Source organism: Manihot esculenta, chromosome 17, assembly GCF_001659605.2.
Source record: "Manihot esculenta cultivar AM560-2 chromosome 17, M.esculenta_v8, whole genome shotgun sequence".
Lineage (NCBI taxonomy): Eukaryota > Viridiplantae > Streptophyta > Magnoliopsida > Malpighiales > Euphorbiaceae > Manihot > Manihot esculenta.
Genome location: NC_035177.2, coordinates 19,598,301 through 19,670,389, shown reverse-complemented (window position 1 = coordinate 19,670,389; position 72,089 = coordinate 19,598,301). Strand labels below are relative to the sequence as shown.

Sequence of the window (72,089 nt, the reverse complement as noted above, 5' to 3'; positions counted from 1 at the left end):
CCTTAATGTGATTTGTTTGTGATGTGATGCATTCCATAAAAGCATGAATGTTAAATTTAATCTTTTACTATTCTGCTCACTAGGCTCTAGTAGCTCACCCCATTCCCTTAATCCCCTAGGTTTGCAGGTACGAGACAGTCCGGGAAGTCAGCTAGAGTAAGAAATTTTATGTATGTAATAGCTAGTAAGTGGACATGAGAAATAATATGATGTAATGAATAGTATTGAACAGTCATGTAATGTAATGATGTTTATTGAGGTTTAGAGTTGTGCTTGACCCTAGCATGTATGGTTAATCCCTTTGCGTATACATAATCTATGTAATGTGTTAATGATTTTTATGTAAACCAAGCTTAATGTATGATATGTTACCCCATTGGAGCATTTGATGAGGGCTCCAGTGTGGGGTTTAATGTTTATGATTATGAGTTGTGCATACACAAGTTAAGCTTGGTGAATGAAAGAAAGAAAGTTTAAAGTTTTTATGTAAATGTTGATCATGTATGGGATTAACAGGTATACAGGATGTATGTTAGGCTTGCTACGGGTCCCGGCAGCCTTAAGCCGATCTGGATTCTAGCGCCGGTAGCGGTCCGATTTTCGGGTCGTTACAGTAAATAAACCCTTAAATGACTTAGTTAATTCAGGTTTTCCCTCCCCTGCTACTTCTGTAACCCATTCGAATAATCAATAAAGTTTATATTTTCTTTGATTTACTCATGTCTGTTTTCTTTATCATTCTATATTTGAATTGCTTTGTATATATTGCTTGTGAATCTAGCTGGGCCAACTTCTAGTAAATCTTAACTTCAACATGTATTCTGCTCACCTACTTAAACAATTACGGGTTCTACTTATCTACTTAAACAATTTCGGGATGTTAGCTGGGCCAACTTCTCGTAAATCTTAACTTTAATATGTATTCTGCTCACCTACTTAAACAATTTCGGGTTCTGCTTATCTAACAATTCCAGGATGTGTAGTTCCTGCGTTTTTTTCGAGTCAGCGGCCTCTTCGATCTTGGTTTATTTATGTTTATGCCCCTTTGGGATTTAAGCAATCTTCATCCTACGAGCTCAGTCGAGCCTCTTAGCTTGTTTAATCCCATTTACTTAGGTTATTTCTGCACATACGACCAGCGAGTCTTGCCAATTCGTTGGCTTACTCGTTTTAACATACTTAGGATATCTTTATATATTTAGTTTGTGAACCTTATTTAGTTTGTGAGTCTTACTTAGGTTGTGGCTCACTTGCGCTATACTTAGTCTTTTTCGTATGCTTAGCCTGTGAGCTCGTTTGGACTGTGAGCTCAGTTATATTATATTTAGGCCGTTTTTCGCATGTTCAGCTTGTGAACTCGGTTACATTATATTTAGGCTATTTTTTGCGTGCTTAGCCTGTGAACTCATTCGGGCTGCGAGCTCGGTTGTATTATACTTAGGCTATTTTTCGTGTGTTTAGCCTGTGAGCTCAGTTATATTATAATTAGACTGTTTTATAATTATTTTTTGGTGACAATTATGATGTTCCTTTTTCTTCCATCTGTTGTATTATATACTAATTTCATATGAACGGCTATACTTAAAAGTCTACATATAAAAATAATAATTTAATTAATAATTTAGTATGAAATACAATTTATTTAATAAATAAAAAAATAAAATTATAATTATATTTTCTATAATATTATATTTTAAATTATCAAAGATGTAAGTGAAATTTTAACATAGAATTGTAATAATACACTCTTTGGATAAAAGTAAGATGAGTAAGCATTGTAATAATACACTCTTTGATAGAAGTAAGATAAGTAAGCTGATATTTCAAATTTTTTATGAATATGAAAATAACATGTATTAATTTCCATCATCTGGTATAAGTTTTTTCTTTATCAAAATAATCTTTAAACATTTTAACAATATTATTAAATATAACAGTTTCAATTTTATTTCACTATAAAAAAATTTATATGAATCATAATGTGAAAATTAAATATAAAATATTAAAAGAAATTATAATAAAATAATATTTACCTCAGTATTAGTCAATATTAATTTTCTTAACTGATCTTTTTCATTTTAAAAAGATTGAATAGATTCGACCCTAAAAATTAATAATTTGATACTCTATCTTTTTTATCCATTTACAAATTATCAATTAAAATTTATACTTCGTTTTTAAAAAGTTTAATAGATTCAATATTAAAAATTAATAATTCGATATTCTATTTTTTTTATCTATTTATAAATTATCAATTAAAATTTATATTTCTCCATTGTTCTATATTTTTTCTATTATTTTATTTTCTTACATCATACCATTATTACTTAAAATCTAAATTACTGAATAATTATATATAAAATTTAAAAAAATATTATACATCATATTGAAGTGGAAAGAACGATTACTCTGTATATATAAAATATCATATTTATTAAATGTTGATCAAATTGATGATGAGAATAAAGAATGAAGATTTTTAGAATGAATTAAAATAAAATATTAGAAATAGAAAATTTTTTTTATGTTTATTTTAAAAATAAATATTAAAAAAATTTACAAATAATTTTTTTAATATTTACTTTAAGTAATAAATATCTAAAACACTGTTCAACACTGTTTAGTAAATTGTCACCGTGTCTAGAAAATTTTCAATTGAATAGGAAATTTTTTAATATTTATTTTTTATTCTTTCTATATAAATAAATAAGATATTAAATAGATTTAATTTTTTTTTTATTTTTTTATATATTAAATTAAATTAAAGTGGTAAATAATATTAAAAAAAAAACAATATGGGAACTCCCATAATTCCCCTCCTCTTCTCATATTTATATATATTATATTATTAAATAAGACGGCTCTAATTTTAACTCTACTAAAAAGACATAAATTATGAGAAGAATATTAAAAAAATAATATATATTTTCAATATTAATTTTATTGACCGATTTCATCACTTTTAAAAGTTTCAATAGATTTAACTCTAAAAATTAATAATTTAATATTTCATTTTTTTACTATTTTATGTTTTTTCTAATGAGTATTATTATTCAAAATTAAGGAAATTGAGTAAAAAATATTATATATTATAAAGCGAAAATAATGAGTATCATAAGTTTATTCCCTGTATGTATAAAGTATCGTGAAGATAAAATGAATACCTTACAAATTAAATAAGAAATTGATTTGGTGCAATCTATGTGGCTGAAATTATTTTTATATAATCTATACAATTCGAAATTATTTTAATTTAATATCTGTAATCCTAACCCATTAATAGAAAAATCTATTTTTCATTTGATATTTATAGATTTTTATTCAATATCAGAAGGTAGATTTACTCGGTATCAAATTTAAAAGAAATTAGAATAAACATTAAAAATAAAAAAAATTTATATTTATTTTAAAAAATAAATATCAAAAAATTTACAAATAAAAATTTTTATTGATGTTTACTTTAGATAATAAATATTTTTTTATATGCAATAAATATCTAAAAAATTCACGTCGTGGTTCAACATTATTTAGAAAATTTTCACATGTTTTATAAAGTTTAAATTTACAAGAAAAATATTTTAAAAAATGTTCTATAATAATTATATATTATCTAATATTATTTGATGTGAATTAAAATAAAATTGAACATAAACAGGAAATTTATTAGCTAATTGATTAATCTTATTAACAAAAATAATGATTAATTTTATAAAATATTTTAACTAATAAATATTAATTTTATTAGTTAAAAAATTAACAATTATAAAAATAAATTGCGCTAATTAATTTTTTAGGTAAAATATTAATCTTCCTGTTTAGAATTATAATTAATCATAACTTGTATACGCTATTAATTTCCTGTTTTATTACAAATATATACCACAAACGAATCTTTATGATTTTAGAAAATTTTAAATCAATATCATGTTTAGAAATTTTTTTAATATTTAATTTTTATTCTTTTTATATTAATTAAATAATTAAATTTAATATTTATTTTTTATTTTTTATATTAAATTAAAAATTAAATAAAAATAATAAATAATATGAAAAAGAAAGAGTAAAATCGACAATCTTATTATTTCCCTCTCTTTTTTACTTGTATATATAATATTAATTTTAAGAGAGTTTTATTTTTAAGAAATTGAAATCATAATTTTATAAGGATTTTTTTTTATTTATTTTGTAAAATGTGTCAATGCAAATAAAAGGACAAAGTGATTTATAGTTAGTGGATCAAGAATAACTTTCAACTTTAATTATTAATTTATTATTATTATTATTAAATTTTAATTTATTTTAAAAAAATTATTAACGGTTAAATATTCACATAAAATAATCATAAGAGTTTAATAAATTTTCAGATAACTTATCGTAAGTGTAAAATAATAATAAAACAATTCATTTACTATATAAAATAGAAAAAAAAAAAAATCTTCTCGCTACTTAGACAAATTTATAAAAAATCCTCACTCACATATGCTTTTTGGTAGAAATCCATTGAAATAAATTAAAATTTAATTTATTAAGAATACTATAAAATTACATATTAAAAAAATATATTTTAACTTTATCTTTCATTATAAAAATTTTATACTGTGAAATAAGTTGTAATAACTATTGTTATTGAACTTTCCTTAATTTCATTAATTTATTTTTTTATTTTTTGAATATTTAAAAAATTGAAAAACTTATATTATTTTATTTTTTTAATCACATTAATATAAATTATTTTTTATATTATACTTGCTACCGATTCTCACATTTTATAATAGTTATCCATTTTTTTATATTTATATATTTAAGTAAGTAAGTTGCAAGTATTTTTTATAAAATTAATTAAATATTTTTTAATTAAAAATATATAAATAAATTCATAGAAAATATAATTTAATAATTAATCTATAATTATTATTTTTAATAAAATAATATATAATTGAAAATAATAAATATGTATTATTAATATTTTGTATTGTTATATATAAATTACAAAATAAAAATATATTTTGAATTTAATAGCATTTTTATCATTAAAATTTAAAAATTTAGAGATTAAGAGATCATAATAGCTAAAAAAGGAAAAAAGTTTCTTTATTATTATTTTAAGCCATGTAAAATAAATCACATATGCATCTCCCCGAAAACTTTACTCATATCTCACGTGAGTTGACTATTTTAATAAAATATTTAAATATTAATAATTTTTTAAAATAAATTGAAATTAATTAACTACCGTAAATAATGACTGAAATTTAGTAACTATGGATCAATGTGATTAATTTCAAGTTTTTGTAACTTTTAAAATACTTTTGTAAGTTTTACAGTAATTTCAACTTTTTGCGTGGTTAATTATACAGTATTTGCCTTCGTTTACCATCAATCCCTTTTCTCTTCTTTATTATTCTAATTTCTTGCAATGGGTAATTGATAGATTTCTTTATTATATCAAAGTGAATAGAAGCTAATGATCATTTCCCATTTATTCAAAGAAACTATTTTTTTTTCTGTGAATAAATGGGTATTATCTTGTCATGGTATATAGATTTGCCATGCGTTATCAATTTACATCAGGAAAATATTCACCTATCAGCTTTCTAGTGATTAAATATAAGCACTGTTTCAAATGATGTATATCAATGCAAGGTGATTCCTCTTTATTAATTAGCTTTTTTTTTCTTACGAAGAGATTGTTTCTGCAAGGATTTACCAGCTCTGATGCAAGTGGATCAGAAAGAAACTAGTATTGTTCCAAGGGATGATGTCCAAAATGGCGAATTTTTAGAGTCACAATCCATAATCTACTGCTCTAAGGTTTGAAATAACTTGGCACCTTCACTAATTTGTTGTTGTGTCTTTTAATGAAAAAGAAAAAGTACTTTGTCTTATGGTTATGGTTCTCAAGCTCATTATTTATGTATCGCCTTTTAACAGTAGTTGCTCTGCATTTTGGAAGAAAATAGATCCTTATAATTCACGCTGGCATTTTGTAACCTGCGCAGAAGCTTCAAGAGGATCTACACTTGTTGGGACTCAAAATCAAGCAGCATGAGGATAATGTGAAATTTCTGAAAAATGAGAAAAATAAATTAGAAGACTCCATTCTTGACTTGCAAGGTATACTTATTTTCTTATTCTTACTAAAATTTCAGAAGAATCAAAACTAATTAAAATTGTCGGGTACATACATGCCTTATGGACGAAGTTACATCCAAAGATATCATACAATTATCTTTCAAATTCAATCTAGCTTTGTTACAGTTGCTGATCGTCAAAACATCAATGATTTACTCTCCAGATACCATAGGACCTTCTTGATTGCTTCAGGCCCCATTTCCACAGTGTCTCAATGTTTTGGATTTATTTTATTTAGATAAATGAATATTATAGTTGGCCATTGATGTTTCTCCAATATAAGCACCAAATAATGTGGATAAAAGTAGTACCATTCCTGTTAAAAAAAATACAAATAAACAAACGAATTTAATCTCAACTATGTCAAGGTTTTTTTTGGGTGAAAAGTTGTATAGAATTCAGAACCCCTTTTTTTCTGTGAACTGTTTTTTTTTTTTTTTTTTTTCCTATATGGGCATGTTGCATTTCTTCCCCACATTTTCTCTACTAACCATTTTTCTCTCAGTTGTTCTTGGTAAGTATCATTATGCGACCCAGCCTAAAATTGAAAATGATCACCACTCCTCCAATCAGAGTGAGGAGGAAACCTTAGAACAGATTCTACGGCGTGAAAAATCTGCTGCAGGCATTCTGTGCCAGCTGAGATTGCGCCATGGCACTGATGCTTCTCATCTTTCTTTGACCAAGGATGTCCTTGGCGTAGTTGCTACACTTGGCAGGGTAGATGATGATAACCTTAGCAGGTCAGTTGGTATTTACATGTTACATGCTATCAATATCTCATAAATTGTTGATTTTGCTCTCCTTTAACCTCTTGTTGGATGTTGATTGGCTTTTTTTCCTGTGGAATAACCCATTCTATTGTGTTACTTAATGAAATAGAATAACTGAATTTGTTGTTGACAAGTATATTTTGCTTGATTTCTGAAAATAGGTGGTGGATTTAGGTTCTTTCAAATTGCAACAAGAGATATCAAACTAGTTTTAGGTTTACATGAATGCAATGAACTCCCTATTTTCTGTCCTGCTGATGTTTTATCTTAACTAAGGGGCAGTTCGATAATTTAATTGTTGTTTGTAATCCTGTATGCACCATTCTTGTTGTACTTTTTCTGATTTCTTTCTTGATTGCAGGCTTCTTTCAGAGTACTTGGGAGTAGAGACTATGCTGGCAATTGTCTGCAAGACTTATGAAGGTGTTAGAGCGCTTGAAACATATGAAGAAGAGGGCCACATAAATAATGGCTCTGGTCTTCATGGCCTTGGTGCTTCTATTGGGAGGGCTCTGGGTGGTCGATATCTTGTCATTTGTCTTGAAAATTTAAGGCGTGAATCTCTTGTGTTGTCTTTTTCAATCTAGAATTTAAGTTTGTAAAAATTCCAAAAGCCTTTTTTTTCCTCCTCTTGTAGACCTTTTTCCGGTGAATTTGTGGCTGATAATCCACAAAGGAGGCTTGATCTTCTAAAGCCAAAATTTCCCAATGGGGAGTGTCCACCGAGATTTGTTGGTTTTGCTGTAAATATGATCAATGTGGATTGTAGAAACTTATTTTATGTCACATCTAGTGGACATGGCCTCCCTGAGACTTTATTTTATAAGCTGTACTCTCGTCTGCAAGTTTACAAAAGTAGGGAAGACATGTTCCATGCCCTTCCTTGTATAAGTGATGGAGCCATTTCATTGGATGGAGGGATGATTAAGGTTACTGGTTTCTTTTCCCTGGGCAATCGGTAAGCAGTATTTAAGTCTATTTTTATTAAGTGTTTGTACTTTGTACATGAAATATGTCTTCGGCATTCATGTGAATCAAAAACCTTATGTAAGGATTTCTCTGAATCATAATAGATCGTAAGTTGTGTAATTGAGTTAATGCCATCTTACTAGTAGGCGATCCTGAAGTAATGTCTGGCCTCCAAATGAACACTCATGATTTTTCCATGCATCATCATGTATAACATATCTCATAATTCTTATATAGGTTTATGAATTATTAATTGAATTATAATCCTTTTTTCACATGGTACCTGGGATGATTGTCCATTGAGGTTTTAGAATTTTTAACTTTGTGTCACATCTTACAAGTGGGTAAAATGTTTTTCACTGGATTCTACCTTCAATTGTTCAATTTTTATTTCTTTTATGCATATTGTTTTTTTCATGGGGTTTATCTTTGTTCTGGAAATTGTTACTCTGTAGGAATGATATGGATGTAAGATTCCCCAAACCTTCTATGCCTTCAAATATACCTGACAACGTAAGTGAAACTGAGAAGCAGCTCACTGAGATGAAATGGAAAAAGGACAAAATGCTGGACGATATTAAGCCAGAACAAGCACTTTTGAATGCTGCAAAGTACAATTTTGAGAGGAAGAAGGAAGAGTTTGTTAAGTTTCTTGCTGAAAGCTCAGCATATGCAATGCAGGTAATGCCTTTAACGTATCTGAATCATCAATAATTGACATCTTACTCTGGAAATAACTTTCATCAAGTATAAAGCATACAATGAATAGAAATTGATAATACAATTTTATTGAAGTGGCATCGTTAGTACCGTGAAAATTCTCATATCTAAATCTATTTCCTTTTTCTTCCCTGTCCTTTTGGGAGTGACATTTGTTTTGTCTTTGTATGGAGAAAGTTATGTGCGATTTAGTGGAAACATCTTTAGTACGGTGAAAACATTTCCCTGTCCTTTGTATGAATTTAGTGACACAAGTTATGTGCGATTTATACATGTGTGCGTTAGTTGTGTGGTCTGACAAGGATAAAAAATAGTATTGTATGTCACCTCTAGACGTACTAAAATTTATCTATCAAAAAGTTAAAAATAAAAAAAGGCCTGATGGTCATTACACTCGAACGGTGAAATGAGAAGCAGCTCAAGGAGATAGATAAAATGGAGAAGAAAACTGAAGGATGGAGGATGTTAAGGGAGAACAAGCACTGCTGAATGCTTCAAAGTACAATTTTGCACACCTTTTAGTTTTGGGCCTTTTGACTAATTTTAGCAGAACTGGAAAATTGTTGTCAATTTTCCCCGATTGACCTAAATGGATTAAAATAATAATTTTTTTACTATTAGTTTAAGTTAGAAGTAGTTTTAGAGATTTTTCACTATAAAAAGTTACTTATCCTCTCCAAAATCTCGCATCCAAGCCTTCCTATCCCAGCTTACTTCTCCCGTAGACAAGTCTCATTATAAAAATCTACTCTACTCGTTTTCCTTAGTTGGTGGGCAGAATTGGTGCTTTAACCAGAAATTCCCCTCAATCCTTGCTGATCTCCATCTCTGCCATTTTCATCATCTCTTATTTTCCCTCAAGCTCCCTTACCATAGCTAACAACTCCAAATTTGTCAACATTATCACTGAAAATAGTGTAAACATTTGACAACAGAGAGATTGAGAACTCAGATCTTGCCTTCCCAATTGCTGCCATTTTGTGATGGCAGAGCACCATCCAATTGCAAGCTTTCTTAATTTATCTGCTCCTCTAGGAGAATATTGCCCAACTGCTGCTTGTCCTTTGATTTGCTTCTGCTGAATATTTCCTCTCACCATTTCACTATCAATAAGCCAAGAACCATTGTCCTTGGTCCACTCTAGCAGCACCTTCCCTCCTATGGTGTTGTGGGTTCGGTTTGGGACTGAGGGAAGGTGAATGGCTGGAGAGAAGTTATGAGGCGGGAATTGAGGAGAGAGAAAGAGATACAATAAAAATTTCTTAAAAATGATTTTAGTTTAATTATAGTTAATATTAGTCTTTATTTTCAACTTTGAGTACTGTGTTAAATTTGATAGCAAATTTTGTTATTCTTGGTAAATTAGCAAAAAATTAAAAGATTGTTTTAAAATTAAATAAGTACATAAATGTTTGGTTCATTGACCATTAGGGCACAAAAATGGTAATGAAGTTTGTGCAATAATATTTAGTAAATTTTCTACCATTTAGTGCTAAATCATTGGGTTAATTCTACCTTAAGTCGCACTGCACATGTGTAAATGAAAAATGTTGAAAATTTTGGGTTGATTTCTACCTGCTTTGACTAGTTGTGATTGTTTGGAACTATTCTTGTTCTAAACATTAGATTGCAATCTAATTCATTTTATTCATATAGTTGCATTTTCCAGAAGTTGTATATCATATGGTTCTCATTTATAGTTTTTGATATATAATGGCAGCATCAGATGCAAGCATGACATGACAGATTCAACCCCATTTTTTGTGAGGGTAGGAACTCAAATGACACTGGCAGTGTCAACTCATGTTGGAGTTTTCGCTCAACTGTTGCTATTTCTGGGTGTTGATGAACATTTTTGTCTGATATGAATTGATTCTGGAAATTCAGTGTCCTGAAACACAACTTTAGAAGCATTTCTTTGATGCTGACATGCTCGAGGAAGAGCTCTAGTACAAGCTTGTCCAACCAAGACAGGTTTTCTTTAAAGTTCATTTAGTATCAATTCTAGTCGCCTTTTTTCCTTGGTTTCCGTCTCTCGACTAGATTGTATATACATGTAAGAATCTAAAGCTGTTAATTTTGCAACATTTTTGCCGCAACAGTTTCATAATCAACAAGTATAGTTATAATCCTGAGTTTGCAGTTTGAATTTTAAATTTGGATGTTTGACTAGCCTAGTTTGTTGATTGGACATTGCATAATAAATTTGAAGAGTGGAAGTTGATAAGCTATCAACCACATGTGTGGCTGGTTCAATCTGATTTCAGGCGATGGCGATGGTGTGATCTTTTGTTGACGAGTTCATCTACAGGAACATGAACTTTGTTAACAAAGGCGTTAGACTTATTACTTGCGTAGTCATTGTTTTATGTTTGGGATGTTGCTCTCTTCTCATTAAAATCAACAAACTTTTAGATAAACAACGTGCAAGTTTATAGTTGTTTTGCACGTTTTTATAGTCATTTTATTACTTTTAAATATAATATGAAATTACATTATAAAAATAAATGCTTATATTTTTATTATAAAGGTTATAATATATATTTTATAATTTAATTTTATATTAAGATATTAAAATTATAATATAATTTACAGATAGCATTATAATTGATAAATTTTATTATATGTTATGATTAATTTTAAATTAAAAATTTTAAATAATAGTAATTTTATTTATTATTTTTAATTAATCAAAATAAAAATAATTTATAATAAATATAAATATGATTATTTTAGACAATTTTATTATGTTACTTCTCTTACTTTGATATATAATATGAATTATATATAAATTAAAAAATAATTAGAAAATAATAAAGATTCTCTTACAATGATATTTTATAGACTAGATTGACATTATAACTTAAAGCGTGTAAGAGTGAAAGAGCAAAAGAAGCATAAATCAATGAATTCCAAAATATGAAGCTATGTTATTTACGATGTAAACCATGTTCAGAAGACAAAGTAGCATATACATGAAAGGTTTTTCATGAAACTTTTTAACTTAGCAAACACTGGAATGACTAAGCTTGAAACTTCTAGAACCTATCAAAGAACTTGAATAGAACTTAAAAATCCAAAGCAAGCCAATGTTATTCATTTATAATGACATTGTAATACCCGGCTAGAGTCCGGCATCGAAATTCTTGTCGTCTGGTAGAATCTAGGATGTCGAAAGTCTCTAGAAAGGTAAGATTTATGTATTTTCTAAAGGAATGTAGTATGTTTTACTGTTTAAAACTAAAATGAAAAGAGTTTTTGCAAGAAAAGAACCAAGGCAGAAAAGCCAGGTTCGGCCGCCGAAGGTGACATTCGGCCGCCGAACATGCATGGCTTTCGGTTTCACGTGTGGCCGCCGAAGGTGGTCTGGCCAGCCGCCGAAGGTGGTCTGGCCAGTCACCTATAAAAGGCCCTCAGTCGGTTGAAAGGATAAGTATTGCCGTTTTCTTTCACTTTCTGAGGTGAGACCCTGTCCTTCTTAAGTTTTCTTCATGTTTTCATCAAATCATGCAAAGGTTTGATTGATTTTTATGGTCTTTTGAAGGTTTTGAGCTAAACACTTGAGATTTTGAAGTTTGGAGAGTTACTCCAAAACTCCACGTTAGGATCGTTCATCTTCTTGGATTCAAGAGGTAAGTGAAGATCCTGAACTTGTTTTTATGATTTCTGAAGGTTTTATGAGGTTTTGGGAGAAAGTTGCATGAATAGGGTAAAAAGAGAGTTTTTGATGATTTTGTGAGAAAAGCTTGTTTGTGTGTTATGCTTTGTTGTTTGTTGGGGTTTTTAGGTAGTTTTTGACCCCTGTGAGCATATACTTGGGTGTATGCATGTTGAGGTATTGAGGTGGTTAAGTTGGAGGAAGATTGGTGTAGTTTGTCGAAGAGGCAGAGCAAGTTTCTGCCTTGCTGATGAACTCAGGTTCGACCGCCGAAGGTACATTCGGCCGCCGAACCCATGAGGAGGTGGCTTCGGCTGCCCAAACTTGCCCCCGAGCATTTGGACTTTCGGCTCTGGAGGGGAGTTTCGACCGCCGAAGGTGCCGCCGAAGGTTAGAGACTTTCGTCTCTGGAGTGCCTTTCAGCCCCTGAAACTTGCCCCCGAAAGGGTCGACTGCCGAAAGTAGAGATTCGGCCGCCGAAGGTGCTTGAGTTTCGGCTCTGGAGAGGACTTTCGGCGGTCCAAACCTGCCGCCGAAAGTGTCCTGTCCAGCCCTCCTTTACATGCTTTGCATGGATGTTTGAGTGAGTGTAAGAGGATTCTTGGGGAGTTTAATAGAGTTGTTCATAAGCTAGTTTGGTCCCTCATTTGAGTCCATCTGTGTAGGCACAGACCAGAGGAACCAGAGAGAGCAGCAGTGACTACTGCTCCAGAGTTAACAGAGCCTGCAGAGTCAATCCAGATAGCCAGAGGTGAGTGGAACTAAACTTAATACTTGTTTTAATCGAGACATTGCATGCTTTTCGCATATTTCATGCACCATGATTATGCATTAGGTTGATTGCATTAGACTTCACAAAGATGTTGCATTGCATACTTATTTGTTGATGTGGGTGAATGCTGAATGATCCAATAGTTCCAGACAGGAAGTCCAGGACCCCATTCTACGGCCTGGCAGGTATAGGAAAGTCCAGGACCCCATTCTACGGCCTGGCAGGTATAGTAAAGACCAGGTGCCCAGTCTACGCCCTGGCAAATGGTAAGTACAGGTGTTATATACACGTATACGTATACAGTACAGGAAGACTAGGACCCCATTCTACGGCCTGGCACGGCACAGGTACTGGGACTATGTGGTGACAGGTGTACCCTTGATGTGGATTGTCTGTGATATGATGCATTCCATAAGATCATGTGTTAATGACTTGTTTTACTGTTCTACTCACTGGGCTATAGAGCTCATCCCACTCCCTTAACCCCAGACTTGCAGGTTCAGTGTACAGTGTACAGGGGAAGTCCAGCAGAGTACAGGAAGAGAGAAGAGTTTTGTAATAGCATAGAGTGGACATGTAATCTTAAAGAGCTGTAACAGTTGTGTATAAAGTTAGAATTGCGCTTGACTTAGTTATTGTTGTGTTGTAAATCTTTTGTATACATGGTCTGTTTATAGAACTGTTTTACAGAGTATGTGAAAAACCAGGCTTAACAGGTATGAATTAACCCATCTAGAGCAAGCTCTAGTCAGGGGTACAGAGTACAGAGATAGTGCATGCACAGGTTAAGTCTTGGTCCAGATAACAGTTTTATTTGCCCAAGAAATGTATGACCATGTATGAGATTTGACAGGTACTCAGAGAGTATAGCAGGCTTGCTACGGGTTCTGGCGGCCTTAAGCCGATCTGAATCCTAGCGCCGGTGATGGTCCATTTTGGGGTAGTTACAGATTGATATCAAAGCCCTAGGTTCACATGATCGGACCTATAGAGAGAGTGTCGGGCTCATAAAGGGTAGAGGAAGTCAAGCACAATAGGGAATCATGTCCACTAGGAAAGGATGTTGAGTCCTGTCTATTTGATGCTATGAAATGCCATGATATGCATGTGCATTATTGAGATATATGAGTTAAATATATGTTGATATGCTATGTGATGTGTGTTTTTCCAAAGTTAAAATGCGAGGAACTCGTCGATCAGCTCGATTGACTAGAGTCCCACCAGATAATGAGAGAACAACTGCTCGTCCTCCTGCATTGCCAAGGGCAAGGTCTCAGAGATCTAGCAGGGAAGGTACGTCAATAGACCCTAGAAGGTCTGTAGACGAGAGCAGAAGAGGTACAGTTAGAGGAGGAAGATCAGAGGAAGTCAGTGGACCCAAGTGTGACCCATCAGTGGCAGTGTCAGTCTGTCGTTTCAGTCCAATGTTCATAGAGGGTAGATGCCTTCCAACTGACCTTGTGGTTCTAGACTTGACAGATTTTGATGTCATTCTAGGGATGGATTAGTTATCTGCATATGGTGCGACCTTAGACTGTAGAGAGAAGGTAGTTAGTCTTAGAGACCAGGATGGGTCAGAGTGTGTCTTCAGAGGAGACAGGAGGGGTACACTCAGAGGTTTGATTTCAGCCCTTCAGGCTCGTCGTTTGCTTAGGAGGGGTTGTCAGGGGTTTCTAGCTCATGTGAAGGAGCTAGATAGTCAGGTTAGGGAACCAGCCGCAGTACCTGTCGTTCGAGAATTTCCAGATGTGTTCCCAGACGACTTACCAGGACTACCACCTGATAGGGAGATAGAGTTTGAAATAGAATTGCTGCCTGGCACTAGACCTATCTCTATTCCTCCCTACAGAATGGCACCAGCAGAGTTAAAGGAGTTGAAAGAACAGTTGCAGGATTTGGTAGATAAGGGTTTCATCCGCCCTAGTACCTCACCTTGGGGTGCTCCTGTGCTCTTTGTCAAAAAGAAGGATGGATCCCTCAGACTTTGTATCGACTACAGACAGTTGAACAAGGTCACTACCAAGAATATGTATCCATTACCTAGGATTGATGATCTCTTCGACCAGCTAGCTGGAGCAGGTTATTTTTCTAAAATAGATCTGAGATCCAGATATCATCAGGTGAGAGTTAGAGAGGCAGATGTGCCAAAGACAGCTTTCAGAACTAGATATGGGCATTATGAGTTCTTAATGATGCCGTTTGGGTTGACTAATGCCCCTGCAGCATTCATGGATCTCATGAACAGAGTGTTCAGCGAGTATCTAGATCACTTTGTTATTATTTTCATTGACGATATCTTAGTGTATTCCAGAGATGCAGAGGAGCATGCTCAGCATCTGAGGATAGTTCTGTAGACACTGAAAGAGTATGGTTTGTGTGCCAAGTTCTCTAAGTGTGAGTTTTGGTTGACGAGCATTTCCTTCTTGGGACACGTGGTATCAGCAGAAGGGATTGAGGTAGACCCCAAGAAGATAGAGGCTGTAGCTAACTGGCCCAGACCCACTACAGTGACTGAGATTAAAAGCTTTTTGGGACTGGCAGGTTACTACAGGAGGTTCGTTCAAGATTTCTCGAAGATAGCTGCTCCTATGACCAAACTGACTCAGAAGAACCAGAAGTTTGTCTGGTCAGACCAGTGTGAAGAGAGCTTTGAGGAGCTCAAGAGGAGATTGACATCAGCACCAGTGTTAGCTCTGCCTGTTAGTAATGAGGATTTCACAGTGTTCTGTGATGCATCTCGAGTGGGATTGGGCTGTGTTTTGATGCAGAGTGATAGGGTGATTGCTTATGCTTCTAGACAGTTGAAGAAGCACGAGTTGAATTACCCCACCCATGACCTAGAGATGGCAGCAGTTATCTTTGCACTCAAGATGTGGAGGCATTACCTCTACGGGGTTAAATGCGAGCTCTTCACTGATCACAAGAGTTTACTGTACATCTTGAGCCAGAGAGAGTTGAATTTGAGGCAGAGAAGATGGGTAGAATTACTCAGTGATTATGATTGTAAGATCCAGTATCATCCAGGTAAGGCGGATGTTGTGGCAGACGCCCTAAGCCAGAAGTCACTAGGCAGTTTATCCCATCTAGCAGCAGAGCGGAGACCAGTAGTGACGGAGCTTTATAAGCTCATTGAGGAAGGGTTACAGCTAGAGTTGTCTGATACGGGTGCATTGATAGCACAGATGAGAGTGACACCTGTGTTTCTGGAGCAGACAGCTCAGAAACAGCACGAGGACCCAGAGTTGATGAAAATTGCCAGGACTGTTCAGTCAGGCAACAGAGCAGAGTTCAGATTTGACAGCAAAGGGATCCTTCGCTATGGGAGTCGACTTTGTGTACCAGATAGTAGCAGTCTGAAGGCAGACATTATTTGAGAAGCTCATAATGCGAGGTATAGTGTTCACCCAGGAGCCACCAAGATGTATCAGGATCTGAAGAGGGTGTATTGGTGGCCAGCCATAAGAAAGAAGTGGCGCAGTTCGTGACAGCCTGTGAGGTGTGTCAGAGGGTGAAACTGGAACATCAGAAGCCGGCTGGAATGCTTAACCCACTGCCGATTCCAGAGTAGAAATGGAAGAACATAGCTATGGATTTTGTAGTGGGCTTACCAGCAGCGTCCAACAGGATAGATTCTATATGGGTGATTATGGACAGACTCACGAAATCTGCTCATTTCATTCCCGTTAGGAGTAACTATTCTGTGGATAAGTTGGCATAGGTATATTTGGATGAGATAGTGAGATTACATGGAATTCCAGTATCTATAGTCTCAGACAGAGGACCTCAGTTCATCTCTAGATTTTGGCGAAGTCTGCAGAGTGCGTTGGGCATGAGGTTGGATTTTAGCATTGCTTTCCATCCGTAGACTGATGGACAGTCAGAGAGGACCATCCAGACTATTGAGGATATGCTCAGAATGTGTGTGTTAGACTTTGGCGGTTCTAGGAGGCAGCATCTACCTCTGGTGGAGTTTGCCTACAATAACAGTCATCATGCTAGCATCGGGATGGCTCCTTATGCAGCGTTGTATGGGAGGAAGAACAGATCACCTGTTTGCTGGGAAGAGGTAGGAGAGAAAGCTCTTGCAGGGCCAGAGTTAGTAGAGATTACCAGTAGAACAGTGCCTATGATCAGAGAGAGGATCAGAACAGCTCAGAGTAGACAGAAAAGCTATGCGGATGTTCGCAGGAAACTGTTAGAGTTCCAGGAGGCTGATTGGGTATTGCTGAAAGTGTCTCCAATGAAAGGAGTGGTTCATTTTGGGAAGAAGGGTAAATTAGCTCCACGGTAAATTGGACCCTTTGAGATTTTGCAGAGGATCGGAAATGTGTCGTATAAGCTGGATTTACCTACTTCTATGGAGCGAATTCACCCGGTATTTCATGTTTCTATGCTACGGCAGTTTGTGTCAGATCCGAGTCAGGTTCTGAGTGAGCCTGATGTGGAGATTCTTAGAGATCTCACTTATATAGAGTTGCCAGTACGGATTCTGGACACACAGATCAGACAGCTAAGAACCAAGGAGATCCCGATGGTGAAGGTGCTATGGAACCACCATAATCTCGAGAAGTGTACTTGGGAGACGCGGAAGTCTATGCTCCAGTAGTATCCATATCTGTTTTGAGGTTCGTTTCCTCCTTTTTGTGTGTTTATTTGTTCATGAACTTTCGAGGACGAATGTTCTTAAGGGGGGGAGAATGTAATACCCGGCTAGAGTCCGGCATCGGAATTCCTGTCGTTCGGTGGAATCCAGGATGTCGAAAGTTTCTAGAAGGGTAAGATTTATGTATTTTCTAAAGGAATGTAGTATGTTTTACTATTTAAAGCTAAAATGAAAAGAGTTTTTGCAAGAAAAGAACCAAGGCAGAAAAGCCAGGTTCGGCCGCCGAAGGTGACATTCGGCCGCCGAACATGCATGGCTCTGCAAGAGCTTTCTCTCCTACCTCTTCCCAGCAAACAGGTGATCTGCACTTCCTCCCATACAACGCTTCATAAGGAGCCATCCCGATACTAGCATGATGACTGTTATTGTAGGCAAACTCCACCAAAGGTAGATGCTGCCTCCAAGAACTGCCAAAGTCTAACACACACATTCTGAGCATATCCTCAATAGTCTGGATGGTCCTCTCTGACTGTCCATCAGTCTGCGGATGGAAAGCAGTGCTAAAATCCAACCTCGTGCCCAACGCACTCTGCAGACTTCGCCAAAATCTAGAGGTGAACTGAGGTCCTCTGTCTGAGACTATAGATACTGGAATTCCATGTAATCTCACTATCTAATCAAAATATACATGTGCTAACTTATCCACAGAATAGTTACTCCTAACGGGAATGAAATGAGCAGATTTCGTGAGTTTGTCCACAATCACCCATATAGAATCTATCCTGTTGGACGCTGCTGGTAAGCCCACTACAAAATCCATAGCTATGTTCTCCCATTTCCACTCTGGAATCGGCAGTGGGTTAAGCATTCCAGCCGGCTTCTGATGTTCCAGTTTCACCATCTGACACACCTCACATGTAACGCCCCGGAAATCCGGACCGCTACCGGCGCTAGGATCCAGATCGGCTTAAGGCCGCCGGGACTCGTAGCAAGCCTAACATGTACCTGTAAACCTGTGTAATCCCATACATGATCAACATTATACATAAAGATTTAAAACTTTTCTTGCATACATACTATTATGCACCAACTCCACCTGAGCATGCTCTGAACATTTACATAAATAAAGTCCCTCTGTGGGATCTCAATAAGCCTCGAAGGGCTATACAACATATGGAGAGTTGGTTTACTTAAACATCATAACATAAAGATCATGTAAAGATACAAATGGGATTATCAACATACTATGGTCAAGCACAGCTCTATCCTCAATAACATTAATACATAAAAAGACTAATCAATTATACATCATTTTACAAATTCGTCATGTCCACAATCTATCTATTACAAACATGTGACTCTTCTCTTCATAATCTTCTCTATCTATCCCACATCACGGCAGAGAGGAGACCGGTGGTGAAGGAATTTTATAAGCTCATCAATGAGGGTTTACAGATGGAGTTGTCTGGTACGGGTGCTTTGATAGCCCAAATGAGAGTGACACCAGTGTTTCTGGAGCAGGTGGCTCAGAAACAGCACGAGGACCCAGAGTTAGTGAAGATTGCCAGGACTGTTCAGTCAGGCAAAGACAGTGAGTTCAGATTTGATAGTAAGGGGATCCTCCGCTATGGGAATAGACTATGTGTACCAGATGACATCGGGCTAAAAGGAGACATTATGAGAGAGGCTCATAATGCAAGATACAGTGTTCACCCTGGAGCCACCAAGATGTATCAAGATCTGAAAAGAGTGTATTGATGGCCAGCTATGAAGAGGGAAGTGGCACAGTTCGTGTCAGCCTGCGAAGTGTGTCAGAGGGTGAAGCTGGAACATCAGAAGCCGGCTGGAATGCTTAACCCACTGCCGATTCCAGAGTGGAAATGGGAGAATATCGCCATGGATTTTGTAGTGGGGTTACCGGCAACATCCAACAGATTAGACTCCATATGGGTGATTGTGGACAGACTCACTAAATCTGCTCACTTCATCCCTGTTAGGAGCAACTACTCTGTGGACCTTTTTATGTAACAGCCCGGACGTGATCCCCGGCACTGTTACCGTTCACACCCAGGGCTATCCCTCGCCTGGCCTCTTGCCACCTCGGGCTTTCCACTGGCGTATGAACAGCTCTTAACATCCCTTCACCCTCACGGGTTCCAGGCAGGATTTGTCCCCTTGGGTTCTCGTCAAACGCATCCTTCCCCAAGTGGATTTGGCCCAAATTTCCCTTGGGAAATTAGGTCGCCTCCCCCACTGCTCGAACCCTTGACCTCCCACTTTAAGGGAATAGTCTGGTGAGAGTGAGTACCAATTGTTCCATTGGAACAACTGGTACTCACTCTCACCAGACTATTCCCTTAAAGTGGGAGGTCAAGGGTTCGAGCAGTGGGGGAGGCGACCTAATTTCCCAAGGGAAATTTGGGCCAAATCCACTTGGGGAAGGATGCGTTTGACGAGAACCCAAGGGGACAAATCCTGCCTGGAACCCGTGAGGGTGAAGGGATGTTAAGAGCTGTTCATACGCCAGTGAAAAGCCCGAGGTGGCAAGAGGCCAGGCGAGGGATAGCCCTGGGTGTGAACGGTAACAGTGCCGGGGATCACGTCCGGGCTGTTACATCACAGGCTGTCACGAACTGCGCCACTTCTTTCTTCATGGCTGGCCACCAATACACCCTCTTCAGATCCTGATACATCTTGGTGGCTCCTGGGTGAACACTATACCTCGTATTATGAGCTTCTCTCGTAATGTCTACCTTCAAACTGCTACTATCTGGTACACAAAGTCGACTCCCATAGTGAAGGATCCCTTTGCTGTCAAATCTGAACTCTGCTATGTTGCCTGACTGAACAGTCCTGGCAATTTTCATCAACTCTGGGTCCTCGTGCTGTTTCTGAGCTATCTGCTTCAGAAACACAGGTGTCACTCTCATCTGTGCTATCAATGCTCCCGTATCAGACAACTCTAGCTGTAACCCTTCCTCAATGAGCTTATAAAGCTCCGTCACTACTGGTATCCGCTCTGTTGCTAGATGGGATAAACTGCCTAGTGACTTCTGGCTTAGGGCGTCTGCCACAACATTCGCCTTACCTGGATGATACTGGATCTTACAATCATAATCACTGAGCAATTCTACCCATCTTCTCTGCCTCAAATTCAGCTCTCTCTGGCTCAAGATGTACTGTAAACTCTTGTGATCAGTGAAGAGCTCGCATTTAACCCCGTAGAGGTAATGCCTCCACATCTTGAGTGCAAAGATAACTGCTGCCATCTCTAGGTCATGGGTGGGGTAATTCAACTCGTGCTTCTTCAACTGTCTAGAAGCATAAGCAATCACCCTATCACTCTGCATCAAAACACAGCCCAATCCCACTCGAGATGCATCACAGAACACTGTGAAATCCTCATTACTAACAGGCAGAGCTAACACTGGTGCTGATGTCAATCTCCTCTTGAGCTCCTCAAAGCTCTCTTCACACTGGTCTGAACCAGAGAAACTTCTGGTTCTTCTGAGTCAGTTTGGTCATAGGAGCAGCTATCTTCAAGAAATCTTGAACGAACCTCCTGTAGTAACCTGCCAATCCCAAAAAGTTTTTAATCTCAGTCACTGTAGTGGGTCTGGGCCAGTTAGCTACAGCCTCTATCTTCTTGGGGTCTACCTCAATCCCTTCTGCTGATACCACGTGTCCCAAAAAGGAAATGCTCCTCAACCAAAACTCACACTTACAGAACTTGGCATACAAACCATGCTCTCTCAGTGTCTGCAGAACTATCCTCAGATGCTGAGCATGCTCCTCTACATCTCTGGAATACACTAAGATATTGTCAATGAAAACAATAACAAAGTGATCCAGATACTCGCTGAACACTCTGTTCATGAGATCCATGAATGCTGCAGAGGCATTAGTCAACCCGAACGGCATCACTAAGAACTCATAATGCCCATATCTGGTCCTGAAAGCTGTCTTTGGCACATCTGCCTCTCTAACTCTCAACTGATGATACCCGAATCTCAGATCTATTTTAGAGAAACAATCTGCTCCAGCTAGCTGGGCGAAGAGATCATCAATCCTAGGTAAAGGATACCTATTCTTGGTAGTGACCTTGTTCAACTATCTGTAGTCGATACAAAGTCTGAGGGATCCATCCTTCTTTTTGACAAAGAGCATAGGAGCAAGATTGGTGGGTTAAGTTGGAGGAAGATTGGTGTAGTTTGGCGAAGAGGCAGAGCAAGTTTCTGCCTTACTGATGAACTCAGGTTCGGCCGCCGAAGGTACATTCGGCCGCCGAACCCATGAGGAGGTGGCTTCGGCTGTCCAAGCTTGCCCCCGAGCATTTGGACTTTCGGCTCTGGAGGGGAGTTTCGGCCGCCGAAGGTGCCGCCGAAGGTTACAGACTTTCGTCTCTGGAGTGCCTTTCAGCCCCCGAAACTTGCCTCCGAAAGGGTCGACTGCCGAAAGTAGAGCTTCGGCCGCCGAAGGTGCTTGAGTTTCGGCTCTGGAGAGGACTTTCGGCCGCCGAACCTGCCGCCGAAAGTGTCCTGTCCAGCCCTCCTTTACATGCTTTGCATGGATGTTTGAGTGAGTGTAAGGGGATTCTTGAGGAGTTTAATAGAGTTGTTCATAAGCTAGTTTGGTCCCTCATTTGAGTCCATCTGTGTAGGCACAGACCAGAGAAACCAGAGAGAGCAGCAGTGAATACTGCTCCAGAGTTTATAGAGCCTGCAGAGTCAGTCCATATAGCCAGAGGTGAGTGGAACTAAACTTAATACTTGTTTTAATTGAGACATTGCATGCTTTTCGCATATTTCATGCACCATAATTATGCATTAGGTTGATTGCATTAGACTTCACAAAGATGTTGCATTGCATACTTATTTGTTGATGTGGGTTAATGCTGAATGATCCAATAGTTCCAGACAGGAAGTCCAGGACCCCATTCTACGGCCTGGCAGGTATAGGAAAGTCCAGGACCCCATTCTACGGCTTGGCAGGTATAATAAAGACCAGGTGCCCAGTCTACGCCCTGGCAAATGGTAAGTACAGGTGTTATATACACGTATACGTATACAGTACAGGAAGACCAGGACCCCATTCTACGGCCTGGCACGGCACAGGTACTGGGACTATATGGTGACAGGTGTACCCTTGATGTGGATTGTCTGTGATATGATGCATTCTATAAGATCATATGTTTTACTGTTTAAAGCTAAAATGAAAAGAGTTTTTGCAAGAAAAGAACCAAGGCAGAAAAGCTAGGCTCGGCCGCCGAAGGTGACATTCGGCCGCCGAACATGCATGGCTTTCGGTTTCACGTGTGGTCGCCGAAGGTGGTCTGGCCAGCCACCTATAAAAGGCCCTCAGTCAGTTGAAAAGATAAGAATTGCCGTTTTCTTTCACTTTCTGAGGTGAGACCCTATCCTTCTTAAGTTTTCTTCATGTTTTCATCAAATCATGCAAAGGTTTGATTGATTTTTATGGTCTTTTGAAGGTTTTGAGCTAAACACTTGAGATTTTGAAGTTTGGAGAGTTTGAAGGAGAGTTACTCTAAAACTCCATGTTAGGATCGTTCATCTTCTTGGGTTCAAGAGGTAAGTGAAGATCCTGAACTTGTTTTTATGATTTCTGAAGGTTTTATGAGATTTTACAGGTACTCAGAGAGGCAGTTTATCCCATCTAGCAGCAGAGCGGAGACTAGTAGTGACGGAGTTTTATAAGCTCATTGAGGAAGGGTTACAGCTAGAGTTGTCTGGTACGGGTGCATTGATAGCACAGATGAGAGTGACACCTGTGTTTCTGGAGCAGATAGCTCAGAAACAGCACGAGGACCCAGAGTTGATGAAAATTGCCAAGACTGTTCAGTCAGGCAACAGAGCAGAGTTCAGATTTGACAGCAAAGGGATCGTTCGCTATGGGAGTCGACTTTGTATACCAGATAGTAGCAGTCTGAAGGCAGACATTATGAGAGAAGCTCATAATGCGAGGTATAGTGTTCACCCAGGAGCCACCAAGATGTATCAGGATCTGAAGAGGGTGTATTGGTGGCCAACCATGAAGAAAGAAGTGGCGCAGTTCGTGACAGCCTGTGAGGTGTGTCAGAGGGTGAAACTGGAACATCAGAAGCCGGCTGGAATGCTTAACCCACTGCCAATTCCAGAGTGGAAAGGGGAGAACATAGCTATGGATTTTATAGTGGGCTTACCAGCAGCGTCCAACAGGATAGATTCTATATGGGTGATTGTGGACAGACTCACGAAATCTGCTCATTTCATTCCCGTTAGGAGTAACTATTCTGTGGATAAGTTGGCACAGGTATATTTGGATGAGATAGTGAGATTACATGGAATTTCAGTATCTATAGTCTCAGACAGAGGACCTCAGTTCACCTCTAGATTTTAGCGAAGTCTGCAGATTGCGTTGGGCACGAGGTTGGATTTTAGCACTACTTTCCATCCGCAGACTGATGGACAGTCAGAGAGGACCATCCAGACTATTGAGGATATGCTTAGAATGTGTGTGTTAGACTTTGGGGGTTCTTGGAGGCAGCATCTACCTCTGGTGGAATTTGCCTACAATAACAGTCATCATGCTAGCATCGGGATGGCTCCTTATGAAGCGTTGTATGGGAGGAAGTGCAGATCACCTGTTTGCTGGGAAGAGGTAGGAGAGAAAGCTCTTGCAGGGCCAGAGTTAGTAGAGATTACCAGTAGAACTGTGCCTATGATCAGAGAGAGGATCAGAACAGCTCATAGTAGACAGAAAAGCTATCCGGACGTTCGCAGGAAACTGTTAGAGTTCCAGGAGGGTGATTGGGTATTGCTGAAAGTGTCTCCAATGAAAGGAGTGGTTCGTTTTGGAAAGAAGGGTAAATTAGCTCCACGGTAGATTGGACCCTTTGAGATTTTGCAGAGGATCGGAAATGTGTCGTATAAGCTGGATTCACCTACTTCTATGGAGCAAATTCACCCGGTATTTCATGTTTCTATGCTACGGCAGTTTGTGTTAGATCCGAGTCAGGTTCTGAGTGAGCCTGATGTGGAGATTCTTAGAGATCTCACTTATATAGAGCAGCCAGTACGGATTCTGGACACACAGATCAGACAGCTAAGAACCAAAGAGATCCCGATGGTGAAGGTGCTGTGGAACCACCATAATCTCGAGGAGTGTACTTGGGAGACGCGGGAGTCTATGCTCCAGCAGTATCCATATATGTTTTGAGGTTCGTTTCCTCCTTTTTGTGTGTTTATTTGTTCAGGAACATTCGAGGATGAATGTTCTTAAGGGGGGGAGAATGTAATACCCGGCTAGAGTCCGGCATCGGAATTCCTGTCGTCCGGTGGAATCCAGGATGTACTTCGCCAGAGCAAGTTTCTGCCTTGCTGATGAACTCAGGATCGGCCGCCGAAGGTACATTCGGCCGCCGAACCCATGAAGAGGTGGCTTCGGCTGCCCAAGCTTGCCCCCGACCATTTGGACTTTCGGCTCTGGAGGGGAGTTTCGGCCGCCGAAGGTGCCGCCGAAGGTTAGAGACTTTCATCTCTGGAGTGCCTTTCAACCCCCGAAACTTGCCCCCGAAAGGGTCGGCTGCCGAAAGTAGAGCTTCGATCGACGGAGGTTCTTGAGTTTCGGCTCTGGAGAGGACTTTCGGCCGCCGAACCTGCCGCCGAAAGTGTCCTGTCCAGCCCTCCTTTACATGCTTTGCATGGATGTTTGAGTGAGTGTAAGGGGATTCTTGGGGAGTTTAATAGAGTTGTTCATAAGCTAGTTTGGTCCCTCATTTGAGTCCATCTGTGTAGGCACAGACTAGAGGAACCAGAGAGAGCAGCTGTGAATACTGCTCCAGAGTTTACAGAGCCTGCAGAGTCAGTCCAGATAGCCAGAGGTGAGTGGAACTAAACTTAATACTTGTTTTAATTGAGACATTGCATGCTTTTCGCATATTTCATGCACCATGATTATGCATTAGGTTGATTGCATTAGACTTCACAAAGATGTTGCATTGCATACTTATTTGTTGATGTGGGTGAATGCTGAATGATCCAATAGGTCCAGACAGGATGTCCAAAACCCCATTCTATGGCCTGGCAGGTATAGGAAAGTCCAGGACCCCATTCTACGGCCTAGCAGGTATAGTAAAGACCAGGTACCCAGTCTACGCCCTGTCAAATGGTAAGTACAGGTGTTATATACACGTATACGTATACAGTACAGAAAGACCAGGACCCCATTCTACGGCCTGGCACGGCACAGGTATTTGGACTATGTGGTGACAGGTGTACCCTTGATGTGGATTGTCTGTGATATGATGCATTCCATAAGATCATGTGTTAATGACTTGTTTTACTGTTTTACTCACTGGGCTATAGAGCTCATCCCACTCCCTTAACCCAAGTCTTGCAGGTTCAGTGTACAGTGTACAGGGGAAGTCCAGCAGAGTACAGGAAGAGAGAAGAGTTTTATAATAGCATAGTGTGGACATGTAATCTTAAAGAGCTGTAACAGTTGTGTATAAAGTTAGAATTGTGCTTGACTTAGTTATTGTTGTGTTGTAAATCTTTTGTATACATGGTCTATTTATAGAACTGTTTTTACAGAGTATGTGAAAAACCAGGCTTAACAGGTATGAATTAACCCATCTAGAGCAAGCTCTAGTCAAGGGTACAGAGTACAGAGATAGTGCATGCACAGGTTATGTCTTGGTCCAGAGAACAGTTTTATTTGCCCAAGAAATGTATGACCATGTATGAAATTTTACAGGTACTCAGAGAGTATAGCAGGCTTGCTACGGGTTCTGGCGGCCTTAAGCCGATCTGAATCCTAGCGCCGGTGACGGTCCATTTTGCGGTCGTTACAGATTGGTATCAGAGCCCTAGGTTCACATGATCGGACCTATAGAGAGAGTGTCGGGCTCATAAAGGGTAGAGGAAGTCAAGCACAATAGGGAATCATGTCCACTAGGAAAGGATGTTGAGTCCTGTCTATTTGATGCTATGAAATGCCATGATATGCATGTGCATTATTGAGATATATGAGTTAAATATATGTTGATATGCTATGTGATGTGTGTTTTTCCAGAGTTAAAAAGCAAGGAACTCGTCGATCAGCTCGATTGACTGGAGTCCCACTAGATAATGAGAGAACAGCTGCTCGTCCTCCTGCATTGCCAAGGGCAAGGTCTCAGAGATCTAGCAGGGAAGGTACGTCAATAGACCCTAGAAGGTCTGTAGACGAGAGCAGAAGAGGTACAGTTAGAGGAGGAAGATCATAGGAAGTGAGGGAGGCTATGGAGAATGACCAGTCTATAGATGAAAGCATGAGTATAGGCAGATCTGAAGAAGGTATGGGAGAGTCTCAGGGAGGCGCTCAGACCTCAGGGTTTGGTTATCCAGTCTTTCCTCAGGACCCAGGGTATCCGATGGGAGGTATGTTGGAGTACTCTAGTTTTGCCCCATATCCTACGTATATGCCATATATGCCTTATCCTCATTGTTACCCACCATATCCTATGTATCCACCTTCACCTAGCCATCCAAGTGCAGCACACCCAGAGGTAAATGAACCAGTATCTCCACCACCACAACCAGAACCAGTAGCCCTTGTTGTTGCAGCACAACAACCTAGCTCATCTGAGGGACGTAAGGTGCAAATGACAGAGTACTTGAAATTGGATGCTCCTAAATTCAATCCAGGAGATGATCCATTTGAGTATCTTAGAACGGTGAAGATGATCACTGATGAGTTGGGAGTAGATGATAGCAGAGCCATAGAAATAGCGGGGTTTACACTTAAGTGTAAGAAAGCTCGAGAATGGTTCAAGAACTATATGGAGCCCAGGATGGACAGTATGTCATGGGGAGAGTTCGCCAATGAGTTTGCAGGGTGGGCTTTTCCTGATAGCTCTAGGGAGATGAAAGTGATAGAATTTGAGCAGTTGCGACAGACAGACGAGATGAGTGTTGATGAGTTTACAGATAAGTTCCTGGATTTGCTTCAGTATGTGGGTCAAGCCTATGATACTGATCAAAAGAAGGCAAGGAGATATACTATGAGACTGCATCCTAGGTATTCTTCCTTGATTCTTCCAGCAGAAAATGAGAGTTTTCACACTATAGTGGACGCAGCCAGGAAAATGGAAGCAAGTGCCAATATTCAGAGACAGTCAAAGGCACAGGCTTTGGGTTCTAAGGCCCCCACTGCAGCAACTTCAGGCAGCAAAAGATGGGAAAAGGCAAAAGGAACAAAGAATAAGTTCTGGAGTAAAGTCAAGTCTGGTCTGGGAATAGGTAGTGGCTCAAGCTCTGGCGTAAGCAGTCCAGTATGTAGGAGATGTGGGAGACCACACAAGGGAGCTTGTCAGTTGGGATCTTCAGCCTGTTATAAATGTGGACAGGAAGGGCATTTTGCTCGGGAATGTCCTCAGGTGACTTTTGCACCATCCCAGCATATGAGTTCAGGCAGTGTGGTACAGCCAGTAGTACAGCCAGCAGCTCCAGTCATGCCTCAGAGTAGTGGCAGAGGTAGAGGGAGAGGGGCAGCCTCTACTTCAGCAGCAGGTTCCCGAGGTGGAAATCCGGTAGCCCCAGCACGGATTTTCATTGTGACACAGGAGGAGGCGAACATGTCGAACACAGTGGTGTCAGGTAATCTCATCATAGGGTGTTCAGATGTGTATGCTTTGATGGACCCCGGTGCTTCTCATTCCTTTATTGCTTCGAGAGCCATAGAGAGTTTGGGTTTGATCATTTCTGAGTTAGAGTATCCTCTTTGGGTCAATGGACCCAAGTGTGACCCATCAGTGGCAGTGTCAGTCTGTCATTTCAGTCTAGTGTTCATAGAGGGTAGATGCCTTCCAGCTGACCTTGTGGTTCTAGACTTGACAGATTTTGATGTCATTCTAGGGATGGATTGGTTATCTGCATATGGTGCAACCATGGACTGTAGAGAGAAGGTAGTTAGCCTCAGAGACCAAGATGGGTCAGAGTGTGTCTTCAGAGGAGACAGGAGGGGTACACTCAGAGGTTTGATTTCAACCCTTCAGGCTCGTCGTTTGCTTAGGAGGGGTTGTCAGGGGTATCTAGCTTATGTGAGGGAGCTAGATAGTCAGGTTAGGGAACCAGCCGCAGTACCTGTCGTTCGAGAATTTCCAGATGTGTTCCCAGACGACTTACCAGGACTACCACCTGATAGGGAGATAGAGTTTGAAATAGAATTGCTGCCTGGTACTAGACCTATCTCTATTCCTCCCTACAGAATGGCACCAGCAGAGTTAAAGGAGTTGAAAGAACAGTTGCAGAATTTGGTAGATAAGGGTTTCATCCGCCCTAGTACCTCACCTTGGGGTGCTCCTGTGCTCTTTGTCAAAAAGAAGGATGGATCCCTCAGACTTTGTATCGACTACAGACAGTTGAACAAGGTCACTACCAAGAATAGGTATCTTTTACCTAGGATTGATGATCTCTTCGACCAGCTAGCTGGAGTAGGTTGTTTCTCTAAAATAGATCTGAGATCCGGGTATCATCAGGTGAGAGTTAGATAGGCAGATGTGCCAAAGACAGCTTTCAGAACCAGATATGGGCATTATGAGTTCTTAGTGATGCCAATGCCCCTGCAGCATTCATGGATCTCATGAACAGAGTGTTCAGCGAGTATCTGGATCACTTTGTTATTGTTTTCATTGACGATATCTTAGTGTATTCCAGAGATGCAGAGGAGCATGCTCGGCATCTGAGGATAGTTCTGCAGACACTGAGAGAGCATGGTTTGTATGCCAAGTTCTCTAAGTGTGAGTTTTGGTTGAGGAGCATTTCCTTCTTGGGACACGTGGTATCAGCAGAAGGGATTGAGGTAGACCCCAAGAAGATAGAGGCTGTAGCTAACTGGCCCAGACCCACTACAGTGACTGAGATTAAAAGCTTTTTGGGACTGGCAGGTTACTACAGGAGGTTCGTTCAAGATTTCTTGAAGATAGCTGCTCCTATGACCAAACTGACTCAGAAGAACCAGAAGTTTGTCTGGTCAGACCAGTGTGAAGAGAGCTTTAAGGAGCACAAGAGGAGATTGACATCAGCACCAGTGTTAGCTCTGCCTGTTAGTAATGAGGATTTCACAGTGTTCTGTGATGCATCTCGAGTGGGATTGGGCTGTGTTTTGATGCAGAGTGATAGGGTGATTGCTTATGCTTCTAGACAGTTGAAGAAGCACGAGTTGAATTACCCCACCCATGACCTAAAGATGGCAGCAGTTATCTTTGCACTCAAGATGTGGAGGCATTACCTCTACAGGGTTAAATGCGAGCTCTTCACTGATCACAAGAGTTGCCAGTGCATCTTGAGCCAGAGAGAGCTGAATTTGAGGCAGAGAAGATGGGTAGAATTGCTCAGTGATTATGATTGTAAGATCCAGTATCATCCAGGTAAGGCGAATGTTGTGGCAGACGCCCTAAGCCGGAAGTCACTAGGCAGTTTATCCCATCTAGCAGCAGAGCGGAGACCAGTAGTGACGGAGCTTTATAAGCTCATTGAGGTAGGGTTACAACTAGAGTTGTCTGGTACGGGTGCATTGATAGCACATATGAGAGTGACACCTATGTTTCTGGAGCAGATAGCTCAGAAACAGCACGAGGACCCAGAGTTGATGAAAATTGCCAGGACTGTTCAGTCAGGCAACAGAGCAGAGTTCAAATTTGACAGCAAAGGGATCCTTCGCTATGGGAGTCGACTTTGTGTACCAGATAGTAGCAGTCTGAAGGCAGACATTATGAAAGAAGCTCATAATGCGAGGTATAGTGTTCACCTAGGAGCCACCAAGATGTATCAGGATCTGAAGAAGGTGTATTGGTGGCCAGCCATGAAGAAAGAAGTGGTGCAGTTCATGACAGCCTGTGAGGTGTGTCAGAGGGTGAAACTGGAACATCAGATGCCGGCTGGAATGCTTAACCCACTGCCGATTTCAGAGTGGAAATGGGAGAACATAGCTACGGATTTTGTAGTGCGCTTACCAGCAGCGTCCAACAGGATAGATTCTATATGGGTGATTGTGGACAGACTCATGAAATCTGCTCATTTCATTCCCGTTAGGAGTAACTATTCTGTGGATAAGTTGGCACAGGTATATTTAGATGAGATAGTGAGATTACAAAGAATTCCAGTATCTATAGTCTCAGACAGAGGACCTCAGTTCACCTCTAGATTTTGGAGAAGTCTGCAGAGTGCGTTGGGCACGAGGTTGGATTTTAGCACTGCTTTCCATCCGCAGACTGATGGACAGTCAGAGAGGACCATCCAGACTATTGAGGATATGCTTAGAATGTGTGTGTTAGACTTTGGCGGTTCTTGGATGTAATACCCGGCTAGACTCCGGTATCGGAATTCCTACCGTTCGGTGGAATCTCGGATGTCGGAAGCCTCTAGTAGGGTAGAACCATGTTTTCATAAAATGTTTTAAGGTTTTGATGATTTTAAGTAAAGAGGAAATGAGTTTTTGCATAAAAACAACCTTGAAGGAAAAACTCAGGTTCGGCCGCCGAACGTGCATGCCTTCGGGAGCGCCTTTAGGCCCTCAAAAGCATAAGTGAGGAAAGTCCAGGTTCGGCCGCTGAACCTCAAGTTCGGCCGCCGAACATGGCATGCATGCGGAGGCACGTTCGGCCCCCGGACGTGGCCTGGCCAGCCACTATAAAAGGGTCCCTTAGCCGAAAACGGGCGAGCTTTTTCCCCATTTCCGGCCAAGGTGAGTTCTCCGCCACCCCTCACCGATCTTGAGTCTTTTCCTTCAGATCTTTCGAGTTTTTCACTAGTTTTCATCTTATTTTGAAGATTTCTGAGTTTTGAGCAAGTTTTGGAGCTTTGAGGTTCAAGAACTCAAATATCTTCCAACTCCAAGTTAGATCGCCTCTACTCTCGATCTTCAAGAGGTAAGAGTCGATCTCTAGCTTACTTTATGTTTTAAGCAAGTTTTATGCAAGTTCTTGGGGTAGAAAGTGCATGTGTAGCTTATGTTGAGCTTATGGGTTTTTGATGTGATTTTGAACAATGTGGCTTGCAAATGTATGTTTGATGTGTTTTAGATGGGGTTTTAGTTAGTTGATGCCCCTAGGAACTTGTATGCTTGTGTATGAGTGTTGTAGAATAGGTTTATGCATGTTTGGATGAGAGTGGAGGCATAAATGCATAAGGGAGCTGAGTTTCTGCCATTTTGGGAGAAACCAGGTTCGGCAGCCGAAGGAACTTTCAGCCGCCGAACGTGCTTGTGGAGGCAGCCTTTGGCTGCCGAAGCTTGCCCCCGAAAGGAGACTTTCGTCTCTGTCTGGGAGTTTCGGCCGCCGAAAGTGCCGCCGAACATGTATGAGTTTCGCCTCTGTCTGGGAGTTTCGGCCGCCGAACCTGCCTGACTTTCGGCTCTAGAGGGACTTTCGGCCGCCGAACCTGCCGCCGAAAGTGCCCTGTCCAGCCCTTTCTTGCATGTTTTTCTATGATTATTCCATGATGTTTTAGGGGGTTTTTAGGGAATAGTTTAGAGTTTTGTTCATGTATGTTTGGTCCCTCATTTGAGTCCACCTGTGTAGGTTCGGACCCGAGGAACCGAGGACCCCAGCAGTGAGTCTGTTGCCCCAGTGTCTGGTCAGAGCTACCCAGAGGTGAGTGGAATATTTCATTATGTTTTAAAGCAAATGATGGACTTTTAGCATGATTCATGCATCATGAATGCCATGAGATGTACTAGGTTGTTTGCATTAGAATTCACGAATATGTTGCATTGCATATTTTAAATGTTGATGTGGGTGAATGTTGGATGATCCATAGCCCTCGATCTATGATATGACGATGTGATATGTATGGTACGGAATGTAAGACCAGTGGGACCCATTCTACATTCGCTGGCACTATGTAAGGGAAAGACCAGGACCCATTCTACGTTTTGGCACAGTTGGACACTGTTATGTTATGATATGTAAGGGAAAGACCAGGACCCATTCTACGTTCTGGCACAGTTGGACACTGTTATGTTATGATATGTAAGGGAAAGACCAGGACCCATTCTACGTTCTGGCACAGTTGGACCATGTAGAGGGCTATTGGTGACAAGTTCATCCTTGATGTGATTAGCTGTGATGTGATGCATTCCATGTTATCATATGTTTTAAATGTTTTATTATTCTGCTCACTGGGCTCTAGTAGCTCACCCCTCTCCCAATTTCCCCAGGATTGCAGGTACAGGGTAAACCAGGAGGTTTACAAGAGTAAGGAAGTCTTGCGTATGTAATAGATAGTGTGGACATGATTAATGTATTAATGTTATGTAAAAGTACAGTTTCAGTCATGTAATGATATTGAGGATTAGAGATTGTGCTTGACTTTATGTATGTGGTATTCCTTTTAATACATGATCTTAAATCCTTTTTATAATGTTCATGTAAGCCAACTCATCTTATGATGTATCGCCCATTGGGGCATTGATGAGATCCCACAGAGGGGTCATGACTATGTTTATGAGTATGTTCAGTGCATGCACAGGTTGAGTTTGGCTTATGAGTGAAAGAAAAGTTTTAAATTTTTATGTATGTTGTTGATCATGTATGGGATTAAACAGGTTTTCAGGTTGTATGTCAGGCTTGCTACGGGTCTTGGCGGCCTTAAGCCGACCCGGATCCTAGCGCCGGTAGCGGTCCGATTTTCGGGTCGTTACATTGGAGGCAACATCTACCTCTGGTGGAGTTTGCCTACAATAACAGTCATCATGCTAGCATCGGGATGGCTCCTTATGAAGCGTTGTATGGGAGGAAGTGCAGATCACCTGTTTGCTGGGAAAAGGTAGGAGAGAAAGCTCTTGCAGGGCCAGAGTTAGTAGAGATTACCAGTAGAACAGTGCCTATGATCAGAGAGAGGATCAGAACAGCTCAGAGTAGACAGAAAAACTATGCGGACGTTCGCAGGAAACTGTTAGAGTTCCAGGAGGGTGATTGGGTATTGCTGAAAATGTCTCCAATGAAAGGAGTGGCTCGTTTTGGGAAGAAGGGTAAATTAGCTCCACGGTACATTGGACCCTTTGAGATTTTGTAGAGGATCGGAAATGTGTCGTATAAGCTGGATTTACCTACTTCTATGGAGCGAATTCACCCGGTATTTCATGTTTCTATGCTACGGCAGTTTGTGTCAGATCCGAGTCAGGTTCTGGTGGATAAGTTGGCACAGGTATATTTGGATGAGATAGTGAGATTATATGGAATTCCAGTATCTATAGTCTTAGATAGAGGACCTCAGTTCACCTCTAGATTTTGGAGAAGTCTGCAGAGTGCGTTGGGCACGAGGTTGGATTTTAGCACTGCTTTCCATCCGCAGACTGATGGACAGTCAGAGAGGACCATACAGACTATTGAGGATATGCTCAGAATGTGTGTGTTAGACTTTGGCGGTTCTTGGAGGCAGCATCTACCTCTGGTGGAGTTTGCCTACAATAACAGTTATCATGCTAGCATCGGGATGGCTCCTTATGAAGCGTTGTATGGGAGGAAGTGCAGATCACCTGTTTGCTAGGAAGAGGTAGGAGAGAAAGCTCTTGCAGGGCCAGAGTTAGTAGAGATTACCAGTAGAACAGTGCCTATGATCAGAGAGAGGATCAGAACAGCTCAGAGTAGACAGAAAAGCTATGCGGACGTTCGCAGGAAACTGTTAGAGTTCCAGGCGGGTGATTGGGTATTGCTGAAAGTGTCTCCAATGAAAGGAGTGGTTTGTTTTGGGAAGAAGGGTAAACTAGCTCCACGGGGTATTGCTGATAGTTTACCTTTGAGATTTCCTGGCTGCGTCCACTATAGTGTGGAAACTCTCCTTTTTTGCTGGAAGAATCAAGGAAGAATACCTGGGATACAGTCTCAGAGTATATCTCCTTGCCTTCTTTTGATCAGTATCATAGGCTTGACCCACATACTGAAGCAAATCTAGGAACTTATCTGTAAACTCGTCAACACTCATCTCGTCTGTCTGTCGCAACTGCTCAAATTCTATCACTTTCATCTCCCTGGAGCTATCAGGAAAAGCCCACCCTGCAAACTCATTGGCGAACTCTCCCCATGACATACTGTCCATCCTGGGCTCCATATAGTTCTTGAACCATTCTCGAGCTTTCTTACACTTAAGTATAAACCCCGCCATTTCTATGGCTCTGCTATAATTTGCTCCCAACTCATCAGTGATCATCTTCACTGATGTGGAGGCATTACCTCTACAGGGTTAAATGCGAGCTCTTCACTGATCACAAGAGTTTACAGTACATCTTGAGCCAGAGAGAGATGAATTTGTGGGTGAATGCTGAATGATCCAATAGTTCCAGACAGGAAGTCCAGGACCCCATTCTACGGCCTGGCAGGTATAGGAAAGTCCAGAACCCCATTCTACGGCCTGGCAGATATAGTAAAGACCAGGTGCCCAGTCTACGCCCTGGCAAATGGTAAGTACAGGTGTTATATACACGTATACGTATACAGTACAGGAAGACCAGGACCCCATTCTACGGCCTGGCACGGCACAGGTACTGGGACTATGTGGTGACAGGTGTACCATTGATGTGGATTGTCTGTGATATGATGCATTCCATAAGATCATGTGTTAATGACTTGTTTTACTGTTCTACTCACTGGGCTATAGAGCTCATCCCACTCCCTTAACCCCAGTCTTGCAGGTTCAGTGTACAGTGTACAAGGGAAGTCCAGCAGAGTACAGGAAGAGAGAAGAGTTTTGTAATAGCATAGTGTGGACATGTAATCTTAAAGAGCTGTAACAGTTGTGTATAAAGTTAGAATTGTGCTTGACTTAGTTATTGTGTGTTGTAAATCTTTTGTATACATGGTCTGTTTATAGAACTATTTTACAGAGTATATGAAAAACCAGGCTTAACAGGTATGAATTAACCCATCTAGAGCAAGCTCTAGTCAGGGGTACAGAGTACAGAGATAGTGCATGCATAGGTTAAGTCTTGGTCCAGAGAACAGTTTTATTTGCCCAAGAAATGTATGACCATGTATGAGATTTTACAGGTACTCAGAGAGTATAGTAGGCTTGCTACGGGTTCTGGCGACCTTAAGCTGATCTGAATCCTAGCGCTGGTGACGGTCCATTTTGGGATCGTTACAGATTGGTATCAAAGCCTGGTTCACATGATCGGACCTATAAAGAGAGTGTCTGGCTCATAAAGGGTAGAGGAAGTCAAGCATAATTGGGAATCATGTTTCTATGCTACGGCAGTTTGTGTCAGATCCGAGTCAGGTTCTGAGTGAGCCTAATGTGGAGATTCTTAGAGATCTCACTTATATAGAGCAGCCAGTACGGATTCTGGACACACAGATCAGACAGCTAAGAACCAAGGAGATCCCGATGGTGAAGGTGCTGTGGAACCACCATAATCTCGAGGAGTGTACTTGGGAGATGCGGGAGTCTATGCTCCAGCAGTATCCATATCTGTTTTGAGGTTCGTTTCCTCCTTTTTGTGTGTTTATTTGTTCAGGAACATTCGAGGACGAATGTTCTTAAGGGGGGGAGAATGTAATACCCGGCTAGAGTCCGGCATCGGAATTCCTGTCGTCCGGTGGAATCTAGGATGTCGAAAGTCTCTAGAAGGGTAAGATTTATGTATTTTCTAAAGGAATGTAGTATGTTTTACTGTTTAAAGCTAAAATGAAAAGTGTTTTTTTAAGAAAAGAACCAAGGCATAAAAGCCAGGTTCGGCCGCCGAAGGTGACATTCGGCCGCCGAACATGCATGACTTTCGGTTTCACGTGTGGCCGCCGAAGGTGGTCTAGCCAGCCACCTATAAAAGGCCCTCAGTCGGTTGAAAGGATAAGTATTGCCGTTTTCTTTCACTTTCTGAGGTGAGACCCTGTCCTTATTAAGTTTTCTTCATGTTTTCATCAAATCATGCAAAGGTTTGATTGATTTTTATGGTCTTTTGAAGGTTTTGAGCTAAACACTTGAGATTTTGAAGTTTGGAGAGTTTGAAGGAGAGTTACTCCAAAACTCCACGTTAGGATCGTTCATCTTCTTGGGTTCAAGAGGTAAGTGAAGATCCTGAACTTGTTTTTATGATTTCTGAAGGTTTTATGAGGTTTTGGGAGAAAGTTGCATGAATAGGGTAAAAAGAGAGTTTTTGATGATTTTGTGAGAAAAGCTTGTTTGTGTGTTATGCTTTGCTGTTTGTTGGGGTTTTTAGGTAGTTTTTTACCCCTGTGAGCATATACTTGGGTGTATGCATGTTGAGGTATTGAGGTGGTTAAGTTGGAGGAAGATTGGTGTAGTTTGGCGAAGAGGCAGAGCAAGTTTCTGCCTTGCTGATGAACTCAGGTTCGGCCGCCAAAGGTACATTCGGCCGCCGAACCCATGAGGAGGTGCCTTCGGCTGCCCAAGCTTGCCCCCGAGTATTTGGACTTTCAGCTCTGGAGGAGAGTTTCGGCCGCCGAAGGTGTCGCCGAAGGTTAGAGACTTTTGTCTCTGGAGTGCCTTTCAGCCCCTGAAACTTGCCTCCGAAAGGTTCGGCTGCCGAAAGTAGAGCTTCGGCCGCCGAAGGTGCTTGAGTTTCGGCTCTGGAGAGGACTTTCGGCTGCCGAACCTGTCGCCGAAAGTGTCCTGTCCAGCTCTCCTTTACATGCTTTGCATGGATGTTTGAGTGAGTGTAAGGGGATCCTTGGGGAGTTTAATAGAGTTGTTCATAAGCTAGTTTGGTCCCTCATTTGAGTCCATCTGTGTAGGCACAGACCAGAGAAACCAGAGAGGGCAGCAGTGAATACTGCTCCAGAGTTTACAGAGCCTGCAGAGTCAGTCCAAATAGCCAGATGTGAGTGGAACTAAACTTAATACTTATTTTAATTGAGACATTGCATGCTTTTTGCATATTTCATGCACCATGATTATGCATTAGGTTGATTGCATTAGACTTCACAAAGATGTTGCATTGCGTACTTATTTGTTGATGGGGGTGAATACTGAATGATCCAATAGTTCCAGACAGGAAGTCCAGGACCCCATTCTACGGCCTGGCAGGTATAGTAAAGACCAGGTGCCCAGTCTACGCCCTGGCAAATGGTAAGTACAGGTGTTATATACATGTATACATATACAGTACAGAAAGACCAGGACCCCATTCTATGGCTGGCACGGCACAGGTACTGGGACTATGTGGTGACAGGTGTACCCTTGATGTGGATTGTCTGTGATATGATGCATTCCATAAGATCATGTGTTAATGACTTGTTTTATTGTTCTACTCACTGGGCTATAGAGGTCATCCCACTCCCTTAACCCCAGTCTTGCAGGTTCAGTGTACAGTGTACAAGGGAAGTCCAGCAGAGTACAGGAAGAGAGAAGAGTTTTGTAATAGCATAGTGTGGACATGTAATCTTAAAGAGCTGTAACAGTTGTGTATAAAGTTAGAATTGTGCTTAACTTAGTTATTGTTGTGTTGTAAATCTTTTGTATACATGGTCTGTTTATAGAACTGTTTTACAGAGTATGTGAAAAATCAGGCTTAACAGGTATGAATTAACCCATCTAGAGCAAGCTCTAGTCAGGGGGTACAGAGTACAGAGATAGTGCATGCACAGGTTAAGTCTTGGTCCAGAGAACAGTTTTATTTGCCCAATAAATGTATGACCATGTATGAGATTTTACAGGTACTCAGAGAGTATAGCAGGCTTGCTACGGGTTCTGGTGGCCTTAAGCCGATCTGAATCCTAGAGCCGGTGACGGTCCATTTTGGGGTCGTTACAGACATGATTCTTAGAATTTGATTTTTCTACATTTAATGCAAATATGGATTATTTTTTATGTTTAGTTATTTATCAAAATTCTTTTTTGTGATATTTCTAATGTAGTTATATCACTCGATTATCTTCATTTCTAGTCATATTTATTGGTTAGGAGGTGGAGCTAAAATAAATCTTGAAAGTTATCAAGTTGTGTGATGAAGTTCTTAATTGCAGATTGATCTTAAATTTATATTTATCTATTTTAATTGTTAATGATACAGAACCCAACCTATTAAAGATTGAAACAATACATACTCTAATAAAAAGAATATAATTCAGAAAATAATTCTCCAATCTAAAGCACTCTTAATTAATATGCAATTAAAAATATTTATAACTGATTGATTTTAAGAGCAGTAAGAATAAGAACCATACACGTTAATATCAAACCTTGTTCGTGATGCAATGTCAAGAACTAAGATCTATCTTAAACTCTCAAAGAAGAATCACGTAAAACAATCGTATTGAATTATTGATACTCTGTCCACAATATTCAAAAAGAGATATTTTATATATCCTAAGGCAGTCTAGCCTAATTAGAAAAAGAAAATAAATAAAAATCTAAATAAAAACTTATGATCTTTATCACTACCTACTACTATACATGGACCCATAATTTATGCTATTATCCATTACTGGATAACTACCCACTACTGGATAACTACTCACTACCCACTACTGAATAACTATCCACTGAATTAGTGATCAAGAATATGTTAATATAAATACAAAATTTGAATTATCAATAAGAACACATTCGGTCTAATTGACTTGGAATGACCAGATTGTTCTTCAACTTCAAAATGAACTTACAATGTTTCAATATATCCCTTCATGAATCCTTGAAATGCTTCCTTCAATCTCTTGGATCTCATTCTTGTAATTGGTCCTTGAGGCAATACTAGCTCATCATTTTTTATATTGTTCGTTGTACTTACATCAATTAACTTATTCAATTTTAATTTCATTATCATAGATGTTGTAATTGTTTTATTGAGTCAATTAAGTCTTCTTATTTCAGCAGCTTGTTTATAGTATCATTTGCTATTTTTGCTTTTAAATTTCCAGTTTTCACAAGTTTTAATAAAAAAAATTATGGTTTAAATTCATGAAAAAAAAAAAACTTCTTAAAAATTCTCTTTTAACTACAAAGTAAGAGAACATGGGACTTCACAATATATTTGATTTAAATTTTAGTAAAAACTTATTAAATGGGTTGTTGGTATTATTATATGCCTAAATTATTGATTTTGAGTCATTTTTATTAATTTAGAGATTTTAAATATTAGGTGTTAGATTCAGTTTTAGTTGTATTCTATACACATAGAGCGATATAATTATTATATGCTACTCATTAAATTGCTTCTTTAGCATATTTGTTATCATTATAAAATTAAAAACATTTCCTAGTTACATAATAGCAGTTTCTCCAAATACTTCAAAAATTTCAATCTTACCGTTTTAGAGCAAATATTAGAGGTAATTTTAAGAAATGCCCCTGATAGTAAGGTGAATCAAGAAAATCAAGAACCACCTCACATCTCCATGCTAAAAAAAAACATATTGGGTGATACGGAATCTTGGATATCATATTTCGGAACTCCAAATATACAAGTGATAAAGAATAAGAAGAAGATGCATATTCCTAATCTATTGAACCCCCAAATGATTAATGCAAATGGAAACACAAATAATTGATTGATAAAGAAATCAAGAATAAAAATTCACTAGTATGCAAATACCAATTTTTGATGCAATAGAGATTCAAGCCATATCTTGAAAAATAGTGTAAAACTCAATCAAATATTTTTCATTAAAAAAAAAATTGCCAATCATATTTTTGGAGTGGTAATTATATTCTCATAAGTACTTTTAACCTATAATAAGATTAGGCCTTAAATTTGGGCCTTACACCAAAAGAAACAAGCTCAATAATCAAATGATCTTAAAACAACTCATAACTAAGCTATTTAAGTAATTATAAGAGAAAATAAAGTTCATCCTAAAGCTCATCCTACCAAATAATTAATTTAAGACTTATTACATAGGAAACATCTTAAGTAATTAAAAATAAATCCATATATAAAAATATTGATGTATGCACAGGAGTAAGCAATACTTTTTAACAATTTAAAGTATAAGAGATCTCAATTATTTTCCAAGAATACAAACTTCAACATTCAGGTTCGACTCATGAAACATGAGAAACCAAGTTACCACCAATTAATTCAAAACTTACAAGATGAGAACTATATTTGGAAAGTATGAGAGAATAAGAAAACAAATAATACGCTCTTCAATATTTGTGGATGTGCAACATAGGTTCAGCTCATGTAATAAATGTATGACCGAAATGCACTTAGCCCCATTTTATTATTCTAATATTTTAGTATTTTATTGGACTTATTTTTAATTGCTTAGACCCATTTAAGAAGTCAAATTCATTCAGTCCACATATAGAGATTAGTTCTCCTAATACATCTAGAAAAATAATCTTTTTTGTTTGACTACAAATCTTTTCTACATTGGAATTAATGCTTTTATCACTAGAATTAGAGTTTTAGAAAGTTATTCCTCTAAGTAGCGGCCACGAATGAAACTCTTGTTATGAACAATTATCTTCTTTGCTTAAGAAAATTCTAGTGAGAATTTTATTTAATTTTGTGTTACATCAAGAATTGGCATCTTATTGAGGTTAGAAATTTTGTGGCGATTTTATTCTTGTTTTCTTATTCGATTATCTACATTCTTATTTATTTATTATTCAAGAGTGTAGTATAACACTTAGAAATTTATCTTAGCGTGTAACTTATTATTATTGTATGTTGAGATTTTAGATTACATTGTTAATATGAGGTTCTGCATCAATTAGTATCAGAGTATAAGTTATAGATAATGTAACAGCCCGCTTACCGGACCATCACCGGCACTAGGATCCAGATCGACTTAAGGCCGCCGAGACCCGTAGTAAGCCTACTGTAAACTCTGTGTACCTGATAAATCCCATACATGATCATACTTAAGCTTAAAACTGTTACTTACTCTTCTTTTTTTTTTCTTTGCTTTTCTAACTTTTCTTTTCTGTAAAACTTACAATCTTTCTCATCAACTAAGCCTGGACTATGCATGCTCTGTCTGTATGCACTCAAAGAGTGATACCTGCTATGGTACCATACAGTAACTACAGAGGTAGAAATACTACCATGCACCAAGCCTAGCTCTCTCATCACAACATTATCTCAATCATATAACATAAACATAAAAGGATCATGTGCAAAGGGATAAACAAACACTAGGGCCAAGCACAATTCTATAACTCAATACATAACTTGCTATTACATCATTTCTATACATTACATAAACTCTGTGCTGTAAATCATGTCCACTACTCTATACTATTACATATGCCTTTTACCCTTTCTTTCTCTTTCTCTTTCTCTTCTCTGAGGCCCTGAAAAATGGGGTTAGGGAGAGGGATGAGCTACTAAAGCCCAGTGAGCGGAATCCATAAAAACATTTAAAAAAATGCTATAATGAAATGCGTCACTGCACAAACATTTCACAGCTCAGATTGGACATGACCCCAAAACTCCCTCTGTCAGTGCCCGGCTCCCAAAGGAGCTCACACAGGACTTTTACTAATCTACTCATGGTGCCCGACCCAAAAAGGGCTCTCACAGGACTTATCCAAGTAAAATGCCCGGCCCCAAAGGAGCTCACACAGGTCTTACAATAATGACAGACTTATGGGCTATTGGAGTCGCCTCGGTCCAATCCACATAGACAAGTAATAATGCAATGCATCATCTTCGTGTATACTAATGTAATGCAAAGCATCCTACATAAACATGGCATAATGATGCATGAATCATGCTAAAACAATTATTACTTATAAAATAAAGGTCTGTTCCACTCACCTCTGTCAACTGCTGAGCAGTCTCTGTAACTCTAACTCTGTGGGCCTTCTTGGTTCCTCGGGTCCGCACCTACACAGGTGGACTCAAATGAGGACAAAACTTACTTAAACATAACTCTTAATATCTCCCCAAAACCCCCTTAAAACATCATAAGCATGCATGGCAAAATGGGCAAAAGAAGGCTGGACTGGGCACTTTCGGCGGCTGGTTCGGCGGCCGAAACCCCCCTCCAGAGACGAAACTCATGCATGTTCGGCGGCACCTTCGGCGGCCGAAAGTCTCGTCCAGAGACGAAACTCATGCACTTTCGGCGGCCGAACTCCCTCTTTCGGCGGCCGAAAGTCCCTTTCTAAACCGAAAGCCTAACTTTCGGGGGCAAGGTTTGGCAGCCGAAACTGCCTCCACAAAGGGTTCGGCGGCCGAACCTTGCTTCGGCGGCCGAACCTGGATTCTCCAGAAAGGCAGAATCCCAACTCAACTCAGGGTTCCAGCCTCCAAAAACTAGAAAACACCCATAACATGCATACCAACACTTCTCAACTAACATATAACATATCTCATACATATAGGGGCCTAAAAACTAGCTCAAACCCCAAAAACAACACCAAAACTCATAAAAACTCATATGATCAGCATATGCTCAAACTCATGCTTATACCCCAAAACATGCCATAAAACTCTCCAAAACTTCTTAAAACTTGCTTTAAACATAAGGGGAGGTGAGGATCCATGCTTACCTCTTGAAGAACTAGAGGATCGATGATCCAAGCTTGGAGATGGGAGAAAACTCAATCAAAATCTCCAAGTGCTCAACTTTGCTTCCTTTTGCTCAAAACTCTAAAACAAAGCTCAAATCAAGTTAAAACATGCAAGATTTGAGGAAAACATGAAAAAATCACACCAAGGAGAGCTTGAACCCACCTTTGACCCAAAAACAGAGTGTTTGACACTCAAGTCTCGGGCAAAGGTGCTTTAGTAGTGACCAACCGACTCTTCCTTCGGCGGCCTAACATGCATGCGAAACCATGCAACTTTCGGCGGCCGAACTTCACCTTCGGCGGCCGAACTTCACCTTCGGCGGCCGAACCTGGCTTTTGTCCCCTTGGCCTTTTCATTGCAACACTCAAGTTTCTTAACTCAAAAACATACAAACATGATAAAAACACTTTAAAAACATCTTAAAACCCTTTCTTATACCCTTAGGGCAAGCTCCGACATCCTCGAATCCCGACTTCCAACAGAAAATCCGTCGGAACATAGGAATTCCGATACCGGGGTCTAGCCGGGTATTACAATTCTAATTTATATTTATATCTTAATTGTTATTTTATTCAATTTCAATTTCATAATTATAGTTGCTGTTATATTTTTTTTGTTATCTTAATTTGTTTTCTTATTTCGGTAACTTGTTTATCATTTTGTTTGCTTCTCAATTTCTTTTCATTATAATTTTTTTTTTAAATCAGATCTAGAAAAAAATCGTGAAAAAAAGAAAGAAAAAATTGTTTCAAGAAATTCGTGATTGAGATTTAAAATAAGAAAAATGATAACTTTGCGATCTGTTTGACATTTTCTTTGCCCGAAATTGTTAGTTTTAGTTGCTAAAATTATTATACTCCTAAAATTGTTGATGTTACGCTACCATTGTTTAATTCTTATTGCTATCATTTTATTAGTCTCGTGTTGTATGTTGGTTTTGAAGTGCAATGCTCTTAAATTGAACATCGAGAGGCAAAATGCTTGAGTGGTGAGTTCTTAAGAGGGTAAAAGCTAATTTGTAAGTGAGACACAAGCATAAACACTTTTTCAAAAGAAACACGTGAGAGAGCATGTGATGATCAACTTTATTTCCTCTTCTTTGTGTTTTTGAATTCTTTTAGGATGAGAAGCAAAGAATTAGAGAATGTGACTGGAGGCTCAATGAATTCTTTGAAAAATACTTGAAAATTTTTGGTGGCTCTATGAAGACTTTGGAAAGAGCCATTCAGAAAGAGAATGAAATAACCCTCAATAATGATGTAGATTAATTTGAAAATAGCGAATGTGGTGATTCTGAATTTAAATATTGTCATAGAAGAAAACTAAGAAGATGAGATGGAAAGTACTTTAGTAGATCCAAAAAATCCAAGTTGCTATTGTAATTATGAAAAAACATAACCAATATGGAGATGATTTTAAGATATTGATCCTGAGCAAAACTTTGATACTAATTCTAACTCTGATTCAAAGGATTGTTCTATCGAAGAAATCCAAGCAATTGAAATAGAAGTTTCTTGAATAAATCAAAGTCATGACAATCAAACTGCTTCTGAGATTGTTGCTCCAAAACACAAGCCCAAAGATGAATATAGCTACATTGATGTTTTTCTCACTATTATGCTTGTTGATTTGAGTATGAATCTTCTTGAGGAGGGAGGAGTTGATGCGTACACAAGGGGAGCAATACCTTTCAACAATTTAAAGTATAAGAGAGCTCAATAATTCTTCAAGAACACAAGCTTCAAAATTCAGGTTCGACTTCTAAATCATGAGAAATCAAGTTACCATCGATTAATTCAAGGTTTACGAGATGAGAACTATATTTGAAAAGTGTGAGAGAATAAGAAAATAAGCAACACATTTTTTAACACATGTGGACGTATAATGTAAGCTCAGCTCGCGTAATACATGTATGGTGATTTTCGGCACTATTGTTTGTTCAGTATTCAAAGAAATGAAAAGAAGTATAGTGTAGGTGTAAAAAGTTGGTATTTGTCTTACAGGTCAATGATACACTATTATTAATTAGTCTTCTAATTATAGTTAACTAATAAATTTTAACATAGTTATCATTTATGTAACTTTGGTCATCTTTATACTTTTTTACTTGTTCCACCTGAAAATAATAAAATAATATAGTAAGTCTGTCGAATAAGATATTGGTATACACTCCCCCATTTAAAATTTAAATTTGGATAAAATTATTAAAATCTTTTAGATTTTGGCTTATTGTGTAAAAAAAAATAAAGAATTGAATTGAAACGGAAAACACGCAAAATTTTTTTTTTTTAATGCCAATATCCCTTTTAACTTATAATTTATTAAAATTTATAATCTCACCACTAATTCTACTTAATTTACTTGAAGACTTATGATAAATTCTGAATAAACTCTACTATGTCCTTTTTAATATCTTTCTAATTGTCTCTTATTTAAATTTGTCTTTCTTAAGCATTACTTTCACTCTGTTTATTTACGTTTTATTTTTTTTTTTCGGTCGAAACCGCAAAAAAAAAGGCAATGATTAATTTAGCTTTTTCTTACATTAATATCTTAGTCAAGAATGCAAGTTTTAATCTTTTAAATGGTGTCTAGTTGCATTAAAAAGACATAGTAAAATCATGAATTTAAAAAAAAATAAATAAATTATTTTGTCCATTCAGTCTGCACATGAGCATGTGATGCAAAATTCGGATATGATACATTAATCTTTGTTATTTTAGCATTAAATTGAATCATTTAAAAAAAATAAGGGCACATTTGGATTTCAAAAAATTAAAGGATCTATTTGATTATTCAACTTATATTTTGAAATTTTTTAAATTTATGTGGACCGACTCCATCTAAGAATTTTTATAACTTCCATTACTGTTTTTTTTTCTTCCTTTTTTACTATATCATATTTATATATATTTTTTTCTTCCTTTTTTATGATATCATATCAGTACTATATTTATATCTCTCCTCCTTCCTCCTACTCAGAGTTCCCTTTCTCTCAATTTTCTGCTACGAATTCCATCCGAACAATTAGTATCAGAGTTGTGTTGAAGGCTGAGCTGCGGAAAGATTCAAGATGACTGCAAGATCTACGGTGGTGAGTAATGAAGCTGTGAGATTGGCGGAAATAGAGGAGCAATTCAGAGCCTTTCAAGCAGAGTTTCGAGGATCCCGGAAAAAGGAAGCGGCGACACAGAAATTGAGGGAGGGAAGGAGATTGTATTGATTCTTGATTAATGATGAGCATACAATCTATTGTGTTATTTATCCTTCTCAGCTGTGGAAGCAATCTTAAAACCAGGGCGCCTAATTTTCTTGTTGCATTTAATAGTATGACTCCGAGGCCTAGGCCCATGCATTGCAGCACCACACTGTGACCCATATACCAGTCATTGAAGTCTAGCAAAATCACTTTCATGCACAACATAAAAATCAATCACCTGATCATTGAGTAGCGCGAAAAAGGCCTTTATACCTATGGTCCTTGCAATGTTCCATTTGCTCCGCCAGCACCCTTCTGTTGATATGGCCTTTTACCAAACCCACAAACTCCACTGATTTTTTTTTTTTTTAAAGTGTTCCCTCTATACAACTTGAACTGTGTAAAATTTTGATACCTGGTCCTAACAAATCAACTTCCCAAAATTTACAAGTTGGATATTCTTTTTAGTGTAGAAGTTCAATATAGAAGTGACTTAACAAATGCTCTCTTTAGGTGTATTCTAGTCAGGATACCAATCAGGGTACTAATATCACTAATGTCATACAGTCACATTCTTTAAAGATCTATAATGGTTGGCTGTCACCTGTTGTTGTTTTGCAAGCTGTCATTGCAATACAGTGAATAATATGCATCTTAATGGGCATGTCAAAAAAATCACTAGCCAAAACTGTAAATCCCTTGTCATCATTACTAGAATTACCAAGTCCTGAAGAAAGTCTATAGCACAAGAAAATATAATTTACAAATTTGCACATCATTAAATGAAGGACAGAAAATAAAAACTGAATGTAGAACAATGTTGAATCCCACATCGGTTGTGGAAAGGATAATGTGCCCTTATACGGATCATAGACACTCCTCCCTCTTGAATTGACTTTTGAAGTGAGTTAAGTCTGACCAAAATTTAATATGGTATCAGAGCCTCCCATCCGATATTGGGTCTCCTATAAATATGTCACGCACCAATAAAATTCTGAGCGTAAGGAGTGTGTTGAATCCCATATCCATTGTGTAAAGGGATAATGTGCCCCGGGTACAAGCACTCCTCCCTTTGAGTTAGCTTTTTAGGGTGAATTAGGCCTTACCCAAATTTAACACATCAAAAAAAAAAAAAAAACAATCCTTTTGATAATAAAACCCTGCTTACAATATAAACATGTCGTTTTTTGTTTTTGCCAATGAGCTTTGGCTCATGTTATTAGAGTCATTTCCAAGGTTATATGATCTCAAGTTTAAAACCCAGTTGGAGCCCAATCAATCAAAAATAAAAGAGAAGGTGCCAATCTTTTTTCTTTCTAAATTACAGTTTGTGGTGTCCAAATTAACTATAAATGCACCTCGGCTAAATTCAACTTGGTAATATTAAGGATGCAATCTCTATATCTGCTCCCTATAACTATCTCCAACTTACTAACCTTGAGAATCAAATCCAAGATGGTGAACAATAATTACCTCCTATTTACCATATGGAAAATGTAACTTGCTAGACACAGGCAAAACAAGAAAAATGGCATCTTCTATTCTTCAGGAACGAAAGGATTTAAAACAACAATTACAATATGTAATTTTGAAAACCTATTTTTAAGATGTATTATGAATACTATAAAGACATTTCTAAGTTGATGAGCATTATACCAAATACACAAAACCACTGCTTATATGATACTTCTAAATGAATTAATAAATAAACAAAAAGAAGTTTTGGTCATCACTATGAAACACAAATCGATCTTCAACTTAGAGTTCTCCATTGTATATATAGATTATATTCACTGTAGCAGATAAAATTAACGCTAAAGTGGATGAATTGCATTTGATCTTCAGCCTCAGTCACATGAAATATTGTTCATAATTTTTTTAATTCAAAAAAAAAAAAAAAAAATAATAAACAACTCACCAGGTATAAATGATATTAAAAGATTAAGCATTAAGCCGTCAAATGAATATCTCAAGTATAAGTCGATCATTTCAGCAGCTATAAATTTTTCCTATCCAATGCATCACCCACAAAGTCATGCAATGCAAATTCAAATCTTTCCATACCAAGCAATCTGGCGTTAACAGTCCTCGAGGAAAATAAATCAGAGGGGAATGCACCACCGATTGACCCAGGAGTGAGCAAGATGTTGAAAACCTCCTATACGCATGAGAAGCTGCCATACGCTAAATTAAAACATTATCTAAAATGGGTTTAAAACTGCAATGGCCACGAAAAAATGGAAATTTAGGGTGACATACTGAAGAGCACTGGACGTTCTTAGATTAAGAATGGTGTGAAAGTACCTTGAAAGAAGATTCTGCAGAAAATAAGCCATCCTCACGGTCAAACAAATCTGTCACAAGGAGACTGCTGGAAACTGTAAAACCCCAGCTCCAGTGTCTCGATTTCGTCGCGGAGGTTTATGGACTTTTCACTCTGGTTAAGCTGGGGCTTAAATGGGCCAGCCCATGCTTGTAACATGGACTTGATCGTAATAACAAATCCAATCGCAATAGCGTTCCAGCTATAGTCCAATCCAATTCCCACAGCATTATTCGGCCGATGACTGGAGGTCCATTAAGGCTTTACACGACCCACAAATTTGCTCTCTTTTTGGAGTGATCAAATCTTACAACCGACATTTTTCTATTTTAAAAATGTTATATTTCATTAAATATAATAAGAAAAAATAAAATAAAAAATCATTTAAACATTTAACTACATAAATGGTTTGATTAAATTACATAGTTTTTCATAATTTCTTCACTCGGCATTAATGGGATGCAGTTAGTTAAGAAATTAGGAGTAATGATCACATAGGTGCGGTTCCTAAATTAAACCAAGCAGACATACGTTGCCTACTTGATCTTGAAAGAAAACAATTCTTGCACATGCTTTTTAAAAATACCAAGGAGATCCAAACATACCCTTCAGCTAGAAAGTAAAACAAAACATGAACCATGTTTGTTACAATTATTGGAAGCAATTTCCTCAAGACCTTAAACATAAATATGAAGTCCTTCACACGCAGTTCAGCAACTAACCATTTCACATCCAGTTCAGTGTAGAACAGTCCAAAATTTATACTATATATCTCTCAATAATAAGAGAACCACTAGTTTAACAGTTGGTTACATTTACTACCTCCAAAGCATATTAGTGCATACCATATATTATAATTCTTCCATTTCAATTCACAGTCTACTTACAAATACACTTGCATTCCAACTCAGTGAGAGATATCCATTGGAAATGGATTACTGAGAACATTATCCATGTAATAATGAGAATGGGCGGCATCCATCACCACGAACTGCATATCCTCGGATGGTTTCCAGTGTCGCTTCCTTTGGTTAATGAACCAGTTGTTAATTTGCTTCTGATCCAGACCAGTAGATTCTGCTAGTGCCAACTTTTGTGATTCCTATTTACACCAGATATAACCCCATAAGGCGTATTATTGTGAAAATTGCGTGCTAAACATCTACCATTGCTCAGCATTTGCAATCTACATGAGTTCATGCAGTCAGGATCAAGTATATAGCATTAATAAAATTGAAATATATGCATACCGATGGATAAGGCCATTTGTAATGTCTGCTCCACCAATCCAGTAACTGTTGTCTGGCTTCTTTAGGTAACTTCCCCTTCTTTCTCTTTTTCATGAACTCCTTCTTGAGACTGCCTAAATACCCACTGTACTTGCGCAGTAGCTGACCTTTCAGTTCCTGGTCTTCTGCCAAGGGATCAATGAAGTTGCTGTTCACATCAACTTCTTCTTCAGAAGATCCATTCCTTTCATTGGCCTCGCCATAAGCTGATGGTTGCAGTAACAAGAACAACAAAAACGCATGAAAACAACCTTTAACATAAATGAAATGGGCAAGTACTAATAATACATTCTATGAATTCTAATTTTAGCCCCGTTGATATTATAACCAATAAATTTGCCAAGGGAATAAAATTATTGCTTTAATTACAACTTGTGTTAAAACCTGGAATATCCTATTCTAATTTCAACAATATTGTAACCTCGAAAGGAAAGAGGCAAAGAAGTCGCAATTTGTGTTGTTATAAATAAAGCATTTCCTGCTGAAAACTGAATCACTAGAGCATGCCTTGTTGTTTCTCTGCATCTTCCCAGAGTTAGCTTCATTTCACAACGGCAGGCTGCCACCCACACCCGCTCTCTATAATACTATGGTTGCAGAACAAAAAACGAAATATTTGTCACATTTCAAAAACCGAAAGCTACATAGAACGTTTAGAAGAAAAATGACCACAAAATCAGCATATGCTTCCGCTCTAACCCTTGCTTACTTCTTTTACAAGAACCAACACTTATTCCTAATAAACAATGAATTCTGGTCATGATGAAGACAAAAATTATAAACAACAAAAGGTGAAATAATCAATAACTGACAATAATCTTTTAATGTTCTTAGCTAATTTTAATAATGCAAATATAATTCCCAAAACACTTGATTTATGAGACACAATAAAGGAAGTGCCAAGTGGCATTAATATTAATGTCACTGCTACTCAAATAAAATACAGCTCTATTGAGATAATTCTTCCAGTAATTGAACACAATGCCACACATGCAAGGAGCCTTTTCTTCAAATCTCCACAAGTTACTGGTATTCAATTCCACATATTTCCAACACTTCCCAACTAATAACCCAAATGATTAAAAAACTTCAGCAGAAGTAGACCAAAAACATGTAAAGTCTTGTTCGGTTGAGGTGACTTAGTTAGGAAACTTGAAATTGCCAGGAAGCTTGAAAATTGTTTCTATTTGGTTAGCATTTTTTCTTAACTTCCCGGGAAGAAGTCCCTTAGTGGAGAGGAAGTAAACATTTGAACCAAACAAGGCCTAAATAAATAAAAAAAATAGTAGGAAGTAGCATGAGCTTCCAATATAAAGGACTATTACCTTAATTTTCAAAAAAGAAGAAGACTATTGTCCAGTTGCAATTTGTAAATAGAAAGGGAAGAAACACAGAAAACACTTAAGTCTTAAAAACCTATGAAATAGGTCAACAAGTTTAAGCTCTTTTTTTATTTAAAAAGAAAAAAACCATGCATTATATTTCTCGTACCTTCACCCAAAAAACATGACTCCATAATCAACCTTCAGCTAAAAGGGAAATTGATGTCTGAGGATGCTTGGTTAACTCCCAGGTTTGTTAAGAAGAGAAATCTCAATAATCCTTTAAGAAGATGGCAATTGCAAATTGCACAGTTACTAGTACTACATATTAAGCAAGCTCAGATGCATTCAATTCAAGTAATATTAATGATAAATCAGGTTGAAGCATTGAATGAAACACTAATTTAGATAAGCAGTCATAATTAGTTGCAACCAAAAGAGAAAATTATGTCTAAACAACTGACACAAAATAAGCAAAATTAAACTTGGGACTCATACTCCAAATTCTATGGCGATCCATGGAAACATTGCATGCTAAAATAACCAATATCTTGCAAAAAGAAATGGCCGGTTTCTTTTTTCAGTATTACAAGTGTAGATTCATAAAATCTTCCCGTAGAAAACAGCTCATAGTCGTAGAGTCTTCAGAGATGGATCATCTCCTAGAAAACGACACATATTCCAAGATGGCAATTCTCTCCCTGTCATGTTAAAAAATTTTCACTCCTTTAATTAGGGCCTTTTGGGCATTGCCATTGGATTGGATTTACTCCCTAAAATCTCTCTGTTCAACTCTTTTACACTAGCAAATATGAATATATGGGGAAAATGATAGTAGAAACTACGACCTTCAAAACAAAGACTCGTGTCTATAATTTCAATCTCCTCGGTTTCCTTGGTTGAACTTGTGTTCCCAAGTCATGAGGTTGCACGTCTAAAAGGTAAATGGACTTGCGTGATCGCTTCAAGAAACCCTAAATTTCGAGATACATCCCAAAAAGACCCAAGGCTGTTTATCTCAGAAGTAAAAGTCCTGCTCACCACTCGTACAAGTCAGAAGACTCAGAACTAAGAAGTGTTAACAACAGAATTTCCCAAGAAATCGAATCTCCAACCGGAGAATTAATCACTGGCGACTGGCGACTGGCGACTCCACAAGGTTTTCAATGGCGTGGTACATACAAGCAAAACATACTTCCCTCTATAAGTCAAGCCCTTTCTTCAGCATCATACAGGGCTCAACATTAGCACAAGTCCAATGACAAGGTATTTCTTTATGTTTCCCAATAGGGGCAAGGATACCTACCAATATAGGAAGTTGAATTCACGAGAAACCAAGATTACACATTAAAATCCACGAAACCAAGAAGAGAATCAAAGCGAGGAATACTGAACACCCCCAACTCTGCCCGAGAGATCACATGTTGCAACGATGCCCTGGTACCTCAACCACAGTTCCGTCAAGGTGAGAGAGGGAAGGGGAAAGAAGAACAAGGAAATAGCCGCTTTGAGAAAACAAGTTCTTCTGTATTGTTAATTAATCCTCCTTGGAAACAAAGACATGCAAGGCTGATTATTTTAATATTCTCGAAGAAAGAGATCTAAAGACCTACATGAGAGAGAGAGAGAGAGAGAGAGAGAGAGAGAGTATTATCACCAGAATTTGGAGAGGAAACAGTGAGGGCTTTGAATTGGCAATCTACACTCTGGAGGAAAAGCATGGCTTCCTTTAAGGGCTTCGAGAGCTCTTGCTCGTACTTGGTCAGCATCTCACAGTAAGCCTCCATGAACTGGTCAAGGGCCGGATCTTCACCGATACAGTTCGTGCTTGATGGGCCCATTACCGCTGCAGATGCACAAGCTTCTAATCTAGCCACTACTTCAGGTGGTGCTCCAACCTGAAGATTTACATATGTGATCTATGCATCTCCTCAAGCAAAAAAAATATAAGGAAAGCAAGAAAAAAGAAAGTGAAAACCTAGTCGTGTCCATCATAATATATTACTTTAAAACATTTTTGACCTCTCACTTTCCCTGTAACAGATTTCTTGAATTTTTTAAAGTAACAAACACAAAGAGCTTTGAGTCCAATGAATTTCTTTCACAGGTCCATAATTTTGAAAGGAACTTAAAAGGCAACCATGAATTATAACTGCAGTCTCCATGAGCTTAGCACGAGTTATCAAAGTTAATTTGTCATATCCGCATGAGGAAGAAATGTACTATATATTTATTAGCCCATCACGGAAATAAGTAGCAGGACAGAGGTAGAAACACATATTTTTGGGCTTATTTGCAGAAGGAGCGACTCAAAATTGTGCTAGTCTTCACCTTTTGGCAGTTGATGTAGGCAGCCAAGAGACGATGGTAGTGAGGATGAGCCATGATCTTGACCTTGACAGAAGCAGTGCTGTTGTCCATGAAATAACAGGCGGTATTGCCGTTGCTGTTGTGGTTGTGATCGTCAAGAATCATAGAAGAGCAACAGCCACTATTAGGGTTTTGGTCTTGATTGTTGGTGGGAGGGAGAGGAAGTAGTAGAGTATTTGATGATGAGTCTGCATTAGGATGTGGAGGGGTAGGAGGATGGTGATGAGAAGTCATGAGAGGCATCATCATCGTAGGACATAGTCCATTGCTGTTGCCTCCAAAAGCCATCATACAAGAAGTGCTATTGGATCCACACTCCATTATCTCTCCGTCACACTTCTGTCTTATCCTTTAGTTCCCTCGTGCTTAGATATATAGTAGTAGTACAAACAATTTTATCAATCTCTTTCTGTTTCGTCTTTCTCTCTCCTACGCAGTCTCTTTTGCTCTAAAGATTGTTGGTATTGTATCAGCAGTGATCTCCCGAGATTTATGCTACAACAAACAGCCTTTTTACAGGAAATCCTAAATAGGGATAGCAGCAGTAGTAGTAATAGCAAGAAGTGAGTCAGTTTTGTTATCTTTGTGGGCTTTACACTCTTGCCTGGTCTGCAAAAGACTGCTCAGATTTCCTTCGGGAAATGAGTGTTTATCTTTCTGGGTCTTTAAAAGCATTTAACTCTCTCCAGAAACGCAAACTTCCCTCTCTCCCACTCACTCTTATCTGTTTGCGAGGAGAAGAAAAGGGAAGGGAGCGGGGAGGAGAGACGGAGAGAGAAAATAAGAGCTTTCCAGTGGAATAGCAGAGCGCACGCGGGGTAAGGAAGAGAGAGATCTCACTCAGCAATAGAAGAAGAGGCGGTGGTTCATGAAATGTGTTATCTTTGAGGCGCTGAGGTAAAAGCTTTACCTTCCCGATGAAAACTCTCTCCCTGCTACTGATGCACTGCCATTACTGGCAAAGAAAAGAGAGAGAAAAAGAAAGTTTTGTAGAGAAGCAAAGGGAGAGAAAGAAAGGAACGATCAAATCGAGGAAGAAACCAAGAAAAGAAAGAGGTCTACTGGTGTAATGGAGGTTTGTGGGGCTCGGATATCAATCACTGCTCTCTCTCTCTCTGTCTCTACTTACTGGAGCTTCATACATGTCCACTCAATTAATATTCCCATTTTCGTTGTCCGCTTCCAGCCCTAAAACCCATTTTCGTGGTTTCTCATCCTTTTTCCTTTTTTTATAACCTTAGCATCTAATTATTTTTTGCAGATGTTTCTTGGATTCGGAATTTTGGATTAGAACGATTGTGTGATATATATATATATATTCTTTTTTTAGTCTTTATTTTTTCAAATTACATTATTTTAAAATAATAATGATTTATTAATGCATAAAATAATTATAATACTTAATTTACGTGCAAATAATTATCAGTCTCTAGACCACCACAGCTGCTAATCATTTACTTAAGCCTGATCAATGACAATTTACCGTAGAAAAGTAGGGCTTCAGAAGGATGGATGATGAAGCTTGTGGGACAGTCCGAATGTCTCTTCTTCTCTCTCTCTCATATTAAATTAAAGTTGGTATCTGTAGCTGCACGATGGAATGGAGCTTGTGAAGAATCGTAGCATACAGCTTCAATCAAGTTAAACAAATTGTCTCTTCTTCATATTGTCCCCTCAATTCTCATATTGCATTCCTTCCTCTTCAGTCTTCAGTCTTGTGCAGTAGCAGTAAGCATATATGTTACTAGTACCGAGAGGCATTCCTATGCTTTCAAGTTTTAACAGCTGGGAACTGTTTTCGTTTTCACTGTCAGGAATTCTATCTATTATAATGATCAATCATATTAATTTCCATTGTAGTTTCTGTTCATTAATTGCCTTCTCTTTCATTAGATTTTCAACTCATTTCTGGATCCAAGTTTTCGTCTAATGCTAGGTTTACATATAATACAATAATTTCTCACATTCTCCTGCTTTAAGAAATTGGGCTGTTTTATGTATGTTCTAATGCTAGGGTTTCTTTCCCTTTCTACTATGCCATATACTTAATTTGATTTATATTTTCCATTTCTAGTTTCCAGTTTTCACACACAAGTTGTATTAACTAAAAATCTCAATAAACTGAACAGAGAAACAAAGATTTTTAAGGTTGTGATGGATCTAACATAAATAATTAAAGAAGTGGAAACACAAAGGGCAAATTCTGGAGCACAGAGCATCTGAGACTGCAGAATGAGTGGAGTTGAGGGTTAAGAGGAAGCGAATCCATCCATCACGACAGCGTAAGAATAAAAGCAAAGGCAATGAAAAAGTAAGAGAGTGGGGCAAAAGATATAGATTTTATAGATTACAGAGACACACTGGCACTGCGACTCTATTCTATGTTCCTCCTATAAGCTGTACTCTTTTTTTACTTTATGTCTTTTCCATCAATAGTTGCAAAACTGTTTATTTTTCTCCTCAATTGATTGCTCACCATCAGCCTTTTAATGCTTTTGCTGATGACTTCACCTTCTTCCCCTCTAAATCCTTTTTTTTTTTTTTTTTTAATAAATTAAATTACCTTTAACAATACTAAAATTTATTAGTGTCAATAATAATGCACTCATATAATTAAATTATTTGATTTTAAATTAAATAGAGAGTATGCATTTAAAAATAATATATAGATAATATTTATTATTTTAAGTTTATTACCTATGTTTTTTTAATTATTTATAACATGGAAAAAGTATATTTGCAAGCCTTTATTTTTAACTCAAATAGGATGTTTAAATATTTTGTGAATTTGATTATTCTATTATATTGCTATAAAAATTTTTATGAATAGCTAAACTAAACAATAATGAGTAATTTAGGGTGCATATTAAATAAGACTATAATTACTAAAATTTATTTTTATACGAAAATGAGGTTTTCTTGTTAAATTGAAATATTTTTTTCTGAATTCATGTACCTATTAATATTTAAATTAATTTTTATAAATTTTAATATGAATATTTTACCAAATAGTTATTTTCATATAAAATCTAATTATACTAATTATATATCCATTAAAACCACTATAAACTCTAATAATGCCCAGATGCTTTCCTTTTTATAAAATAAAAAATCTAAATCAGACAGTTTTGCCTAACTTCATGAGAAGTTAAAATATTTTTTCCCCATTTACTTCCTTTCATTTAATTAAATTATTTTTTAAAAGTTTACTTCTCAAAAAATAACTAATTTAAATCAAATAAAATCTATATGATAAAAACAAATTGATTTTAAATTTTTTTTAGTAAGTAAAATATCAACTAAAAATTAATGATAACAGACATAGCAGCATCATCCAACAAGAATCTCAAGCCGATAGGTGGTTGCTCCAAGATTTCAAGCAGGACTCTAATGCGCCATGCAAACGTAATTATAATATCAGCACAATAGTTAGTTTCACGTGGAACGTAACTAAATGAAGTAGAAAAAGTTGGATTTGAATAAATTCAAAACAATGAAAATTTTCTGGTTTGAGCTATTGAGGGTATCCACAATAACTTTGTTGTCGCATTCCACAATAAGTTTAATGTATCTTAGAGATTTAACAATTTTAAGGCCAATTAAAACTTTTTCAATCTCAGCATTGTTGACGAAATTCTTGCCAAGGGAGACAAGGAAGCCTTTCAACTAGTGATCTGTCGAATTCTTGAACATTCCTCCTCCAAAGACTAGATGCTCACATATAGGCACAGATGCATTTGTATTCAGCTTAACATAGTTTTTAGGTAGCCTTTGCCATTTGATAGTGACTAAAGGCTCTCTTGTGACTGTGTCATATCTTAGTATACTATTCAACGTGGAGTTTACATCCTTAGCTTTCATGATAATAAGATGGATGAAAGTTTCAAGGGTCATGACTTCCTTTCAAAAAATATGGGAGTTAGCGCGTTGCCATAATTTCCAAGCAGATATTCCTATAAGAATTTGAAAGTTTGTCTTAGATTCCATCTGAGCAAAGAACTCATCCATCTATTTTTTTGGATCAATTTTTTTCAAATCTGACATGCAAAAAGACAATCTCTTAAAATATGAAAAGAAGTTTTTTTTATCTATCTTGCAAATTTTGCAGCAGCTAAAAACGCAAATGTATCTCTTCATATTCTTAAAATTTAGGAAAATTTATAATTTAGTCTCTGAATATTTTCATTATCAACAAGTTAGTCCCTGTATTTTTAGAAACCTATTAAAATGTACTTAACTTTTCTCTCCATCAACGAAATAGTCCTTCTGTCATCTTTTCCATTAAAAATAGATAAAGGATGAGAGAGAAAATTTTTAAAATTCAATTTTGTCCTCAAATAAAACCCCTTATTTAGTCATTGAATATTACTATTATTAATAAGTCAGTCCCTACATTTTCAAAGATCTATTAAAACGTTCTTATATTTTCTTATATCTATTAAAACGTACTTATCTTTTCTTTCCATCAACGAAATAGTTCATCTTCCTCCTCCTCCTCCTCCTCCTCCTCCTTAAAAAAGAAGAAAAAAAAAGAAGAAGATGATGAAGGAGAAGAAGAAGAAAAAGAAGAAAAAAGAAGAAGAAAAAGAAGAAAAAAGATGATGAAGAAGAAGAAGATGATAAAGAAGAAAAATCTCCTCCTCCTCTTTAAAGAAGAATAAAAAAAAAATCAAAAAAGAAGAAGAAAAAAAAGAACCAAAGAAGAAGAAGAGGATGAGGAAGAATCAATGGAGGAGGAGGAGGAGAAGGAGAGGGTAATTTGGTGTTTTGCTATATTTTTAATGGCAGAAATAGACGGAAGGACTATTTTGTTGATGGAAAGAAAAAATAAGAACGTTTTAATAAGTTTTTAAAAATGTAGAGACTGACGTATTAATAATAATAATATCCAGGAACTAAATTATAAATCTCCCTAAAATTTATTAGAATTTTGTTGTGATACACAAACTATAAAAACATCCTAACCCTGTGTGGCTCTTACTATTTCTAAATTGTCTTGCAGGCATACCATCTCTTACATTATTTTGGGGGTATGAGATTATGGACTTTAAATTGATTGCATAACTATTTGGATATTCTACCTAAATTAATCATCAATAGAAACTTTTTTTTAACCAATAACTTTATTGGATGGAATGTCATACCTCCAAATTCCAGTAAAAAGAAACAATATTTAAAAAACTACACACTTTTTTATAAACATAAAACAATAAAAACTCTAACAATCAATTAAAATACCTCACAATCAATATCATTGGGTTTTTTTTTTTATAAACTCCATAAAATAAATCAAATCATTAGAAAGAGAAAACAATTATATATATATATATATATATATATATATATATATATATATATATATATATATATATATATATAATGAAAAGAACAGGAAAGTGGTCCAATTTTTGGATTTAACTGAAATTCAAAAAATAAAATAAATAAAATTCATAAGCAAAATAATTAAACTTTATTGTGTATTTGATTTTTAAATCTAAAAATAGTGGTAATATTTCAATCCCAATTATGCTATGTGTTGTCCCATGCGAAGGAATTGAAAGGCACAGTCCAAACAAGGAGAATGGCCCCAATACAATACTTCATTAATGATGCTCTCCCAATTAGGAAATGATTTTGGGCCACACATACCTCTCTAATCATCTGCTGTGTTGTGACTTGTGGATGCAAAAGTTTAATCAACAAATTCCTTTTTCATGTTCAGAGAATTACCCATTAACCTCAAATTAAGACTAAGTGGTTGGCCACTGTGTCCGTATCAGAAGGCAATGCATTTTGGCCTTTTCTGATATACCTAAAAAGGACGGCCTCATTGTTTGCTTTCTTTGTGTTATATATATTTTTTTCTCCCTGTTGCTGTACTGTTATATTGTGATAGCTCCTTGGTTCCATTCATATGCTGTTTAGCACCAGGTCGCAGCAGTAGTGATTCTTCTCTACTATAGATGGAAAAGAAACCACAGTAGATTATATATATTGGTGGATGATGTCTTTTTCTAGCTACTTTCGCATATTTGATTTTATATTGTAATACAAATTCGAATTTGTTACAGATGATTTTAATATCTTATATATTTAATCCGATCTAAAAACAGTCAAACTCTCTTTGTGAAATGAAGTTGGCACGTACAAATACATCAAGTGGGATTATTATTGCATTTGATAGTTTGTATACGTTGATGAATATCCATTGAAATAAAGATTCAGAAATATTTTTGCGAGGAGGGTTGTAGTACTGGTGGCCCTTCGTTATTATAAAAAAAGAAAAGAAAAAAAGAAAAAGAAAAAATGAAATCGCTAACCATCAATTACTTTGCTTACATGATTGTATTGACAGCTTATAAAGTTAAATGGAGTTTTTTTTCTTTTTAGCTGCTTAAATGGAGTTCGTTCAGGGCGATGGAAGGCAGGAAATGTTAATTATTATTGGATTTTGATAACAAAATAATGATGAACCTTGAGATTGTGACGTGTACAAGAAAGAGGAAGAGTCAACACCAACGCGTTTGGTCCGACCATCCGTCATAAGATGTAGAGCAGACCTCACTTAAGTTTGGAGCAAGCAGGCTGACCTTTTTAAAGTACGCAAATTCTCATTAAAGTCATAATTGCGCACGCAATAGGACTGATTGACAAGGCATGAATGATAGATTAGGTATAGGCGAAATGGTTCAACATTTATTAACCGACTGCTCACCATAAATGAATCACCTGACACTTCTGCTACAATAATCCACCGTCGTATTCAATAGGACAATCCGTTAAAGCGCCTAAAAACAGTGAAGATATTAATATCCCTAAACCAATCTTGTGGGGACAAAAAAAAAAGGACCTTAGAAGCTCTCAACCTCTCCCGGGGTTCTCAACCTCCCAAAAGCTGGAAAAACCAACCCAATCCACGATCGATTCTCAACTATCCAATAAGATCCACTAACTTTCCCGTAAATCAAACCCTTCAGCCACGTGCCATCACCTCCTAACCTCACCGAATCTCAGGTATATCAATTGGCGTCGTCTTTGGGAAATGAAAGAAGATTATCCAATCAACTAGAGTTTTTCAAACATAAACCCACTGAGATCCACCATGACAAATCAAGAAAATAACCCATTGACACCCGTTGGAGACGAAAATTCAATCCCTGAAACCTTAAATCCTCAAAGCTTTCCTATCACATTGTTTCCATTTTCCCCCACTCAAACATTACCATACACACCTTCTACCAGCAACTCCACTTTAGCAAACACCGCCCCACAAACACATATATCCAACCAAGATCTGCTAGCAATGTCTGTGCAGCTGTAATAAATGATGATGTGGATGAACCAAAAAATGCAGCAAAGGGGTCTCATCCCGTCCATGCCCACAAATCTAACACCCATCACAACCCTTAATCAAGCACCTACGCCAATCTTTGTCCTATAAACTAAAAATCATAACCAAACAGCCACGATACACTTAACTCAGAAGAGAAGAGAAGGTGAATCTGCTAGAGAACCTCCAGCCATGTCCAAAAGTCATATGGTGAGAAATCAGATAAAGGAAGATATTGACAGGCTGGAGAGGTATGAAGTAGAAAGTGAGGATGAGGGCACCAGTTCGAAAGCTCCCGTGTTTAGTAAAAAAACCAGCACAAAATATGAGGGAGTAGTAGAGAAGTTGGAAAAACTGAAGGAAGAATTGTTGGCAGAGTTAAAGAGCCAAGTAGGAGCCCCTACAAGCCTAAGAATGACTTCCCCGTCTATAACCAATATCCGAGAAGAGAATATTTCCAAGAAATTCCAAATGCCAACCATGGGTGCGTATAACGGCACGAACAACCCTTAGGAACCATGTAATCAATTATTAAACCTTCATGGAGTTACAAACTCACTCTAACGCCTTGCTTTGCAAAGTATTCCCCATTACTTTCATCGGTGCAGTCCTAACCTAGTTCAATAACCTAGAAGTAGAAAGCATCAAGACTTTCTATGACCTGGCCAACTCATTTATGGGGAGATTAATAGCCAGTGTCCCAGCCTACAAGAAAACCAGTTATTTGGAAACAATTAGATAAAAGAAGGATGAGACCCAGGGAATATGTTGCCCGTTTCAGTGCAGAAGCCCTCCAGATCCCTAATATGTACAAACCTCGAGCAGTGGAGGCCATACAAAAAGGGACTATCTCGGTGGAGTTCTTTAGGTCGCTAAGAAGAAAACCACCATCCACATTAGTCAAATTCATACAGAGAGAAGAAAAGTATATCAAGCAGGATGATGCCCTCATAACTAGTCAGTTTTGCTAGAGAATCCCAAGAGAAGGATCAGATGAAAGGTAGGCTGAAAGATCGAATGAAGGAGCAGGTAGATTTGAGGCCTAATCAAAGTGCCGGGGCCTTAAATAGATACCGAGACAGTAGGAAAGCTGATCGCCTGACCTAGGCCCTCTCTCCATTGAGACATTACTCCTTTGAATGTCTCCATGGCAGAATTATTGGTTGTTGTGCAAGACAAGAACCTAATCACATGGCCATAACCTCTACTGTCAGACCCCAAAACTAGAGACCCTAACCAGTATTGTCAGTTTCACAAAACTAATGGTTATGACACGAACAACTGTTACCAGTTAAGGAATGAAATGAAAAAGCTAGTTAAGAGAGGCCATTTGAAGAATTTTGTGAGGAAAGAGACAACACCCGGAAACAGGCCAGAGGAGAGAAGGGAACCCATCAAGAAAAGAGCAGCAAGACCCATCAATGATGTAATACCCGGCTAGACACCGGTATCGGAATTCCCACTTTCCGACGGAATCTCGGATGTCGGAACCCTCTAGAAGGGTAGAATATGGTTTTCTAAAGTGTTTTCATGTGTTTTTATGGTTTTAATAAAGAAAGAAATTGAGTTTTGAAAGAAAAAGACCAAGGAAGAAAACCCAGGTTCGGCCGCCGAACATGGGGAGTTTGCGGAAGCACCTTTGGCCCCCGAAGGTAGTCTGGCCAGCCACCTATAAAAGGCCCCTTGTCCGAAAATGGGCGATTTTTCTCTCTCTATTTTCGGGCATAGGTGAGATTTCGCCCTTCTATGGTCGATTTGTTGTTTTCCTTCAATCTTTTCAAGTTTTTGATGAGTTTTACGTTGTTTTGAAGATTTTTGAGCTAAGATTAAAGTTTTGAGGCTTGGAGACCCCCGGAGCTCGTTTTCTCCCAATCTCCAAGTTTGGATCACCTCTCCTCTCGATCTTCAAGAGGTAAGTGTCGATCCACGCCTTTTATGATGTTTTAATTAAGTTTTATGAAGGGGTTAAGGGTTTTGATGCATGTTTAGGCTAATTGTAAAAAATGTTAGGGTTTATGTGTGGTTATTGTTAAATGCATGTTAAATGTGATGTTGTTGGGGTATAGGTTAGTTTTATGCCCCTATATGCTTGAATAAGTGTTTATGCATATTGTGAGTTTTTTGGATGGCTGAATGCAGGAGGCAAAATTGGGTTCTGCCATTCTGGAGAACCCAGGTTCGGCTGCCGAAGCCATGTTCGGCCGTCGAACCTGCCAGGGAAGGCAGTTTAGGCTGCCTAAACTCGCCCCCGAAAGTTTGGACTTTCGGCTCTAGAGGGGAGTTTTGGCCGCCGAACCTGCCTCCGAAAGTGCCCTGTGTAGGATCGGACCCGAGGAACCGAGGAGGCCAGCAGTGTTAGCTGCTTCAGAGTTAGTCCAGAGTCAGCCAGAGGTGAGTAGAACATAACTTCTTTTATTTGCAAAGCAATTAAACTTTTAAGCATGTTCATGCATCATGAATGCCATATATGTAATAGGTTGTTTTGCATTATGATGCATTGCATAATATGATGTTGATATGGATGGATGTTGGATGATCCACTAGCCCTCGATATGACATGTTATGATACGGTATGGAAGTCTAGTGAGGCCCATTCTACGCCCCTGGCACGATGTGAGAGAAAGACCAGTGATGCCCATTCTACGCCCCTGGCACAATTGGACTATGTAGAGGGTTATTGGTGACAAATCCATCCGTGATGTGAATTGTTTGTAATGTGATGCATTTCATGATGGCATATGTTTATAAACTATTTTTATTGTTCTGCTCACTAGGCTCTTGTAGCTCACCCCTTTTCCCTAACCCCCAAGTTTGCAGGTTCAGGATAGACCGGGAAGTCGTTAAGGGTAAAAGTTATGGTTATGTAATAGATTAGTAGTGGACATGGTATGTAAAATAATGTAATGTAAGGTTTTGTACAGTGATGTAATGAGGATTAGAATTGTGCTTGGCCCTAATGTATGGTTAATCCCTTTTTGTACATGATCTATATGAAATGTTTTAATGCTGAGTTATGTTGAACCAGGCTTGACATATGATATGTTGACCCAACTAAAGCATTTGATGATGGCTCTAGTATGAGGTTTGTATGTTTTCAGTTATAGTGCATGCACAGGTCAAGCTTGGTGTATAAAAAAGTTTAAGTTTTTATGAAAATATTGATCATGTATGGGATTTATCAGTTGTACAGGATGTATGTAGGCTTGCTACGAGTCCCGGCGACCTTAAATCGATCTGGATCCTAGCGCCGGTAGCGATCCGGTTTCCGGATCGTTATAGAGTGGTATCAAAGCCCTAGGTTCATATAGTCGGACCTAGAGAGTGTCGGGCTCATAGATGTCATAGAAGGGCAAGCACAATAGGAAAAATCATGTCCACTAGGATAGGATGTGGAGTCCTGTCTTGGTGATGATGTGTAATGCCATGACTATATGCATGTGCATTAATGATATACTATGTGTGATGCGGGTTCATGTGTTTCCACATGAACCATATGATGTTAATGTTTTTGTATGTGTGTTGTGTTTCAGAAATCAGAATGCGAGGCACTCGTCGATCTGCACGATTGACTGGAGTCCCACGAGAGAATGAGGGCATGGATGCCCGTCCCCCTGCTTTGCCAAGGGCAATGTCATGCGGATCAAGTAGAGAGGGAACGTCAAGGGACCCTAGAAGGTATTTTGATGTAAGCAGGAGGGGGACAGTTCAGAGTAGAATGTCAGCTGATGTAAGGGGATCAGAGGAGGGTGAGCAGAGAAGAGATGGTAGCTTGGACATGAGCATGTTGGAAGAGGGCTTGGGAGAATCTCAAGGAGGCGCTCAGGCCTCGGGGTTTGGTCATCCACCCCAGTATCAACCCTTTCCTTAGGGCCTAGGGTATCCGATGGGGGGTACATCGGATTACTCCAGCTTTAACCCATATCCCTCCTACATGCCTTACCCTCCTTTTTACCGACCATATCCCTAGTGTTAGTGTATATGCCCTAGGCCATTATCTTGGACCTTTTTGTATGTCGTTTTGGTTATTAATAAAAGAGGTTTTATCATTATTATTTGTTTGCATGTTACATAATAATAATTATCATCCCTGGTTACTTATTATTATGTTGATAATAATAAAATATAACTGGTATGATTATTGATTGATAATCATGAGATGATTATGTATATGTTGATATAATTCAATAATCATAAATACTTGTTAGAGAACAAAGTATTGGATGGACCCGCATTGAGATCACTACATGGGTCATTGTCATAAGTGAATCTCAAAGTAGTTATGTCTTAATCCTTTGACTTGAGATTGTCATAGTTTCCAACATAAGGACTATTATGTTTTGACATAACCAAACGTTGTCTTTAATCGGACAATCATAAATGTTATGATTGAGCATAATAGAAATTATGTAGAGGATAATGAACAATCAAGATAGGATTTGTCCCTCTCTATGAGAGAGATATCTTCTGGGCCCCTTGATAAGTGAGACTGAGAAATGCATGGCCGTGCTCAAATGAATTGATAGTGTGATCAATATCATTTGAATTTATCAGTCTACTTAGAGATCAAGAAATCATAAGTTTGAACATTATAAGTTTGACATTGACCATGACTTATATTCAAACTAAATATCGTGCGACAAAGGGATTAATTCATGTTCTATTTATTAGGCTTTATTGGACTATTGATCCTCATATTAGTTGGGTAGTTATAATGTCTTGCTAGAGGCCACTTATGACTTATGGGCCTTGTGGGACTGGGCCTATTGCCAATTAATGTGAGCCTATTGGGTCACACATAAAAGAACGTTGTTGATGTGCTATGTCATATTAATGGGCTAAAAGCCCAAAGCCCATTAATATAATTAATAATAATAAAGTGTTATTATTATTAATCATTAATATAATTAATAATAATAATAAAGTGTTATTATTATTCTTGATATTAATTATTAATATAGTTAATAATAATAAAGTGTTATTATTATTAATTATTTATTATTATGAGATAATAATATTTAAAAGATCTGCAGTCTATCTGTAAGTGTTACAAATAAAGGACTCTATCACATAAGATATTTGAGTATCTGCGAAATTGTGATAGTGGGTTCTGAACACAACTCTTTTAGGAAAAGAGTTGGTGGAAAACAAAAGACTGAAATATATAAATACTCCTACTACGAATTGTGGGGGTGGACGACGTTTTGAGAAAACTCAGTCTAATAGCTGCAGATTGTGGAGCACATAATCTATCCATCTTTGAGAGAGCTAGCACTCTAGAAGGATAGAAGACGTTCGTGTGGATACCATAGAGGGTGTTCGTTTGAAAAAGCAGCACCATCAGTCCAACTTTGTATCTTCTCAACGAGATTAACAAGTTAGTCTCATAATATTCTTGTGAATTAAACAAAGCACTCGGATTCTGGGAAAGGAAATCAGAGAAATTTTATTTTTCCGCTGCACCTTTGGGTTGCAATAATCTCGGGATTTCCTATTACCTAGTACCCTATGTATCCACCCTCACCCTTCTACCCAAATCCAGCAAACCCTAACCCGGGGAATGCTGCACCTCCTCCACCACCAGCAGAACCTGGAGCCCCTGATATCCAAACACCTCAACCTAGCTCATCTATGGGGAGCAAAGTAAAGATGACCGACTATCTGAAGTTGGATGCCCCCAAGTTTAAAATAGGAGATGACCCGTTTGAGTATCTCAAGACGGTGAAGATGATAATGGATGAGCTAGGAGCTAGTGACAGTAGAGCCATTCAGATGGCGGGGTTCACACTGAAGTGCAAGAAAGCAAGAGAATAGTTCAAAAACTATGTGGACCCGAGGTTGGAGAGCTTATCTTGGGAGCAGTTTGCTAATGAGTTTGCAGGATGGGCTTTTCCGGATAGTTTAAGGGAGCTAAAGGTGGTTGAGTTTGAACAGTTAAGGCAAACAGAGGAGATGAGTGTAGATGAATACACTGATAGGTTTCTGGAGTTGCTGCAATATGTGGGCCAAGCATATGACACAGATCAGAAGAAGGCTAGGAGGTATACCATGAGACTCCATCCCAGGTATTCCTCCCTAATTCTAGCAGCAGAGAGAGAGGACTTCCACACCATAGTGGATGCAGCACAGAAGATGGAGGCCAGTGCCATTATTCAGGGGACAGTTAAGCAGCACGTGGCACAGCCCTCGGGTTCCATGACCCCAGGCAGGGGAAAGTTAGACCCCTCTTCTCTGAGTGTAGCAGCTTCAGGCAGTAAAAAGTGGGGCAGTACCACTAAAAAGCCAAGAAGAATAAGTTCTGGAACCGTTTGAAGTCAGGTATGGGATTAGGTGGTGGCTCGAGCTCAGGTTCAGATGGTTCAGAATGCTTGAGGTGTGGTAAGCCACACAAGGGAGTATGTTGGTTTGCGATAACAGCCTGCTTCAGGTGTGGGCAGGAGGGACACATGGCTTGGGAGTGTCCTAGGGCACCTTTTATGGCACCATCCCAGCAAAATGCTTTTGGTAGTGTGGCTCAGCCAGTAGCTCCAGCCGTGACTCAGGGCAGTGGCAGAGGCAAAGGGAGAGGGGCAGCCTCTTCTTCAGCAGGTTCTCGGGGTGAAGGTCCATCAGCTCCAGCTCAGATCTTCACTATGACACAGCAGGAGGCAAACACATCCAACACCGTGGTGTCAGGTAATCTCATCATTGGTTGTTCAGATGTGTATACTTTAATGGACCCTGGTGCTTCTCATTCTTTTGTTGCTCTGAGAGCCGTAGAGAGGTTGGGTTTGATAGTCTCTGGGTTAGAGTGTCCCCTCTGGGTCAGTGGACCCAAGTGTGATTTATCAGTGGCAGAGTCAGTCTGCCGGTTCAGTCTAGTAATTGTTGAGGGTAGATGCCTTCCAGCCTACCTTGTGGTTCTAGATTTGACGGATTTTGATGTCATTCTAGGGATGGATTGGCTATCTACTCATGGTGCTACCTTGGACTGCAGAGACAAGGTAGTCAGGTTCAGAGGACAGGATGGGTCAGAGGTTGTCTTCAGGGGAGACAAGAGGGGTATGCCTAGAGGTCTACTATCAGCCCTACAGGCTCATAGGTTGCTCAGGAGGGGTTGTCAGGGGTTTCTAGCTCATGTGAGAGAGCTGAATAGTCAGGTTAGGGAGCCCGCCTCAGTGCCCGTGGTCAGAGAGTTTCCAGATGTCTTCCCAGACGAGCTTCCAGGACTACCACCTGCTAGGGAGATAGAGTTTGAAATAGAATTGATGCCTGAAACCAGACCAATCTCTATCCCTCCCTACAGGATGGCACCAGCAGAGTTGAAGGAGCTAAAGGAGCAGTTGCAAGAGTTGGTAGACAAGGGTTTCATCCGACCAAGTACCTCATCTTGGGGTGCTCCAGTGTTGTTTGTAAAGAAGAAGGATGGATCCTTGAGACTTTGTATCGACTACAGGCAGTTGAACAAAGTCACTACCAAGAATAAGTATCCGTTACCTAGGATCGATGATCTATTTGACCAGCTAGTTAGAGCAGGTTGTTTCTCCAAGATAGATCTGAGATGCGGGTACCACCAGTTGAGAATCAGAGAAGAAGGTGTGCCGAAGACGGCGTTCAGGACCAGATATGGGCATTATGAGTTCCTAGTAATGCCGTTTGAGCTAACTAATGCCCTTACAGCATTCATGGATCTCATGAACAGAGTTTTCAGTCAGTATCTGGATCACTTTGTTATCGTTTTCATTGACGATATCTTAGTGTATTCTAGAAACGCAGAGGAGCATGCCCATCATCTGAGAATAGTTTTGCAAACCCTGAGGGAGCATGGCTTGTATACCAAGTTCTCTAAGTGTGAGTTCTGGTTAAGGAGCATCTCATTCTTGGGGCATGTTGTGTCAGAACAGGGAATTGAAGTGGACCCCAAGAAGGTGGAAGCTGTAGCTAACTGGTCTAGACCCACTACAGTTACAGAGATTAAGAGCTTTCTGGGTTTGGCAGGTTATTACAGGAGGTTCGTTCAGGACTTCTCCAAAATTGCCGCTCCTATGACCAGACTGACCAAGAAGAACCAGAGGTTTGTGTGGTCTGAGCAGTGTGAGGAAAGCTTTGAAGAGCTGAAGAAAGGTTACGTCAGCACCGGTGTTAGCTCTGCCTACCAATAATGAAGACTTCACAGTGTTTTGTGATGCGTCCCGTGTGGGACTAGGTTGTGTGTTGATGCAAAATGAGAGGGTAATTGCTTATGCTTCTAGGCAGCTAAAGAAGCATGAGTTGAATTATTCTACACATAATCTAGAGATGGCAGCTGTAATCTTTGCACTCAAGATGTGGAGGCATTACCTTTATGGGGTTAAATGTGAGATCTTCACAGATCATAAGAGCTTGCAGTGCATCTTGAGTTGGAGAGAGTTGAACTTGAGGCAGAGAAGATGGGTAGAACTGCTTAGTGACTATGATTGCAAAATTTAGTACCATTCGGGTAAGGCAAATGTTGTGGTAGATGCGCTAAGCCGGAAATCACTTGGCAGTCTATCCCATATTACAGCAGAGAGAAGACCAGTGGTGAAGGAATTCTATAAGCTCATTAATGAAGGGCTGCAGTTGGAGTTGTCTGGTAAAGGTGCTTTGATAGCCCAGATGAGAGTGGCACCCGTGTTCTGGAGCAGGTGGCTCAGAAACAGCATGAGGACCCAGAATTAGTGAAAATTGCCAGGACTGTGCAGTCAGGCAAGAATGAAGAGTTCAAATTTGACAGCAAAGGGATCCTCTGCTATGGGAACAGGTTATGTGTACCAGATGACGTGAGTCTGAAGGGAGACATTATGAGGGAAGCTCATAATGCCAGGTACAGCGTTCACCCTGGAGCCACAAAAATGTATCAGGATCTGAAAAGAGTCTATTGATGGCCAGCTATGAAAAGAGAAGTGGCACAGTTCGTGTCCGCCTGCGAGGTATGTCAGAGGGTGAAGCTGAAACATCAGAAGTCGGCTGGAATGCTTAACCCACTACTGATTCCAGAGTGGAAATGGGAGAATATAGCTATGGATTTTGTGGTGGGGTTACCGGCAACGTCCAACAGGTTGGACTCCATATGGGTGGTTGTGGACAGACTGACCAAATCTGCTCACTTCATCCCTGTCAGGAGTGGGTACTCTATGGACAAATTGGCGCAGGTGTATGTTGAAGAAGTGGTCAGGTTGCATGGGGCTTCCGTTTCAATAGTGTCAGATAGAGGACCCCAGTTCACCTCCAGGTTTTGGCGGAGTCTGTAGAATGCTTTGGGTACCAGGCTAGATTTTAGCACTGCTTTCCATCCACAGACTGATGGACAGTCAGAGAGGACCATCCAGACAATTGAAGATATGCTCAGAATGTGTGTGCTAGATTTTGGCAGTTCTTGGAGGCAGCATCTACCCTTGGTGGAGTTTGTCTACAATAACAGCTATCATGCTAGCATAGGGATGGCTCCATATGAAGCTTTGTATGAAAGGAAGTGCATGTCACTTGTCTGCTGGGAAGAAGTTGGAGAAAGCGCCTTAACAGGGCCTGAGCTAGTAGAGATCACCAGCAGGGTAGTGCCCATCATCAGAGAAATGATCAAGACTACTGTGAGTCGGCAGAAAAGTTATGCAGATGTCCACAAGAAGCTTGTAGAGTTTCAGGAGGGAGATTTGGTGTTGCTCAAGGTGTCTCCTATGAAAAGGGTGATTCGTTTCGGGAAGAAAGGTAAGCTAGCTCCACGGTACATCTGACCTTTTGAAATCTTGCAGAAGATTGGGAATGTATCGTACAAGCTGGATTTGCCTGCTTCAATGGAGAGAATCCATCCGGTTTTCCATGTTTCCATGTTGCGAAAGTTCGTGTCAGATCCGGGCATGGTTCTTAGTGAGCCTGATGTAGAGATCCTAGGAGATCTCACTTATGTTGAGCAGCCGGTGCGGATCCTGGACACGCAGATTAGAAAGCTGAGGAACAAGAAAATCCCAATGGTGAAAGTGCTTTGGGAGACACGGGAGTCTATGCTCCAGCAATACCCCTATCTCATTTAAGGTTAGTGTTTTTATGTGTTTATGTAGTTTTGTTTATGCTATGCTTGTTTGTTGAACATTTGGGGACGAATGTTCTTAAGGGGGGAAGAATGTAATACCCGGCTAGACCCCAGCATCGAAATTCCCACTTTTCGGTGGAATCTCGGATGTCGAAACTGTAACGACCCAAAAATCGGACCGCTACCGGCGCTAGGATCCAGATCGGCTTAAGGCCGCCGGGACCCGTAGCAAGCCTGACATGTAACCTGTAAACCTGCATAATCCCATACATGATCAACAACATGCATAAAAATTAAAACTTTTCTTTCCATATACATCAACCAAACTCAACCTGTACATATACATTAACATAACATTGATCCCTCTGTGGGATCTCATCAGTGCCCCCAAATGGGTGACATAACATATGCTGAGTTGGTTTACATAAACATCATAAAAATCTCTAAGATCATGTATTAAAAGGGATAACAATAATCTATGGTCAAGCACACCTCTAACATCCATATACATCATCTCATTATATAACTATACTGATTAAGACATTACATTACAATTCGATCATGTCTATTGCTAGCTATTACATAAACATGACTTCTTTACTCTATTCGGACTCCTGCTCTATACTGTACCTGCAAGCCTGGGGGTAAAGGGAGAGGGGTGAGCTAAAAGCCCAGTGAGTAGAACTATAAAACATATTAACACTATGCTTCAATGAAATGCATCATAACACAGAAAATTCACATAAGGATTGGGTGAACTTGTCACCAATTAGTCCAAGCTAACTCTGTGCCAGGCCGTAGCATGGGGTCCTGGTCTTCCTGTCATAACATACATTACTTACCATTGCCCCAGGGCCTCCTCTGGGCTCCTGGTCTTCGAGTTCCATAACCGTGCCAGGCCGTAGAATGGGGTCCTGGTCTTTCCTTACTCTGTGCCAGGCCGTAGAATGGGGTCCTGGTCTTCCTGTCATGGACTAATTGGGTCATCCAATATTCACCCACATCAACAACAATCGATGCAATGCGGCATATTCATGAAAACTAATGCAATCATCCTATTGCATAATCATGATGCATGAAACATGATAAAACATTTAATTTCTCAATTTAAAAGATTAAGTTTAGTTCCACTCACCTCTGGCTG

The 72,089-nt window shown here is 38.7% G+C and overlaps 2 protein-coding genes and 1 long non-coding RNA gene across 3 annotated transcripts; 1 reads left to right on the top strand and 2 right to left on the bottom strand.

Moving 5' to 3' along the window:
* Positions 1 to 5,417: 5,417 nt before the first annotated feature.
* LOC110604467 (protein DEFECTIVE IN MERISTEM SILENCING 3) lies at positions 5,418 to 10,834 on the top strand. The gene is made up of 7 exons (XM_021742641.2): positions 5,418 to 5,811; positions 6,000 to 6,114; positions 6,638 to 6,875; positions 7,267 to 7,458; positions 7,543 to 7,863; positions 8,330 to 8,555; positions 10,315 to 10,834. The coding sequence occupies exons 1-7, from the start codon at positions 5,716 to 5,718 to the stop codon at positions 10,330 to 10,332; spliced, it is 1,206 nt and encodes a 401-aa protein (XP_021598333.1). The 5' UTR covers positions 5,418 to 5,715; the 3' UTR covers positions 10,333 to 10,834.
* A 37,322-nt stretch (positions 10,835 to 48,156) lies between these two features.
* Positions 48,157 to 48,841, bottom strand: LOC122722305. Its single transcript, XR_006349274.1, has 2 exons — positions 48,592 to 48,841; positions 48,157 to 48,505 (listed from the first exon to the last, which is right to left on the bottom strand). It is a non-coding gene; the product is annotated as an uncharacterized LOC122722305 (long non-coding RNA).
* Positions 48,842 to 49,202: 361 nt separating this feature from the next.
* On the bottom strand, positions 49,203 to 54,776 carry LOC110604721 (homeobox protein SBH1). Its single transcript, XM_021742999.2, has 4 exons — positions 53,553 to 54,776; positions 52,879 to 53,119; positions 49,861 to 50,105; positions 49,203 to 49,712 (listed from the first exon to the last, which is right to left on the bottom strand). Exons 1-4 carry the CDS (start codon positions 53,910 to 53,912, stop codon positions 49,518 to 49,520), a joined length of 1,041 nt encoding a protein of 346 aa, XP_021598691.1. The 5' UTR covers positions 53,913 to 54,776; the 3' UTR covers positions 49,203 to 49,517.
* Positions 54,777 to 72,089: the final 17,313 nt, after the last annotated feature.

What these genes read in the sequence shown, in the direction of transcription:
- LOC110604467 (XM_021742641.2), top strand. Translation starts at nt 5,716, where the DNA reads ATGCAAGTGGATCAGAAAGAAACTAGTATTGTTCCAAGGGATGATGTC. An exon ending in ATTTGTCTTGAAAATTTAAG is followed by an intron (nt 7,459 to 7,542) that starts GCGTGAATCTCT and finishes CTCCTCTTGTAG; the next exon opens with ACCTTTTTCCGGTGAATTTG. An exon ending in TTCTTTTCCCTGGGCAATCG is followed by an intron (nt 7,864 to 8,329) that starts GTAAGCAGTATT and finishes GTTACTCTGTAG; the next exon opens with GAATGATATGGATGTAAGAT.
- LOC110604721 (XM_021742999.2), bottom strand. Translation starts at nt 53,912, where the DNA reads ATGGAGTGTGGATCCAATAGCACTTCTTGTATGATGGCTTTTGGAGGC. An exon ending in CCTACATCAACTGCCAAAAG is followed by an intron (nt 53,120 to 53,552) that starts GTGAAGACTAGC and finishes GTAAATCTTCAG; the next exon opens with GTTGGAGCACCACCTGAAGT. An exon ending in TGTTTCCTCTCCAAATTCTG is followed by an intron (nt 50,106 to 52,878) that starts GTGATAATACTC and finishes TGCAACCATCAG; the next exon opens with CTTATGGCGAGGCCAATGAA.